Genomic DNA, 71899 nt, shown 5'->3' with positions numbered 1-71899 from the left:
ATCAATCATCTCCTATTTCAAGCTATCATTTATGTTATGCTTTAACTTGTATGTCATATTTTACTTGGGTATTTAAAACCATGTAATGTTATGCTTAAACCTAGATGAAAATTTTTGCTTAAGTGGCATAAATCTTGTTTAAACCTTAAAAATGTGACTATGCTATTTTACTAGATAACTTAATCCATATAATGCTAAATTTATTTTATACTATGAAAACACATGTTAAGAAAACCTGATAAAAGCTTGTGTTGTAACAAAACCTATGTACAATATGTATTATTTTCTTAAATCACATCTACCTTATCTTAGATGACTAAGAGTTTTGTAAATAGCCAAGTGTATGAACATATGAACACTACCTTGGTTTAATGAAAACTTCATAATGACTTTTTAATAATATTCTTCATGGAAATAACCTAGGATTTATACCAAAAGTCCATAGTTGTATAATGATGTAAAAAATGATTTTAAAAATGAATAGTGAGTATAGAGTTTAGATTATGTCATATAATTAAACTTTTATAACAAAAAATTCTTATAATATGGTTCTTTTGTGCACAAGAGTGACATAAGAGAGACTTCTACCATTACTCGTTTTTTACTTTTTGGTTGTAATACAACATAAAGGTGAAAGGAATTTTGAATGTTTTGTGGGTATTTTATGTGTTGAATTATTTGTTAATGCTTTTAATTTTTTGCTAAAAAAGAAAAAATAATTTTAAAAAGCATTAGCAAACAAGCCTATCATCTTTTAATTGGATATTTCGTGCCTACAACGCTAAAAGTATTTAAAAGGTGGATTAAAAAAGAAAAAAAAAATGCATCATAGTGAAGAGTAATGCTAGAAGTTCTTCTTGTGTCATTAAAAAAATGAAGTAGCTTTTAAAATTATCATTGGAGTAATGATTCTTGTACAACTCTTGCATAACTCTAACTATTTTTTTTTATGATCAACCATTGGATTTGTTTTCCTACATGTAGGCCCTAAATATTCAATGATTGATCTTAAAAAAAAGTTGTTAAAGTTGTGTAAGAGTTGTGCAAGAAACATTACTCTTTTTGAGTAACATATTAAGGACTTCTAGAATTACTTTAATAGCGAAACAAGCTGATAGCAGAACGGCGTCGTTTTCTAGTAGCGCATTGTCGGTCTGGCATGCCAGTGGTCTAACCCCCCAAAACCCTGTAGAATCTCCAAGAACCAGTACAGCTGTACTCTCTCTGGTTTGGCTTGGTTTGTATTGAGATCATGGCTTCGCCGTCGCCTTCGTCTTCGTCTTCTTCAATGGTCACAGAACGAAGAGGAATCCCAGGAGCTCAGTTCGTGGAGGACGTCCAGACCTATCTCACCCAATTAGGTCTTGACGTTAACTCTGCCCTCGCTTTCCTCCAAGAAAGGTCAGTCTACCTCTAATCAATCAATCCCCTCCACTTCCCTCTTCTCGCATAAATCAAACTCCGTCGCTGACTCGTATTCAAATATATGCACTAATCTCTATGCAGACTACAGCAATATAAGTTGGTTGAGATGAAACTTCTAGCTCAGCAAAGGGATCTTCAGGTGTTCCTATCTTTTTTTTTTTAATATTTTTTTTTTTAAATATTATTGATACTTTAAATGAAACGGAACATATCTTGAATTGGATTGGATTTTGTAGATTTTTTTAGCGTAATTTCATGGTGGGATTCTTAAAATTCTAGCTATTATTTTAAATTAAATGGTTCACACCTTATCTAAGCATTTACCACCTTTAGAGGATCCCTTTTTTTTTTTTTTTTCCTTAATTCTTTTTATCTTACAAAGTTGTATGCTGAGATGGCGAAATCTAAACTATTTAGTTAAAAATAGCTACTGTGATTTACCCTGAAAAGTCTAGAGAATCATGATCATGTATATTTATGAATATTAGGCGTTAGACATGGAAATTCTAACCTTAGATACCATATCATTGCTATGCGTGTAGTTGCATTGTGTGTGTTTGGGTTGAAGGATTCTGGAATTTTAGACATATGAGTTGTATAACTTAAAAGGTCAGGTGTAAATATTGATCACCATGTTGATTTACCAAACTGTGGAGTCGTTTGGCTATAGGTTCCTAAAATCTGTCCTCTACCATCTGTCTTGGTTCTATTTCCTCTTTTGGGGGTTAAATTTGATTTTACTATCATACTTGCCACTTGACTAGCATGATCATGCTTAATTTAAATTTCTGATAATTTTCAGTAACAATTTTTGTTTCTTGTGGTTATCAGGCAAAAATCCCTGACATTGAAAAGTGCTTAGATGTGGTTGCCACTTTGCAAGCTAAGAAGGGTACTGGTGAGGTTCGTTTTTGTACTGTTATGCGATTTGTACACATAAATACTTATCTAACACATGACGTTGGATGGTTCTGTAGTGCACCCTGGTTGTAAGATTAGCTGACAAAGAGCATTAGGATGGTGATTGGTTGTTGCACAGACTAGGGAATTTGCTTTTCTTTTCTTTTTTTGGGTGGATGCATGTTAATGCTTATGCTGGGGCAATCTATTTTTTGGGACAATATTGAGAATTGAAATGTGCTTGTAAAGCAAGTATTATTGTGGCGAGTGCTGTTGATACTTGTGTATATACTTGCTCTAAAGATGTTGTAAATGAAAAAAAAAAATTGTACTTTGACTTTATGCTACTTGTCAGTTCTATGGTTTTCTCATTGGTATCAACTGAAGTCATTCATTAGATAAAAGAGTTGGTCTTTCATTGCACTAGGCTAAAACTTGTCCACATGCCCTACACAAGCTTGTGGCCAGCTTACTCTCATAATAACAGCAGGTTTTGAAATGAAGGCTTCTTCATCTTCCTCTCCCTGTCTCACTTTCATTTAATAATAATGTTCTCCTAGTGAGAACTATGGACTGAAACATACTACAAGAGAGAGTTGTTTGATGTTAAATCATACTACAATGTCCTTGTTCCCCACGATTGCACTCATTTCCATTGGAGGAGTATTTTGCAGAATAAGGCTCCACTGAGAGTGGTTTTCTTTGCTTGGTCGACTACCTTAGGGAAGATTTTAACAATGGATAATTTTAGAAAGTGGCATGTCATTGTGATTGTTTGTGTAAGAAGAATGGGAAGTTAGTTGATCACCTTTTACTACATTGTGAGATGATTAATACCCAATGGAATACCATCTTAAGTCTTGTAGGGTTGCTGCAGGTTATGCCTCTTCGAGTGGTAGATTTTTTTGCTTGATGGAAAGGGTTTTTTGGTAGAAGTCGGAACAATAATATTTCCAGCTTAAGGATTTTTTTTAAGACTCTATCACTGGACAGCCCCCTTATCGTTTAGCTTTAATACCCTTATCGTTTAGCTTTAATGATTTCCTTATATTGTTTTCTACTTCCACTTAGATGCCTTTCTTGTATACTTCCTGTGTACTTGATCGCGCATTGCGCTTTTTAATGATATTTCTCTTACTTATCAAAAAAAAAAAAAACTGGACAGCCGCCGTGGACTTAAACATTTCTAGCTTTCACGTTTCTCTTGATCTTTTTTCTTCTACTAGCTAGGTATTTCTCTTGTATACTTATTGTGTACTTTGGTTGAGCCTTTTGCGCTTTATAACAAATTGCGTTTACTTATAATAAAAAAAGAACTAGGAACTGAAACAGATGCCCTTTTTCAAAAGAAGGTTGTTTGGTGTTAAATCCTTTTACAGTGTCATGGGTTGTAATGATGGTTTCCATTTCCATTGGAAGAATGTTTGGCGGATTAAGGTCCCATTGAGGATGGCTTTTTTCTTTGGTCGGCGGTCTTAGGAAATATCATTATCATGGACAATCTCCTGAAGCAGCACGCAATTTTGGTTGATAGGTGTTGTATGTACAAAAGGAATGTAGAGTCTGTTGACCATCTTCTTCTTCATTGTGAGATTGCTTGTACCATTTGAAATGTTTTCTTCAGTCGATTTGGACTGTCTTGGGTTATGCCTAGACGAGTAGTGAATTTCTATGTTTGTTGGTAGATTGCCAGTAGCATTCAAAGTGTTGCTGTGTGGAAGATGGTGCCTTCATGTCTTTTGTGGTGTCTATGGAAGGAAATAAATGATAGAAGTTTTGAAGACCGTAGGAGGACTTTGGAAGAGATTAAGTCTTTATCTTCCAACACCCTATATCTTTAGATAGTTACTTTTGTTTTTTCTTTTGGTGATTAGTTATCATGATTTTCTTGTTCTTTTTGGTCCTACTAGGTAGGAGGTTATCTTATGTACTTCATGTGTATCTAGTGGCACCTTACGCTTTTAATGATATTTCGATTACTTATAAAAAAAGATGCCATTTTTCTGACCTCTTACCTTTCTAAAATACTACTACAAATCCATCTTTTGAAAATTTAAAAGATGTTAATTGATCTCAACACGTACTGACCTCGTCCATTGTGCATCTGACTGCATGTGTATTGTCTCCAAGAAGAGTCCGATATATGTCAAGCGCTTGGTTTTAAACTTTTTCTTTTGGGGCATAGACTTGTATGAAACATGTCAGACAACATGGTGACTGTGCTTTCTAGCTTGTCATTTTTTACTATTAAACTTTGCTTGAGGAAAACAACTACTACCTAGCTTTAGAAATGCATCGTAATGTCATCTTTTTTAGGACGGCCTCTACTTCCTTTTTTGGCCTCACAGTAAAGCCCCCCATTCCCCTTGCTCCCCCAAATCATCCAGGAGTAAGCAGTTAATGTTTGTATAGTGATTGTTATCAAAAGGAAAATGGCTTGGGTCTTACTTCTGGAATTGAAATCCACGATCAATGTATCAGGATGCATGACAGAAAGGCTTGGTGGAGAGTTGTGGTGGACTCTAAAAATGGTAGTTATTGGGGTGGGTAGGTGTTCTAATGAGCCTTCTTGGGACGTATGGAGTGGGTTATGGAAGAATATTAGGAGGGGTTGGGGGAAGTTCTCTAGTCATACCGGATTTGAGGTAAGAGATGGCTCCAAGATCAAGTTCTAGTGTGAGGATATGACCCTTAAGGAAGCGTTTCCTGAATTATACGGCATTGCTTATGCAAAGGATGCTTCTGTTGAGGCATCCTTGGAGATTTCAAGTGGCTCTAATAAATGAAATGTAACCTTTGCTAGAGCGGCTCATGACTAGGAAATGGATGTCTTTGTCTCTTTCTTTAGGGTGTTGTATTCAGTTAAGAGTGAGACGAGAAAGTGAAGACAAGCTTGATGGCTTTTCTCCAAATGAGGGTTGTTTGCTGTTAGATCATTCTATTGTGTCTTGGTTTGCAATGATGGCTCTCAATTCCCTTAGAATAGCGTTTGGCGGATTAAGGTTCTTTTAAGGGTTGCCCTTTTTGTTTGGCTGACGGTCCTAGGTAAGATCTTTACCTTGGGCAATCTGAAGAAATGACATGTCATTGTAGTTAATAGATATATGTATAAAAAGAATGAGGAGTTTGTGGACCATCTTCTCCATTGTGAGGTTGTTGGGGCCTTGATGGATGTTTTCTTCAGTCTGTCTTGGGTTATGCCTAGATGAGTGGTAAACTTATATATGTTGTTGGTGGATTGGTAGTAGTGCTCAAAGTGCTGCTATGTGGAAAATGATGCCTTCATGTATGTTGTGGTGCCTATAGAGGGAAAGAAATGAAATAAGAGATTGTGAGAGGATATTGGAAGAGACTAAGGCTTTATTTTTCTACACTTTGTATATTAGACAACTGTTTTTTTTTTTTTTTTTTTTTTTTTTTTTTTTTTTTGTGATTAGTTATAATGAGTTCTTTGTTCTCTTTTCTCATTCTAGCTAGGTATTTTCTTATATATATTTTCTGTGTACCTAGGGGTGCCTTACGCTTTTAATGACATCTGATTACTTATTAAAAAAATAAAAAATAAAAAAATATCAAGGTAACTCATTGTGTTGAAATGTTACATTTATAGTTACTAAAACAATTTAATGTAAAAATTATTTGAAGTGTAGTCCCTTGAACATTGATTTTCACAAACTGTGACTCTAGTTAGTTCAATGATGTTGGCTAGGGGTGGGTATCGGGTAAGTCGGTGTCGGAAATAGCATTTCCGATTACCGACCCGCCCTTGTCGGTAAAGTCGGATAATTACCCGACATCTTTCCGTTAAACTTTGATTTCGAAATTGTCGGATAAATCGAGAAAATCGGAAAGTCGGTAATAGTCGGTCGGATGACTCGGTAATACGAACACATACAGTCCAGATATGCCCATAAAGGCATAAACACAGGCAAACATCCAGAAAGAGTCGAAAGACCGAGTAAAACTCAAAACATGAAAATAAAATAAAATAAAATTATGTGAAATGTGTAATAACAATAACTACAAGGATCTAAATCAGTCAGAAAACGATAACAAAGAGTTTCGTAAATCGAAAAACAGAGAAAAGTATAAACGACATAGATCTATCATCTATGCTAATTGCTGTACCTGGTTTGCAAAGAAGCAACCAGAGGGAGTCGGGGAGAGTTTGGTACAGAAGCTAAAAATGGAAGAGAAGCGAATGGGCCATGGCAGGTGAATGAGCTTTATGAACCCTCCAAACGCAGTACTTCCGGTCTGTTTGGTTGCTGGGGGAAAGGGGGAAAGTTAACCGAGGCAAAGAAATTAAAAAGCATGGAATCTGAAAGACGTTTAAACAGAGGGGCGGACGGCTGAACTGGTGGAGGGGCGAACGGGCAAGGATTTCTGGTTCTGGGTTTGGGGGGGGGGGGGGGGGGGGGGGGGGGGTGGGAGACGGCGCTGTGGGTCTGAGCTGAGGGTGAAGGTCAAATGGAGTGAATAGGGTTTCCAAAAATTAGATTATATAGGTGTTCAAAACGGCGTCGTTTTGTTAAAAAACTAACTGAGCCTTGGTCATGTCGGGTAAGTCGGTAACCGACTGAAAAAACCATTTTGCCGATTACCGACCGACCCGAAAAGTCGAAAACTCTTTTAATTTCGAATTTCGATTTTATAATTAATCAGTAGGTGGTATGCGGTCAAATTCGGTTCGGTAGCGGTCGGCGTATTTTCGGTAGTCGATAATCGGATAATTTGCCCACCCCTAATGTTGGCAATTAATTGATTTAGAATGCACACATGCAAACTACAGTGTTTTTTTCTCTCCTGTTTAGATGATTCAGTAATGATAAATAGATTATTGATTTACTCAATATTCTTAATTGAAGGATTTTTTTTGGCTATGTTATGAATGCAGGCACTTACCACTGATTTTGAAGTCTCTGAAGGCATATATTCTCGCGCTTGCATTGAGGATTCGGACTCAGTATGTTTATGGCTAGGAGCAAACGTCATGTTAGAGTATTCGTGTGAAGAGGTTTACTGCTGTCAAATCTTTAGATGTTTTGGTAGCTTTCTCTGCACTAAGGATGCGAGATAATTTCTTGTCTGTCTTTATGGTGCAGGCCACTGCTCTTCTGCAAAAAAATTTAGATAATGCTAAAGCCAGTTTAGAAGTTCTTGTTGCTGATCTACAATTCTTGAGGGATCAAGTGACAATAACTCAGGTATCATTCGTGTGAATATGAAGATTTACTCTTTCTGTTTGAAATGGTAACTACATGAGTTAAAGCTTGTTTAGAAGGGGTAGTAGTTTGCTGTGCATCTTGCACCTGTTGGCATAAAAGAAAAATTTAAGCTCCAGGCTTTGCATGTATATATATAGCACAGGGCCGTCAGCCTGGGGGGCATTAATGTTTTATTCTCTGTTATTTATTGGCAGTGAACTTGGGAAATGTAATTATCCTATTTAATTCTGGGCATGCTTAAGCTCGTTTAACTATTCACTCTTTTTTATTCTATTGTTTAACATATACAAATTAGCAGTAATTCTTGACTGTTTGACAACCATTGAGCAGGTAACCATTGCTCGTGTGTATAACTGGGATGTTCATCAGCGCAGAATTCAACAAGCTGCTGCAACTACTAAAGACTCGTGAAATTAAAATCATCTATGCTGCAGATTCATAGGTGGTAGAACATGTTTTTCCTTATGGGAGTATGGTCCTGATCTCTCTTTATTGCTTGACTTAATATATTTTTGCTGTCAATTATCTACTTCATGGTTTCTCTCTTCACATCCGCATTTCGAGTTCAAGATTTGGTAATATTAGAAGTATATCTGTTGTGGAGGAAAATTGTTATTATATTTCTAGGACCAGTTTTGATGTATGATGACACAGACACACTATTGGGCTTGAACTTAACATGTGTATGGCCTGTAATTTTCAAGTGGTTCGTGAAACTCGGTCCTAGTTAATTACTTAATTTCAAAGTACTTGAAATTAGTTTTGAGATCAGCCAAGTGGGTGTGATTTAAATTTTGAAATTCTGCTTTAACGGGGAAAATGATGGGACCCAGGAAGCTTCAATTTAAAGGTAATGTGTCGGCAAAACCATGCGGTCCATGCCGAATGAAGCGACAAGTAGTCGAGATCAATAGGTCTGTTGTGATGTCAGCCCAATCTTATCCCTTCCTCAAAAGTGTCGTAGATCTGGATGGTTTCTGATATAAAATATATTAGCACTTGGTCAGACATGACATTATATATGTTAAATATGATGGGTGCTCAAGTCAACTAATGTGATGATACTGTTTTGAAAGAATTAAAGAAAGACCACTCCGGAAGAACAGAAAATAAATAAATCATCCAACAGTTAGAAATTTTTGAATTAACTATTCTGTAATTATATAATGTTTCTGTTTTGGAATCTGATCCAACAACAGGTAGGTGTTCTTGTGTTTTTCATTTCCCTTGACGTGAAGCTGAAATTTGAAATAGCTGGCAGATTGGTTCTCTAATCGGCCTATATTTTCACTGGTCCACCCATGTGGTGAGCGCCTAAAGTCAAAATACTGGCAGTATTCAAGTTAGTCTCCCCGCATGTTTGTGCTTTAGACACGAGGTTTTGCCTTAGGGTCACGCCATTTGCAAGTTAAGCGTTTAGTAAAATTGACTATGGTTTTGGTTTATTGTCGGATTCTTTTGGGGTACACCCTTTCCTTTCCTTGGGGTACACAGCAAATCCTTTCTCAGGACCTTAGAACTTGGGAACAACCTGTTTGTTTTTTGCCTAATTGGGTGGGACTGCTGCCTGAAATCCTCTTGTTGCACTTCAGAGGATAATGGTGTAGAATGCGGCTCTTGCAAGGCCTAATTAACTAAGCAAGCCCAAAGATGTTGCTCTTCTGAAATCTTATGATCCCCATATTCATTTTGTTTTCTTTGAAACACGACGCCTATCCAATTGACATAAAATTGGCCAGGGATGAAGCTTCTTTTCATAAAAATTCGAAAGAAAAAATAACAATTAATATAACTTATCTTCGGAATACAACGAGATGGGTGAACTGGGTAATAATTGGGTTGACTGGGACTACCCGAATTTCTGTTGGTGTGAATTTAGTAAGATGTCTCTATCAAAATTTAAAGCTGAATTATTATTATTATTATTTTGTTCAATTATAAATTTCTCTTTCAAGCTGCCCCCACAAAGAACAGAGAGTTGTCGATATATATATATATATATATATATATATATATGTTGAATCTAACAAACAGGCCCTAACGTTGTTGAAAGTGGGCCACAAAGTTGTTCAAGTGGACCATCAAGAAAACTGCTTGTAATTAAGGTTGGAGTTTGATCTCCATAGTCAAGGGTGTTCTGTGGTAATTGTCCATGAATAATGAGGAAGAGGGGTTGTAAAGGTTGGAGCTTGATGGCGGTGGTCAAGAGCATTATGTGCTAATGTCCGTCGTCATTGGGGGAACCAACAATAGTCTAATTTCAAGGGTAGTTGACCCCTGAAACAGGGCCCATTGTAGTAAATGATAGTCCCTTTTATTGTTGAATGTGGTATATCATTATATGAGCAGAAGGAGACAGCACAAACCACAAATCTTCCTATCTCCTCTCTCTCTCTCTGACATTCTCTTCTATTTTGTAGATTATATAATTAAGTATATATATATCTATAAACAATCCCAATTTGCTAATCCTTGTGAATCTGTGATTATGATTGTCCAGATTCAAGTCACGGGTTTAGATTATTTCTGATCATTGTCTTTGCCCCTTTTTATTATTATTTTTTATTCAACTGGGGGCAATTTGTGTCTAGAAGAAGAAAGAAAAAAAAAAAAAACAAAGGCAGTGAAAGACATATTTGTTCTTATATGAAACCTTGAATTTCAACTCAATTGTGGTAATCTAAAATAGTCCCCTTCCAGCCCTTTAATGAAAACCTTTAGATGCACGCACAAATCCGCATCAAACCCAATTGATCAACAATTGACACACGGGCTTGTTGTCATTATAAAAATAAATTGTACCCCGGCCTAAATTTTCTTTAAAAAACTAAGTAAAATAATAATAAATAGCTTTCTCCGTGTAAATTCACAATATTCTTAGTACCTCAAGTATCAATTTAGTATAACTAAAAACCCCATTGATCACATAATTAAGTATATATATATATATATATTCACACTCATAAATTCCCACCAAAAACCTAAATAAAATATTATTTAATTGAAATGAGCCCTAAGAATCAAAGTAGATAGAACCCGAAAAAAGAGAGAAGAATGAGTCACGAGTGATGACCCAAAGAAAAATGTAAGTAAGAAAGGAAGAAAGAAAGCAGCTGCTAAAGACGCAAACAAAGACTTACGTATCTCTGGCTTTCATGCACTGATGGGGCTTAAAAGTTAAAAGGCAGAAAATGATAATATATATAGTATATAGGTATATAGTATATAGAGAGAGACGTGCACGAAACCCAAGGGGCTGCCCACCCTATTAATTAAAGCCACTTTGTCCTTTTGTGTGTTTACGCGTTTTTGGCGTTACAATTTGTACGCATAAGATAACTTTGACTTTGACTAATCATGTGCGGCCGTGATTCGTCCTGAGTCCCCCCATACTTCTTTATTACAAACATATTTTTATTATTTCAGTCTCTTTTTTTTTTTTTTTAATTTTTTTTAAAAAAAATTATATATATATATATATATAAGCTGTCAACGGATAGAGTAGCTTCAAAATGCCGCAATCATCGCTGGTTGTTTTCATTCTAGAAAAAAAGAAAATTGTCAACGTTTTGGGTTTTCAAAGCCCCGTAGGTTAATTAAATAGGGTGTCGTCAAATACAATTTATAAAAGATGAGAGACCCGACCAATTATATTATAATTTAGTTTAAGGGTAATATTATTCTTCACAATTATTTCATATCAGAAATGTGACGTTTTTTAAATTATTTTTCATACCAGCCACTAAAAACACATTACATGTTTTGATAAACGTCTTTTCATATTTTATTTTTCTCTAAAAAAAAAAAAAAAGTCAAACTTTAAAATATTTTAACTTTTTATATTACATCAATCACTCTTTATTACTATTAAAAACAAAACTTACCTCACAAATATTGACCAAACACACCCGTTAACATAACAAAGAGGTTAATTATAATTTAGTTCACAATAACTATAAGATTAGTAGAATCACCGGACCCTCCCTACCGGAGGTGTCAAGATTAAGGGAATGAGTGAGGAGTAGATTTAGAATCTGGGCAGAGATAATAATTGTTATATATATATATATAATTTGTCTATCACATGTAGGGGTACAATTTGGTTATATGCTAACAAACCGGACCAATTTGGGTTAATTTGGTTTGGTTTTCGTCTAGTTTGATTTGGTTTTGGCCGGCTTAACAAATTTTGGATCTTAACCATTCGATTTACATGATCTATAACACGATCGAGGTGAACTGTGCATATTTAAATCTTAAGCATACATACATCTTAATATTATAAATGGTTGCAACCTGAAATTGGAAAATGCACCATACTTGATCAATACACAAAGAACCTTATCTCTCAAGTTCTTTTACTTGTCTTATATTTGTTCCTCTTATTACTTTTTAAAACCCATTATACTCATATTTGGGTTCCTCTTTTTCTCATTTTTCTTTTTTAGAAGAAAAAAAAAACTTTTATCAAGTTAATTACTCACTAAAGATCAAAAGTTATTAATTTACTTTTTAAGGTTAGAACCATTATCAAATAGATCATTTCGTTTACCTTTCGTCAAATTTTTAACGATGCTATCACGTCATACCAAATCTATAAACGACACATGTCCCATTTATTAAAATATGTAAAAAAAAATTGAGTTTGAGTTTCGTTAATTTTATCTCAATGCTTTTAGAATCGAACTATATTACACCTATAGCAATAATAGAGATATGCAGTTTATTAACTTTATTTCCTTTTTTTTTTTTTTCTTTTATCATACTTGTTAGAATACCAACACTTTCTAATGGAACTTAAGTAATTGATTGAGTCCAAAAATGGAACTTACAAATCAAATGAACTTAAAGTTATTTTACCCTTTCTTTTTCGAATGGAAAAAAATAAAAAAATAAATAAAAAATTATTGATTGGGTCCAAAAATGAAACCCTTGTGGACTGTTTCTGTTGGTCAAAGGTGATCGATTGGCTTATTGACTACAAGACCAATAGACCAAATAGTCTTGACGAGAGAGAGAGAGAGAGAGAGAGAGAGAGATAGACTCCAGGATTAGTTTAAGTCTAAAAGTTAATGAAGAATATTACATATAAAAATAAAAATAAAAAGATTCCTATATATCTCGAAGGAAAATCTTGCAGGGATCCTGTCAAAGCTTCAATATATATATATATATATATTGAAGGAAGGAATAAGTGGTTGTTCACTAATTCTAGATTTGTTGTCGAAATACATAATCAAAAGGCAGAAGTTTAGTTTACGACCGCCATTAGTGGATGATGAAAACATTAATCCAAAACTAGAATCATAGAAGGTGACGTATCAAGAAGATAATGAAATATTTTGAATTAAAAAAAAAAATAAAAAAATTTCCAAAGCACCACAAATTAATATTCTTTCTTCACGTCAAAAAATAAAAAAGAATTTTGATGCATTATTATTAATAAGTATACCTTTAAGCCCCGGAAAGGAAAAATAATTAATATATAAATATAGAAACCTATAACTCTAAAAAAATTCCCATATAAGTATGTAGACATAAAAGTAAAAATAAAGTGGTCGGTAAAAGAATATCCGTACCTCGGCAGTTTGATGTTAATTAAACGGGGCAGTTGAAAGATATAGTTATATTTTGTTGCTGCCTATACAAAGCACCACCGCAAGAAGGGCAGTCCCTATGATTCTTCCTTTTAAGGACAATAATAAAGAGGAATCTTTAACCGGCCGGATTCTATATATTCAAAGGTTACCCCATCCCAAATCCCAACTACATGCACTGATGCTTAACAAAAATAATAATAATAATAATACTATTTAGTGAATTTTTTTTTTTTTTTTTTGGGGGGGGAGTTTTTCTTTTAGACCTCAGTATTCAATTTGCTCAATTTAAGACCCGAGTTTATGAAGATTTTAAATCTAAGACTTCTATCAATTTTTTTTCTTCTTATTTTTTCCTCAAATAAGTAACAAAAATGACATTAAAAATATTATTATACTCTTTCCATTAAAAGTATTTAAAAAACAAATAGACACAGGGTGAATGAAAGCTACCCCTATGGTAGGAAGTGGCCATGAGCTACCCCTTCTGTTGAGGGTGGCTACGAGCCACCTCGTCTATTAAGAGTTGTGCAAGAATCATTACTCTTTTCCTAAATATTTGAAGATTAACAACACAAAAGGTAAAAATATTTTTGATTTCTCCACACTAATTTACACAATTTCATAAGATTATATACGTAAGTACAAGATTGTTTGTTATGGGAATGAAATCCTTTCATGGTGGCCGCAATCTTTGGTTGAATTGCCTTTTAAGGAGGTGATATTCTTGTCTTATGTGGAATTAGGGTTAGGTGAGTAGATCACAAGAGGATTTCTCTCAATACGCCCCTCAAACTCAATATAGCATGAGTGACATTGAGGTAGGATAGAAGCAGAACATGGCACATACTAGAGACTTGGTCAATAAATCAACAAGCTGATCATGACCGAAAATGAACTTGACCAGAAGGTCACCACGAGCAACTTTCTCACGAACGAAATGATAGTCAATGGCAACATGCTTGATGCAGGCATAAAATATGGGGTTGATAGAGAGATAGATAGCACCAATGTTGTCATACCAAATCAACTTAGTAGTGGCATTAACAAAGGCTTTATACTCTGCCTTAGTGTTGGATCGGGTGATAATGGGTTGCTTCATGGAACTCCAAGAGATTAAATCGAGGCCAAGAAAAACCATATAGCCCAACCAGCATCAAAGAAAGCATGCAAGGATAGGGATGCAGATTTGGATGAGTAAGCCAAAATGTGATGTATGCTTGAGGTAGTGAAGAATGTGTTTGACAATAGTACCATGAGGAACAATAAGGCGCTGCATAAACTAGCTAACCTTGTTCACAGCAAAAGAAAGATTAAGTCAAGTTATTAGAATGTGTAGAGCAGATACAACACTCTGATATAAGGTGGGACCAGAGAATGTATCACCATCAAACATGGAGAGACTATGAGCAAAGGCCATAGATGAAGAGGTGGACTTTCCTTCAAGCATGTTGGTGCGCTTAAGTAAGTCAAGGATGTAGTGCTGCTAACAAAGCAAGAGACCACCGAAGAAGTAATGAGCTTCAATGCCAAGAAAATAACTAAAAGGGCCCAAGTCCTTAATGAAAAATTCAGCTTTCAAAACCAAGAGGAGAGCGTCAATGATTGTAGAGGAGGAAGATGTTATAATGATGTCATCAACGTAAATCATAACATATATTTGAACAAGCATGGTGCAGAATTAAAAGAAAATTGCTAGCCTTCAAAGTAGTGAAGCCGAGCTCAAGCAACCAAGAAATCAACCACAAAAACCAAGTGTGAGGAGCTTGTTTTTACTCATAAAGGGCCTTTTCCAATTTAAAGACATGATGAGGAAAATTAGGATGAACAAAGTTCAGTGGTTGAACCATATGGATAGACTCAGAAAGAACACCATGCACAAGAAATGCATTTTACACATTAATCTGTCTCATACACCAACCATGTTAGACAACAAGATATAATATCGGTCAAATGGTTTGAGACTTGAAACCCATAATGAATGTTTCATCATAATCAACACTAAGCTTGTAAAGACCAATCTCCAATGATATAATATTGTCTGCTTTTGACTCTCCCGAACTGGACTTCCCAAGACATGATGAGTAAAATCAAGATAAACAAAGGCTGGTGGTTGAACCATGTAGATAGATTCAAAAAGAACACCATGCACAAGAAAGACATTTTACACATTGATCTGTCTCATAGACCAACCATGTTAGACAACAAGATATAATATCAGTTGAATGGTTTGAGGCTTGACAACCAGATTGAATGTTTAATCATAATCAAAACTAGGCTTGTAAGGATCCATAGCCAACAACACAATATTGTCCACTTTTGACTCTTCTGAACCAGATTTTTCAAGAGGTCACCCATCCTGACACAACTCTCGCAAAAACACGATTGACTACAGAGTTATGATAAATTCATGGTCATCATAGCTTTAAAACAAGTTGTGTTAGGAAGACTGAGAATATACATATAAGCACATTCTCATTCCCATACCCAGGCGATATGTGATGTCACAATCACCCCATCTTGAGACCCAGCGTCCTCGCTGGCGATCCTCATGGGCTTGTGCATGTTCCCCTCAACTCAGGCTGGGCAATGGCTTTGATACCATTTCTTTATTTATACATGTCATCCTTGCGCATGGGCCATTTTCCATGATAAGGACAGTGACATTTAGGGCAGGGCAAGCCATTGGACGAGGCTGATCTGTTTCTTACATGTTTAACCCCTTGGTTACTTCAATTCTATCTTTGCTTCCACAAGGGTTGATTTTCATTCATTAGGGGTGTTGCTCTTTTTCGTGAGTCCATCATTGCCATTGCACTTTTCATAATGCTTTCATCAGCTAGAGAGGCCTTCGTTAACAAATTCCACAAAATTCCTAATTTCAAAACATATCACTCAATCTAGAATTTGCTGGTTAAGACCTTGTTCAAACTTTCTTACTCGATGTTCTTCATCTGCAACGAAATAAGGAGCAAAGCGAGCTAACTCATTGAAGTTAGCAGCATATTGAGCAATCGTCATGTTTCCTAAGTGAGATCCAGGAATTTTCATACTCTTGCATCTCTAACGATTTCAGGAAAATATTGTTGAAGAAATCTTTTTGAAATCGTTCCCAAGAGATTGCCATTTCATTTCCCAGTTCCTGGGTTAGTAGCACCTTCTTGGCATTCCACCACTGTTTGGCTTCACCAGATAGTCGGTAGGCTGAATATTGCACCTTTTATTCCTCTGTACATCCTGCCAAATTCTATAGGACCTTGTTTTCCATCAAACATTAGGATGTTGAGTCTTTCAAACCTTTTAAATAAGCAACCTTGTTCCCTATCGCTAGGTGCCTCATTCCTGAAGTCGCCTATAATTGTAATGAATTGGGTAGCCATGGTCTGGAATATTTGAGCCATATCTGGAGTGGTCTTAGCCCTTATACCTTGGGATGATCCTTCCCCACCTTCAGTTGTGGAAGTTCTATAACTGGGAAATTCTGCATTGTATCATTGGTTAAAACTTCTTCTATATATGTCGTCATACAAAAACGTATTCTAAGCTTAATCCCTTTAATCAATTCCTAAGGTTCTAAGTTGATCATAAAGTTGTCCATGCTCTAATACCATCCCTTTCACGCCCCCGTTTTGGGAAATAAAGGAAACATGAACTTGACCTTACAATAAAAATAAAATAAAATAAAACAACCACACATTTCCTTGAAATAATTCAAGATAATTTCAATAGATATATATATGGTCCGATCTATGAAGATCTGCTATATTAGGGAGGTCATTGTCATCCCACTTAAATAATCCAACCACACAATGTTTACTATAAACTATACAAAATCAAAAGGCTTCTAGCTCTAAAATATTAGGAAGAAATGCACATACCCCCCTTAAATTACCATTCAATTATCAATGTCCCCTCTAAATTACCAAACAATGTCAATGTCCCATCCCTAATGACAAAAACACCCTTCATAAAATTATAAAAATTTCTAAAATTATATAGAAACAAAACAAAAAACAAAAATAATTTTTTTTTTAAAAAAAAAATTAAAAATAAAGAAAAAACGAAAATAATAAAAACAACGGTTTATCAATTTTTTTTTTTTTTTAGAATTTGTTTTAGGAAAAATATAAAAAAGCTCTCTCAACTAACAGAAGATTTTAAAATAGCCTTATGAATTTTCAAGTGTGCTAAATTAACCCATCAAACTACCAAGGTGTGTCAAAAAATCCAATTTTTTTTTTTTTTTTTTTTTTTTCTGATAATACCCTTATTTTCTTAAAAACTAAAATTATAAATTATAAAAAAAAAAAAAAAAAAAAAAAAAAAAAAAACAATTTTTTTTTTTTTTAAAAAAAAATCAAAATAGTTAAATAAATTAAAAACTTTAAAATTAATTTTTTTTTTTAATAAAAAAATGAAGAAAAAAAACCAAGAGGTGGCTTAGCATGAATTAATTTTATATATATATTTTTTTACTAAGAGTGACACATGACATCATTTTTTTGGTGCTGACATGTACACTAACGAAATCTGTCAAGTGTATTGACTGCATAGACTAAATTATTATTTTAGCCTACCCTAATGACTTCTGAATTATATTTATACCGCAGAGAGTTAATTGTAATTTATGCCAACTGCACGAACTGATTTTGTATTTATTCAAAAATAAATAAATAAATAAATATATATATATATATATATATATATATATATATATATATATATATATATATATATATATATATATATATATATATATAAAATCCACTCCCTTGGATTTTTTTTTAAAAAAAAAAGAAAAAATTGTCTTTTTATTAATTTTTTATTTAATTTTTAAAAGAATAAGGGTATTATTAAAAAAATGTCATTTTTGGCATACCTTGGTAGTTTGATGGGTCACTTTAGCATACTTGAAAATTCATGGGGCTATTTTAAAATTGGTTGTTAGTTGATGGAGCTTTTTTATATTTTTCCTTTTGTTTTATATAATTTTCAATTTGGGTCACCCCCTTGGATTTTCATTTTTATCATTTTGTTTTTCTTTTTATTTTCAAGAAAAAAAATTTATTTTTTTTTTTCAAATTAATAGGGATGTATTTGTCTTATTGAAACTTTTTTAGGATTATTTTTGTCTATTTGTTGGCTTTAGGGGGGGATGTTGACATCTTTTGGTAGTTTACCCTAAACATGGCCTATCTAATCCTCTTAATCATATGTCTATTAAACCCGTTATATAATCATCATTCTCATAATCACAGAAAATAAGAATGATTTGAGTTCAATAAAGGTAAAAAGCTTTCTAAGACAACAGAAGAATTCTACCAATATTAATTATGAATTGAAGAACAATTGCATTAAAAGATGAAGAACAATATCAAATTTTAGCAATTCTCATAATTATACAACCAACATGCATAAACTAAAATTCTTTAAATTAAAATACAATCAAACCATTGTGCTTGGATAGAGCTCCATCAATACCCTCAAAAGGTTTTTAGCCGCTCATGACGTTGCTGCAATGGCCTCCTACTATAATTACTTCTCTTCAACTCTTCAAGCCTTCAAGAAGTTTTTATCTGAATTTGCTCTAGGAAGCAGTGTGTCTTTTTTCAATATTAAGAGGCCTATTTATAGAGATTATGAGAGACCTAAAAGCCCTAGAAATTCTAAAAAAAAAATTGTCTCTTGAGTCTTCTTGTCAAATAAGGAAGCAATCACAGTACAAATCGGAATAGGAATCGTCAGATTTGTGGTCATTTATTATGGAGCAATTTTGGCATAGTAAAACTCCGAATTAGGGAAAAGCTATTTCGGACATATTTATTTCATTTTTATTAGCTTTCCAACGCCACAAATTTTATCATAATCCGAGATCTGACCAGTAAGTTGTGATCAAATTACTGAGACATGTGCAGAATCCAAATTTGAATCCAGTTCGATTTTGACTCTTATTAGAGAAATTTCGATTTAATCATTCCCTTGATTTGATTAAACTTAACTACATTATATAGGTTTTCTATTATGATTGATTAAGCTTAAACATATCTTCTAGGTCTTCTCAAAGTGTGCTTTAAGCCCAAAATCAATTGAATTAATTGCATCTTTATTTAAAACCTGAAACCAATAAAACAACACAAAATCAAATAAATAACAATACTAAGGAATTAATATATATAAGTTAAGGTGTTTGAATGTGCAACATTCAACGCTTATCATTTATGTTGGTGACTCTTAGACCTTTGTTACTGGATCTTTGCTATTTTAATGATTGGTCTTTTGACCGTATTTTTGAGAGCTTTGGCTGATTTATGCTATAATGATGTTTTAGTTTACTTTGGCTATTCTTGTGATTGTGGATTTTAGAATGCTATCTTTACTCGTTTAAGTGAAAGTTTTCCGCTGTAAACTCTCTTCAAAGAGGATGAGATCCCTATGGTCTTGTTCTTCTTAGAATAAGTGATGAGTGCCAAATATTGTGTATTTGGACCCCTTGATTTGCACTAGTTAGACCTTTAGCCTTGTTATTTTCTAATGTTTTGGTTAGTTTTTGTGTTTTCTGTTTCTGTAGGACAATAAGAGAGGAATGACAAATTTCATAAGGAAATAGCTGAAAATTCGGAGACCCTGACAAGTCGATCGATCGAATATTTGCCCGAAGTCGATCGATCGAATTAAAAGTCGATTGATCGAATTTTTCCAGAAACTGCTTTTGCAGAGCGCGCCAGAACGCCCAATCAGAAGCCAAAAAGCAGTCCTCCCTCTGATTTCCGCTGCAGAACACGCTGGTTTCGTGTTTGTGGTTGTCTCTAGCTGCAGAGGAACCCTAGAGGAGGGTAGATGAGTCATTTCTTGCCATGGCTTGCTTCTATAAAAGCCATAGCCCTCCCCTTGTTGAAGAAGAAGAATGGAGAGTAGGATAGAGCAGAAATTCTGTAGATAGGTTTAATTTCGTGCTTCTTGTAGTGTAATTCAGTAGTTTATTTTCAGATACTTTCTCTTTGTAGAGCTTTTCTTTCATTTCCATGGTTGTTCATCATTTTCTTGTGGTGTTCTTAGTCATGGAAGGCTAGTAACCTCAACTAGGGTTGAGGATGAAACCTTTCCATTGATGACACTCACAACCTTGCTGTACCACTTGCACATTTAATGATATATCATTTTAGTTGTTCAAGTTCCATTCATTTAAAGCTTTATCTTTTGCAATGAATGTGGTTAGTGGTGGATAGAGGACATTTTATGTGTTTCAACCGACCAATACATTGTTTTATCGGTTTGAATGATGATATCCATTGTGATTGAATGATACATTGGATGTTTTGATTTCAATCGGTACTCTTTGTGATTTGTCAATGTGTTGGATTCATTTAATGGTCCTTGGGTTTATGGTTAACAAACTTGAATAACACCTTAAGCTTAATGTTCTTTGGGTGTTCAAGTGGAAACCAAGAGTGTGAGTTGTAGGATTTGGTTTGGTGAATTCCTTAACCTTAGTTCCTTTTATTTTACATATTTCATTACATCTCTTTCATTTAGTCTTTTGTTCTTGAATCAAGTCTCAAACCTTTGGAACTAGGTTAAGATGAGGTTGATTAAGCAAGATACCAATATTTGACCATTTCCCTGTGGGATCGACCTCGCACTTGCATAACACTATATTGCAAAACGATTCGTGCACTTGCGAGTACTATTTAAAACACATCAATAAGGCTGGGAGACAAACCATGAGATTAACTACCGGTTAGTTAATTTCACTCGAGCATTGCACTAGAGCATCCCGTTTGAATGAGTAATGATTCTGTTCAAATGAGGCAAGATGCCAGGTGTAAACTGGGAGCTAGGAGCACCCAAGGAAAAATGAATGGCTAGGATCAAATCTCGGATGAAAGTGTCCAAACAGTGTAATGTGCCATCGTATGGATTAGATGAAACTCGGCTCAATTCAACATGTATTAAATGCGTCTGACATATGCCATTAGAATGGTACACTCTCTCCACATGTCAACCATTGTGCGGGTTAGTAGGCACAATGCAAGTCAACCTATTCAAACGTAGGTATAGCCCATTCAAATGCAAGTGAAAATTACCCAAAAATTTGTCTATTTAAACGATCCAAATCGAAGCCAAATTCACTAATTTTGCTTCCTTGGTCCAACTAGTTCAAGATTAAGTATAGGGAGTGAAGCCTTGAGAAGTTTTTTGAGAGAAAAAAGAGAAAACAAATGAAGAGAGAGGAAGGCTTAAGGAGGGAGAAAACTTGAGGAAAAGCTTCATGGGTAAGTTTCTACACATTTTCTCCATATATATAAGTTTGATAATGTGTTTATTGATTTTAGATATTGTGGAAGGTTTGTATGAGGTTGTTAACATTTTGATAGCGATTTTGTGTTTTCAAAAAAAAAAAAAAAAAAAGAGGGTTTGTTTGGTATTGTGCATATTTGAGGATTGTGTTGTGATGTAAATGTTGAGATTTGAAGTTGTGTTGTTATTATGGAAGTGTTACTGATTTTTTAGGTTGATCGTTAAGTGAATTGAGATTTAAAATTTGATATTATGGTAAAATATCAACATGTACAACCGACTACTGGTGGAAAATTCCTTATTCAAGGTTAAGAATTTTTCTTATTTCTTAAAATGGAATGACAGTTTACTAGTTTAAAAGATTAATTAAGACCCCAACAACCAGAAAGCTTAGCAACGAGGAACTAACTGTGTTATCAAAATCTAACAAATAAGTTACATGTAAAATTTATATCATGTAACCACAAGTGTTTGCTAAACAATTATCCTCCCAATCATTAAAGGATCATTTTATTTTGTTCCTATAGAATTATTTCGTATATATTTTATTATCTTTCAAACTAAACCCCCTATACAAACTATCCAATAACCCTTATAAATGAAGAAAGAAATGGAAAACTACACTTAACCCCGCCCCCTTCCTAAAGTACGATCATTTTTGTGTTTTAGCCTCAAATGCTCAAAAATTGATATTTTCTCCCCACAAGCTATCAAATTGTAGAAAGTAGCCTATTTGTTTACTTTTCTCTTCTTTTTGGATGGAATGCCAGTCACGTGTGTCCTATGTGACTTTTAATAACTTAAACTCCCAAAAATTGAAGGTTGTAGGGTTAAATTGGTATAAGTTTTGGAGCTAAAATTGAAGATTCAGAAGTCTTATTCGAGAAGTTTATTTGAAGTCTTGTTTGCACTTTTTTCAAATAAGATGATGCATCAGGTTTCAATACTAAAATCCGAGATAGTTTTTCGAGTCTTTTTCACACCTTGTTCGAACAAGAGTTTTGATTCCAAATCTTGTTCGAACATGACTGCTATAGGTTTTTTAAACCCTAGCTGACTTAGCCTAAAATGTTTTGTTTTCAACTTTTCTCTCCCTTTATATAAGTGTCATAGCCCACAACTTCATACACTGAAAGAGGCTAAGTTTCATTGTTTTGGAAGAAGTTTAATATTGTTCTTGACCCTAAATAGATTCTAAACTTCTGCTTGTTTCATCCTTACTATTAAACCATAGAAAAGCCTATAGACACCCGAGTAGTTAAAGTGGATGACGTTTGTTGTAAAAGTGATATGTGTATAAAAAGGTCAGCGAATTTGGAGCCACTACGGTGAAAGGTGAACATGTTGTTTACCGATGCTGCAAGATTGAGATTTTGGAGTTACAAAAGGTTTTGTAACTTAAAACAATTTGTAAGGTATGTTTTTTTTAGTGGATACATTTGAGGTTGGCTGGCCCCCGAAGTAATTTTATTTTTGAAGAGTTTTTCAAAATGTTTTCATTTCGTTACCAAAATCTTTGTATTAATTCTTGGGTTAAACACTTTTTTGGTTCATGAGTTTTGATAACTTTATTTGTTAGTTTTTGAGTTTTAATTCGCATAACAGATGATACTTTAATTTTGGAAAAATACCAAATTAAAACCTCAATTAAGTTTTTCATCTAAAACTAACGATCTGCCACGTGTCAACATCTGAGGTTGACACGTGGCACTATATAAAAAAATTAAAAATTAAAAATCTTTAAAAATTAATTAAAAAATAATAAAATTTAAAAAAATTGAAAAAATAAAAAAACAAGGGGGTGGCTGAACCACCCCCCTTGCCCACCATAGGGGTGGCCGAACCATCCCATGGGGGGTGGGTCGGCCACCCCTTATAAAAAACGGACCACTCCTAAGGGCAAAAACCGATTTTTATTTTTATTTTTATTTTTTGTCAAGGGGTGGCCAAACCACCCCCCATGGGGAGGTTCGACCACCCCAGACCGGCCAAGGAGCCACCCCCTTGTTTTTTTATTTTTTATTTTTTTAATTTTTTATATAGTGCCACGTGTCAACGTTTGAGGTGGACACGTGGCGAACCGTTATTTGTTTGACGGAAAACTTGACTGAAGTACTAATTCGGTCATTTTTCAAACCTAAAGTATTATCTGTGATGCGAATTGAAATTCAAGGACTGAAAAATAAAGTTTCTAAAACTCAAGGACCAGATGTATATTTAACCCTTAATTCTTTAATTGCTTTCTTGGATTTTGGTTTTGATCACTGTGGAATTTGATTTGGTAAGTGAGTGTTTAAAAATTTTGGGTCCAAATCTAGATCACTAATGGAGATATTGAAAAAAAGAAATTTGTAAAAGTCACATATAAAAAATGTTAGTTTTGAGAATCCGTATAACTATTTGAAAAACTTACAAAACTTAGGTATCAAAATGGAATTTAACCCTTTTTTTAACCAATGTCCAGTATGGAAGGTCCTCTCGAACTTTCTAGTAGCCTTTATCTTGGCCTGCAAGTAAGGTAGTATTTAAGCCAAGTATTGAATGTTCAACGTGGGTGAGTCACAGCTCACACATGTTGGGTCAAGACCAGACCCATGTCGGGTCTAATTGTAGCCCATATGTTAGCCATTTCTGTCTTCTTTGACAAAAATTGGCTCACGTGCGCCGCACGGTGTATTTTTCGGTACAAACTTTCTAAAATTGCCCCAAATACACACGTTGAATTTCCAAACGATCCCATTTAAAGAAAAAAAAAAAGAAAAAGAAAAGGGGTGGCTGTGGCCATTTGGGGTTGGCCGAGCCACCCCCATATGGCCCTTGAGGGTGTTACGACTACCCCTTTGTTTTTTCTTTTTCTTTCTTTCTTTCTTTCTTTTATTGTTTTTTTTTTTTTTTTTTTTTTTAATTTTTATTTTATTTTATGAAAGTGGGGGCATTTAGGTATTTTCAATAATTTCAGTTAGAAAATGAAAAAAGTAATTAACGGAGTGATTATATTGAAAATTTTAGAAACTTAGTTGGGGTATATTGCCAATTTTTAAACACTAAAGGGAAAATAATCATTAAAAAAAATGGTAAAACTTTGAGAGGGTACATTTCCCACAATAGCATTAGCATCGTCTCATTTTAGTAGTTGTTAATCGTGGGCGTTAGTGTTATTAAAGGGGCAATGGTATTCAGAATTGATAAGCGGTTGTCTTGTAGTTAAATTTCAATCCTAATTGGATTCACTATCAATATTATGTATGTTATTCGTTGTGGGTTCCTATCACGCTCCCTTTTCTAGTGGTAGAGGGATAAAGATCCAGCCTGAAGAGGAGGTGGTAGAGGTGGAACATCATTTCTATTGCTCTTTTGCAAAATGACTCTCCTATTATTATTATTATTATTATTATTATTATTATTATTATTGTGTTTTTCTTAAAAAAAGAAAAAAAAAAAAGAAAAAAAAAAAGAAAAAAAAAAAAAAAAAAGAAAAGATGAAAGATGGATTGGACTATTTATCAAAAGGTCAAAATTTATAAAACTTATTAGGTGAATAAATGAGGAGGTAAAAGAACCCTTAAATGGAAAGTGGAAAAGAGCTGTGACACGCTAGAAACGTCCACATCTAAAACATTGTCACCTCTGGCTCTGTGATTAAAAATTTGAAAACTTGATGGAAAGAAAAGAAAGGTGGGAAAACTGGAAGAGAAATAAGGAAAAAAAAGAAAGCAAAAGATCTAGAGGGCGTGTACCGGAAGCAATGGTAGAATATACCAAAACCGCGTAAAAGTGCATTTTCTTTGGGGAAGGCAGATCAAAGAAAAGTTAGCCGTTGGATTTGATACGTGGGACAACAAAAGCACTAAGATTTGTTTAAACGGGATTGGCTTAATTTGTCTTGGCTTTGGTTGTCCCACGTTCAGTTCTGGGCCTTGGGGACCAGGGCCGTGTATCGTGGCAAAGCTGGTTTCACATGAAGTATACAAATTATTTATTTATTTTTTTTTTTACTTTGAGACCCAAATCTTTTCTCGTGATTGAATATTTGAATTGACATGCAAGTTTTTGGAATTTTTCTCCGTAGTAACCAGTTTGTACCTCAAAATCTGGTCATGATTATCATACCTTTAATGTGCAATCATAACACATGTCACATGAAGACCATCCATCACTTAAGATTGCTGCTCTAGGTTCGATTTTTTTTTTTTTTTTTTTAATGTTTTGGGGGTGGGGGGTTTGCTTAATTTGCCTTTCATTATGCTTGAATCACATTGATAATTTTTTTTATTTTTATACAGGAATTTATAAGAGAATTATAATAAAAGTTATATTATAATTGTCATTTTAATGTTGCTTGACTATTAATTAAGATAAATATTTTTTAATGGCCGAAATCCTAATCATGTTAAACTCATGCATGATATGACATTAGATCCCAACACTTGTTCATAAAGTGGATACTACTCAACCTTTTAAATCGCAAACTGATCTTGATTGGACAAGGCAAATATGTGAACGAGGTTAAAACACAGGGATAAAATATATATATATATATATATATATATATATATATATATATATATATATATATATATATATGTACGAGCAAAATACAGGATACTCTTGCCATTAAAAGAAGGAAGACACAGTAGTGTTATATATTATTAAGATGGGTTAAAATATATTTTGATTAGAAAGAGGGGAGAAATAGTCGTCAATTGACGGCGTCGGCCTGTCGGGAAAGAAGCGAGCGAGGGTGAGTCAAAAAGTGACGTAGGATTTGTGTCATCATGCGCACAACATGTCAGGCATGGACTACACGTGCCGAAGCTTCTTTCACACGCTCACACCAGGCAGGCATTATATTATATGTATTATGTACTTCTCCTTTTTCTTTTACTTTCCGGGAAAATTTCAATCTTTTCTCTCTTCTAGGAATTTGTTTGCTTTTGCTCTTATGGAAAGTTTACCGCATGACGCAACCAACTAGTTAATATTACTGAGATGCCCTTCCACCCTAAAGAATTTCTCATATTAATTAGCTAGGCTTAATAGGTTATATATAGTTAATCTTAATCAATATTGGTGGAAAGAGTTGCCCTAGCATTACCAACTCAAATAATTTAAAAAAAACAAATATATATATATATATATATATATATATATATATATATATATATATATATATATATATATATAAGACGTTGACATGTATTCCCATTAATAAGGCCAGCAATATGGTTGGTCCGCTTAACACGTTTTCAACTTTCTCATAAAGATTCTAATATTATGTTTTTGGATCGATATTGATCAACATCATGCATATATATATGTTGCGTTCCCTTGCACATCCAATACGTACAACAGGAAGTTTCAGCATATTGCACAATGTACGTATGGAATCCGGCCAAAAGATTTGTGACAGCTAATTAATTAAGAACGTACGTGTTTACTTTAAGCTAATTAATAAAGCAGTAGAATAATCAAAACAATCTGATCCTAACTGTTGGTAAAAGCTAGCTAGGATCGGACTTTTCATTCTCTTTCCTATATATGTTTAGATGAACTGATTTGATCGATGCGATGTATGTAAACTACAGAGAAATATGGGAGTAATTCAACATGGAAAAGTCAAATCCATGTGAAAATTCAAATGCTATATACTTATACGAAATAGCGAGAATATATCCATTTATAGAGTTCTCCTAAATTGCATGTCCCAAATTCTATTGAAAGTGAAGGATGAATGCGGACACGGCTGCAACATGCATGGTTGGTTGTCGTCGTATAACTCGCTTGCACTATAAGGTATTAGATTAAGTCCCGCAACGATCATAATTCTCGTGTTTATTTGTTACTGTTGAGTTTAAAATCTTGAGTAGACTGTGAGGCTATCAAGATGTGAAAACAAATACTTTAAATAAATATAATTAGAGTCTAATGCCACGTTACAACGACGCTTAAAGATATATATATATATATATTTTTTTTTTTTTAATTTTTTTTAGCGATTTATGCATTAATATTATTGTGCGCGGATAAAACAAATACCAACAATACATTTTGATACTAATTTTTCCATTTTAATCACTAATTGACCAAAATAATTTGTCAGTGTTTGGTATAAAAAAGAATAGATATTATTAAAGGGGGCATTTTGGTCATTTTAACCAAGTGATTTTGTCCGTTGTTAAGACGACACCAAAGGGAAAGAGAAAACCAAAAAATTTGGGGTAATTTTGGCGTTAAAAAGGTGAGCCGCGAAAGAAACTCAAAAAATAGAGGAGAAGAAATCGCAACCAAACGAGTGAACCTTTTTTCCAGCCCACGTGTCATCCCAAAGCGGCCTTCCACACACTCAACCGGTAAACCAGTCAAAAAGCCGCGTATGCCAATGTGGACCCTCAGAGGCGGTCCTCACTACATTTAATGCGAACACCGTCCCGTCCACAAGGTCCGTACGCAGGGTTAACTGGCAACTGCCGGTCACGTTCCTAGGTGGGAAACCTCTATTAGCCAACCTGTTCCCCAAAATCTTAACCCAAAGCTCTCCATTCACACTCCCAAAAAACCAAACAGTCTCTCTCTGTCTCTCTCTCTCTCTCTCTCTCTGTGTGTAATAAAATTAAACTAGTTCGAATGAAGAATATGTGCTGCTGATCAAGTCGATGGACAAGAGAGAGGAGCTGAAGACCGAGAATTCAATGGCAAATTCGACATTTTCCGATGAGATTCCGAGCAGTTTTCCTTTGTCGAGCATCTTTGACATGCCATGTATGGAGAGTGATCATCATCAAAAGGGGTTGTCTTTAGGCTACATGGACATGCTGGGCATCCAAGACTTTGATAGCCCATCTTTATTCGATTTGTTTCCAGCGCCGATGATGCCTCAGCCTCCGGAACCTCAGCAAACGCTTGTTCCCTCGCCGGCCTCGACGCTCCCCGAGTCTTCCGAGGTGGTGAACACTCCGGCGACACCCAACTCGTCGTCGATTTCTTCTTATTCCAATGAAGCAGCGAATGAGGAACAAACTAAGGCTGGTGGAGAAGAGGAGGACCAGGACCAAGAAAAGACTAAGAAACAGTAAGCCTTCTTAGTCTTTCTTTCTCTTCTCTTCTCTTCTTCTTCTTCATCTACTTTTTTTTTTTTTTTTTTTTTTCTGTCTTTTGAATCTAGCTACTTTTCTAAGTCATGTCTGGTAATTGTACTTGGTTTTGGTGAAACATGAGAATGAGTGATGGGGTAATTAAAGAGAAAAGGAATTGATAATTGAATGGGTGTGATCTTTTTTGTTTTTGTGTTTAATTTAATTAAGCATGAATTTCATGGGGTTCCTATTTAACCCTTTTGAACTTTTGCTACGAAAAGGTTAAAAGTGTTCTATTTCTGTATGTGGGTTTAGGTTGAAACCCAAAAAGAAGAATCAAAAAAGGCAAAGAGAGCCGAGATTTGCATTCATGACAAAGAGCGAGGTTGATCATCTGGATGATGGGTATAGATGGAGAAAGTACGGCCAGAAAGCTGTGAAGAACAGCCCTTATCCCAGGTATGTATATATATATATATATATCAAACACCCCTCTATAATTAACTGATCCATTAAGTTTGCTCCAAATTTAATTTCAACGCGTTTCATTGTAATTATCATCAAACTTTTTGTTAACTTTCTTAAGGCACACGAAATGTTTATTGTTTTTATTTTTTTGTGTACAGGAGCTACTACCGTTGCACCACTGCTGGATGTGGCGTAAAGAAGCGAGTGGAGCGTTCCTGCGACGACCCTTCGACTGTGGTGACGACCTATGAAGGACAGCACTCTCATCCGTGCCCGGTGACGCCACGTGGAAACATAGGAATTTCGGCAGAATCCGCTGGCTTCGGTGTCTTGGGTTCGCCGTTTGTTGTTCCACAGCCGCAGTATCAACAGCCTAATTATATGTATAGCTCACAGCCGCCTTTGAATGTTGGCGCAACTAATTTGAATCCCTCGTTTCATAGTTTTGTTCGAGAGAGACGTTTTGGCACATCTCCCGAAGCTTTGCTTAGAGACCATGGACTTCTTCAGGACATCGTGCCGTCGCAGATGCGAAAGGATCAGCCGAAAGAGGAGTAGATTAATGGTTAATTTTTATCTTTTAATGGTATGTAATTCCCTCTCTTACTCACTCATCTGGGTTTTGTCTTTAGAGACGAACCCACTTAATTCACCATTTCATATAGACCTTTTGGATTACCACTGTAAAATGACTAGCTAGCCTTTAGTCTTTGGAGGGACTCGTTTCTTTTTTTCTTTTTTGTGTTATTCTTTGTACTAATAAATTATTCAAATATGGATCGAGATATTAATGGGGTTTGTATCTTTTTTCCCCTCTTTAAGTTTTGTTCTTTCTTCTTCTTCTTCTTCTTCTTCTTCTTCTTCTTCTTTGGGTACATGTGCATTGATATTATCAAGGGGTATATTGGTCAGAGTGCTTAGGGTTAGGGTTTTATCACTGAACAGAGTTCATCGTCTGTCTCAAATCCTTAGGGCTTTATCGTAAAAGAGAAGTCTAGAATAATGAAGTTTAATTGGAACTTGATCCTACTTATTCTTTAGTGAAGGTACCTGTGGGGAGAACCCTAAAGACGGATATTGTTGTGAAAGGTTTGTGTAGGGAGTTAAATGCGATGTCTTGGAACATGCATGGACGTGCGATCGAGATGTAAGAATATCTATCTACTTGACCGTTAACCATTTTATTTAATGCCTTTTTCATAGAGATTTTTTTTCTTCCTCTTTATATATATATATATATGCTTATTAAAAGTACCAAAAGGATGGAGCTTGAGTCAGAGAAAGACTATGCATGTGAACTTGTAGCTCGATCGGCAAGGAAGTGGGCTTTATCATTTGTGGTTCTTGATTCACGTACAGGGATCTATGGTGAGAGATTTTGGTGTTGGATATGGTTTGCTTTAAGCATTGCTGGAGATGTGTGGTTTTCATGGCTACTGGAAATATTGTTCAAGTCCTTGCCCATATTATACCCTGTCTTCGCTAGCTAAGAATGTCCCATTTACAAAGCTTTTGAATGACCATGCTTACTTATTTCCATAGATAACTTGTTGCCAAAGTAATGGGAAAAGTACCTATCCATGCTATCGATCTAGAGCAGTACAAAATGGAAGGCAATTGAATTGTACTAGCCAGCTAGCTAGCTAGCTCTCTAGGCTGTAGCAAGATCTATTCCTTCGTTAATGCGTGTATATATAGGAGTACATCTATGAGGAGATCGATCTAATAATGAATTATGCAAATGGCACATGGACTAGCTAGCTAGCAAATGTATTGTGGATGTTTGAACTTCACTCTTGAACTTTGAGATAAAGCCTGCTTGGTAAAGTTTTGGGGTTTTGATAGGAGTTTTTGAAAAATTGAGAAGTATTTTCGGTGGGGTTACATTTTTTTTTTTCAAAAAAGTGTTGTTTTGTACGTGGAGTCAACAAAAGAAAATCGTTTGGTAAATTGAGTAGTATTTTTAAAATGCAAAAAATTGAGAGATGCTTTCAAAAAATATAAGAAACAAAAACCCAAAAAGGTTTTTGGGCATACTGGAGGTTGGACCATATATGGGTGGCGGCCACCACCAAGGTCTATGAGGGGTGGAGCTTGCTAGACAAATTCGGCGGCTACCGCGAGGCTGTCAGATAAATTAGGAATCATCATAATGGTTGTTATATAGATCTAGTGGCCAACGCGATATCACAAAGCAAATTTATCTGTCATGCATCGTGGGGTTGCTAAAGAGGTCGATCTAGTGGCCACGGCGGAGCCACCGCATAGATCTGTTGGCCATCGTGTGATCGCCAAATAGATTAGCTACCATTGTGGTGTAATTAATCAGATAAATCTGGCAACCCATGGAAGCCAACCTTCGCTTTTCTAAATTTTTTTTAAAATTTTATTATATGTAATAAAGCAACCTACAGAAAAATTAGCAACCCCACCATGTTGGCGGCCAAACAAATCCTACGACTTTATTTTTCTTCACTTTTACGATCTCTTCCAAACTTTTTTCAAAATGTCGGGTATCCAAGTTTATAAAGTTTACAATGTCACTTCTCAGGGTTTGGAGTGATATTGCAAACTTTTTAAACTTTGATGCCCGACATTAAGAGTTTCTAAAGTTTGGGGAAGTAATTGCAAAAGCGAAGAAAAATCAAAGGTAAGTGAAGTTTTCTGTAAAAAATTTAATGAGAATGTTTGATTTGTTGTAGATGGAATGTGCAATGATACAATTGTTTAAATTAAAAGTGGAAGGACTAATTAAATTGACATGTAGATTAAGAGTACTCAAGTGTGATAATTGTATTGCATGTTCCCAAAACTTCAATTCCTACACAAACTAACTAGCAGCTAACTTCAGTTATGGTCTCAAGGAAGATATCATTCAAATGGGCATGTACTACCCCACAAAGCCAAGAAAACGAGAAGAGATTGCTTAATTAAATAGCTAGCTATATATATATAGTTTTGTTGTGGCTATGGGAATATTTCCTAAATTTAAAACAATATTTCAGACAAGATGGAATTGAGGAGCAGTATATATGTTGACAATTTGTGAGATTAGGATAAGGGTCTTATGGAAAATTATGACTCATATTTCTCTATATCCAGCCCATGATGAACTGGTGAAAGATTCTCAAACAATACCTTGAATTTTATTGCAGCTTTTTTACCATTTTATGATTAATTTTTACTTTGAGCAGCTGGGGAAATGCGGCCGCACCCGTTTCCTACTAGAATGTAAAATTCATGGGTTGAATGAGTGAATTAATATATATGGAAACATGTCCATATAAAAGGCAAGGCATATATATAAATATATATATATATATATATATTATATGCTGGAAAAATACGGTGGTCGGAATGCAATAAGATGCAAGTATGAACAGAGTTAGGACGTCAGAGAGAAAATGTCAATAAAAGTGGAATATTATAACATGACAAAAGCCTGCCAAGAAAGAAAGAAAAAAAAAAAAAGATATAAAAAAAGCATTTTTTATATTTCTTCGATGCTACAGTAGTACAGTGTAGAGCCCATTATTCTTTTGAGTTTTTTTTTTTTTTTTTTTTTTTTTTTTTTTTTTTTTTTTTTTTGAGTTGATCTGGGATGATGAACGTTAATAATATTGGAAAAGAAAAGCATCCCTCGTGTTTCTTTTTCAATTCGTTCAGAAAAAGGTGCCATTTTCTTGTATTCCCAACTTTCCAGCTTTTCATTTCAAGTTTGCAAAATACACTTGCCTTTCCAACTGAAGTGCCAGCCAGGCAGCTAGATGCCTGAGAGAAACTTATCAGATCAGGGGCGTTCTAGTCATTTGCACACACACACACACACAGATATATATATATATATAGAGAGAGAGAGAGAGAGAGCTAGGGCTCTCTTGATTCAAACTACAGAAGGATATGGGTCCATTCCATGCATAGAAGTGCTTAATTTGCATGCCCATTTAATTGCATTATTTTTCCTAAGACCACGACGTTGATCAACTGGGCAAGGATGGATGTAAATAAATACCGTACCTGATTAAATAGGTTAAAATTTGTGGAATATAGAAAAATGATGTGCTATATATGAACATTAATGTCACGCAGAGGACCGTGTGCTTGTTCATTGTTCAACGAGTAATACTATTTAATAGACCATTATACGATTGTCATGCAACATGAATGACGTGGTAGTAAAAATCAATTTTTTTTTTTTTTTTTTTTTTTTTTTTTTGAAGTCTTGATTTTTACTGTCACATCATCAAGTTGTATGACAGTTACATAACTGTCTACTAAATAATATTATACTTGTTCAACGCGACAAGCCCGAGCAACAAATTAACAAAATGTAAATGCCAGTTTACATCACAACTGAGAATCATTTCTAAGAAAAAAACTCATTTCTAAAAAGTGTTGACAGGAAGTCGACTAAACGGTGGAGAGATTCTGCATATATATATGACAACAAATGGAATCATATTATATATTGTTTTCGTGTGTTTCACTAAAAATCTTAATCTCTATACAGCTAGCCAAAATCCTTCCATTTTAATGAATTAATGTGATTCCCATTTGCTCAACAGCAAAAGCATACTATATATATATACTGATCTCTCAACACAAACTTGACGTAATTAAGAGATTAATCCAAGTAAAAATATATAGAAAAGAGAAACCCATCAAAGAAGCACACGGCATTAGGTGAGGATCATGTTCATCATTCACTGACCAACGTACTCTCATGCTTTTGACTGTGTCTTCTATCTTTACACACACATCTCTCTCTCTCTCTCTCTCTCTCTCAACGAGACAACGACCTTCCATGACCTGGTAGTCTCATTTTTACTGAACACTCCCAAGCAACTTACTATATATATAAAGCATCTTTCGCCACCCCAACTCGATCACCCCACCTCTTATCAATTTATATATTAACCTTTTGTGATCAGATGGCCACGTACTTGGGTTTCTGTGTACTTGTGACCATGCTTAAACTTGCGATTGCATTTGCAAACACCCCAGACACCTTCAACGAATCAGCATGCGGTGAAATATCTGTAGGGTTTGGCACATACCAAGACATCTGCCCTGAGGCAGAGCCCATCATCTTCTCCTGGGTCGAAAAGGCTGTCGCCGAGGACCCCAGAATGGCTGCCTCCCTGCTTCGTCTCCATTTCCACGATTGTTTCGTTAATGCAAGTCATCTCTCATGTCATTCATGCTTTTTTATTTTTTTTTTATTTTCTGAGCACTGTTAACGGTTGTAGACGTAAATGTATGTTTGTGAGTTTGGCAGGGGTGTGATGCTTCGGTGTTGCTAGATGACACGCAGAATTTTGTTGGAGAAAAAACTGCAGCTCCGAACTTGAATTCTCTGAGGGGGTTTGAAGTAATAGACGCCATTAAGTCAGAGCTCGAATCTGTTTGCCCTCAAACCATTTCTTGTGCTGACATCCTTGCAACTGTTGCCAGAGACTCTGTTGTTCTGGTGTGTGTGCTCAAAATTGTCGACTTTTCTCGGATTTTATGTTTTTTTTTTGCTAATTTTAACACTGATTTACATATAGTCTGGCGGACCAGCTTGGGAAGTCCAAAAGGGGAGGAGGGACAGCTTGAGTGCAAGCAAAGCAGCAGCAAACAACAACATCCCAAGCCCAAACTCGACCGTCGCAACCCTCGTGGCCAAGTTCGAGAATGTTGGCCTTGCGCTCAACGACATGGTCGCCCTCTCCGGTAATCATGAACTTGCAGTTGTTGTTCATCACTTTTTTTTAACTGAATTAGATCCATCGTATTCCTCAGAAGAATGAATCAGAGATGCTTGTTTTCTCTCTATAGGTGCACACTCAATCGGCAAAGCCCGATGCCCAACATTCAGCGCTCGACTACAAGGAACCAACCAAAATGGCCCGGATAATAATCTTGATTTTGTTGCCTCACTTCAGCAGCTATGCTCAGGATCAGATAGCAACAGTGCACTAGCACATCTTGACCTGGTAACCCCGGCCACATTTGATAACCAGTACTACATTAACCTTCTTTCCGGACAGGGATTGCTTCCGTCCGACCAGGTTCTTGTCGGCGGTGGCGAACAAACGCGTGAAATAGTTGAAACCTATGCGGAAGACCCATTTGTGTTCTTTGAGGACTTCAAGATTTCTATGCTGAAAATGGGCAGCTTGGGGGTTCTAACAAGGTCCAATGGTGAGATTCGCAAGAACTGTAGGACTACTAATTAATAATAACTTAGCTTTATATTTGAATAAACCTCGTATAGAGGGCGTCGTGGCATGCCCACGCTTTGCTATAGGATATGCTTATTTCCTTTAGAGAAGTATTAATCAAATAGATGCCTGCCATAGTCATCCCAATTTGATTATATTTTGCTTTCAAATCATTCGTTTTTCTTGGCCAGAATTGATTGATTGCATTGTTGGGTTTTCATGAACAAGATGCAATGCACAGTTCAAAGCTGAAAATCTAAACATGGTAATAAATCATATTGAATAAAAAATAACATTCTAATACTCGGTAAAGGCATGGACTAAGGGCACGCAGGCTAAATTCATCGAGCCACTTCCTGTGAGACAGTAAAACCTCACAATAATGTGTATCGCAAACTGAATGCTCAAACAACCCGTTATCATTAAACATGCAATTCAGCATTTGAGCTCGAAAAAGTTGTCTGCCTGCCTGCCTTCCTGCCTTGGCCTTTGAGTTCTACGGCTCGGTATCATCTACGCAGCAATTTATTGCCCATGTCCCACCTTTAAATTCCACTTCCTGCTCAAGCACTTCAAGTTCCTGAAGACGAAATTTTTTTCCCAACAATGTCAGTAGACAGCATGGAGATCATTATATGATAGAGAATGTACAGTGCATATGAGATAATCTAGCTTAAGAAATGAAGAATGTAGCAGGTTAATTCGCCTGACCGTATGAAACTAACTATAGATAATCCTGAGAACATCCAGACTCATCATTCGATTCATTACCACAACTCCACCACTCTCTCGATAATCTAACCTCACATTTTTGTACCAATAAGGCCTGCCTTAGGCACCTAAAATCACATGCAGACGGGAAATGTACCAATATAGTTAAAGCGGTTCTCCCACTTCTATCCAAAAAATAAATAAATGGAAAAAGAATGAAAAAGTGAAGTCACAGTAACAAATATCAATCGCACTGATAAATTCTTATTAGTGTCCAGTGATACTACTGAAGTGAAGATAAAGGGGGAAGGGAGATGGCTCCAAATTTTTCTGGGTGCTAGTTAATTCCCAAAAAAGATATCAGACAATTAAAACCATAAAATCATTAGAACCTGCTGGCTTATTATTCTTCCACATCCACTCCTGAGCAGCCTGAAGGCCCTACAGAGCAAATGCAAACAATTGGAATCGGACCAAGACTACAGAGGGAAATCTGAGCACAACATAATTTGAAAAACAGATACCTGTTGGAACCGTGTAGGATCACCGACTGAACCAGCGACTGCCTGTAATTGTGCATAACCAAGTTCCTGAAAAGCCAAAAGATCCCAAAAGTGCATTAAGTATCTATTTCTATCCAAATACAGAAAGCTACTTAAAAAGTATAGTTTGTGTATTAAATCAAGAATATGCTCGATATGCATTGCTGATCCAGTTCCTATCACAAGTGATACAAGTCTCTAACTAAAAGATTTTGTACACACTCCATTCTCCAAATCGTACCAGGCACCAAAACAATCATTTTTCACTAAAATAAAAGATTTTGCAAAGTCCAATTCTAAATAAGGCATCATTACATAAAGTGAGATCTTTCAGCAAAGATGAAATTTACCTGCACATTTTGGTGACCTGTAACCGCAGAAGCCTGGTACTGGAATTCCAAATCACATACTTAGCAAAGAAATAACTACTAATTTTGGGGAAAAAAAAAAATTAAAATTAAAGGCACCGACCGAGGATGACAAAGTAGGCTGCTGTAGCTGCTGTAACTGCTGCTGGTGGCGGAGCTGTGTTTGAAGCTGAGCCTGAAGCTGCATCTGCTGCGTTTGTCGAACTTGCTGAGCAGATGGAAGAACGTGTGACTGGGCCTGAGGCTGCTGAATTAATGGTTTTTGCTGCGGCTGCTGTTCTAACAACGTCAACTCTTCAGGTTTCTCCCACTACATGCAGTTTCATTTAATCAAACATTAGTCACATAACTTGCAGAAACATCCAAAAAATAAGGCAAGTCTGATAAAATTCTCACCCGACTTTCACTAGTTACACTATTATAATAGTACTTGTATCCATCAGGGGACGTGTGCTCTGTCCAATTACATTTTACAGGAGCTACAGCCTGGGAAATTACAGGCACAGCAGGAGCAGTTTTGGATGAACGCACATCAGCAGCTGTAGTAGTAGCAAGGGTGCTGGCAACTGTCTGAGGTACAATCCCAGCCCATTGAGACTGCAGCAACAAATGAAATTCTCAGCACATAATCTTTAAGAGTTGATAAAAACAATTAAATCAAAAAAACATCGCAATAATTAACTTCTACAAATGAGAGGAAACGAGGGGTTGAAAACTGCCAAAATTGATAGAGAAACGCGTCCTGACTTAAGTAGCCAGTCCGAAGTCTACCATGTCACAGACGTGTTGAGGAGTTACGATCCACAAATGGCAGTTCACATTTACAGAGCACATCCAATGACAAAACACAGCAATATGCACAAATAATATGTTTTACGCCCCAAATATTCATCTTCTTAACAGAGTTACAAGGGCAATCAAGTTATCATTTAAGCATTACTTAGGCATGATCATCAAATGGTGGCTCCAAAATTAACCTCATGATGGCATATATTATAGTTGTCCAGTGACTATAGATATTCTTCCAGGATACTTTAACCAGTGCATCTCCCACTAATCCTGAATACCTGCTGTTTAGAAGCCTGAGAACTCTGCTGCGACGTCAAAGCTTGATTTGATGGTTGCATCAGTTGCAACTGTTGTTGCAGTTGGGAGAATGCTTGCTGCGATGACTGAAAGCTTGCCTGCAGAGTTTGTGTCTGTTGTGACAGCATCTGAGCTAACTGAGAAGGTGGCTGCTGAAGAGGCTGAAGCAGTTGCTGTGGCATAGAACCAGGAAGCTGCTGTTGATTTGTGATGGTCGACACAGAATGAGGTGGTAAGTTAAGATCCAAAGAAGCCTGTGGTGGTGTAGCAGATGAGGCAATCTGCTGAACCTGAGGCTGAGAAACAGACAACTGTCCACCCAAACCATGTAACCGTTGAGATGATGGTGCTTGACTGAAGGGTGTTTGACCAGCAGAATGAGGAAGCTGTGGTTGACCTAGCTGCTGTAGTGATGCAAGGGGTGCTTGCATTTGTGAGTAAGAAGCTGGAAGTTGAGGGTGTGATTGATGGGAAGGTGGCAAGTGCTGAGGTGACTGAGTAGGCTTCTGGAACTGGCTGATTGGTGGAACTTGCAGAATAGACTGGTTAAAACCCTGAAAAGGATTTGGAATGAAGTTACTAACTTGTTTTGGAAGCACTAGGTAGACAATGAAGACATCAAAAAATAATCTCCATCTACCTGTTGCGATGTCAAAGATGTAACTGCCTGTCCCAAGAGTGAACCATCAGCAGGGCCACCAAGGCCACTCAAAGGACCACCCTGAAACTTTTCAAGAAAAGTAAGTAAAGAAGTTTACACACTAACAAAAATACCACAAAAACACAAAACCAATACCCTGTAAGAAAAGATTGTATAAAGAGACTACAGTGGAAACACTGAACACGAAAAACACAATTGACAAACCGTCCAACCAAAGAATCTACGCCATGATTAAAAGGCCAGATAAGCTGCAGATTAACTGTAGCAAAAGAAAAAGAAAAATCCCCTTCGTACTAGTCTCAAGAAAACACTTACGTCATCAGCAAATTACAAAATATTGGAGGCCTTGAACTTACGCAAAGCCATTGCAGAAAACACAAAGAAAACTTAAAAATGCAGTGACTGGCCAAGCACACCACGTCCATTCTGATCCCAACACTTGGGAAATATAGCTCACGCCCAAATGCAGTATGGCAAAAAATGATATTGTATTTTAGTAAGTACAGACTATCTTCGAAACACACTAACTATAATTGAACAAAGGGACTTTTGAGCATCTACCAATATTCATTTTTCAATGAGAGTTCAATTGTTGACCTTTTCTTTTCCCCTTTTTTCCTTTTTTTTTTGGGTCTTCTTTTTTTTTTTCAGTTGGGGGGGTTTGGGGGGGGGGGGAGAGAGACTTTGTAAACCAACAAAGCTTGACTAGTCAGGAAAGTTCTTTCATGGTATCACCTACTCAGAGAAGCAAGACTCCTAAAAAATTCAATCTGCAGTCATCACTAGCACATTGACCTTCGTTATACATTTTGTACCAAACCAATAAAAAAGGGTTTAACCCTGGAGAGAGAGAGAGAAAAAACTATAGAGTAACATATAGCAGAATCTTCAACTTCACTCTTACCAGATTCAACGGCAATGCCATGTCCCCAGACCTAGGATGCGACTGAACCCCAAAGCCATGAATATCAGCATTAGAGGGTGGCCTTAAATTAGGTGGACTCATGGGATGCCAAGCATTAGGTGGAACTCGATCACCCATAGGGTCACCAAAATTCTGAGCAGGTCTGCCAAGGGCATGAAAACACAAGTATGCAGAGATAAATACCATGATCAAAGTAAGAGGAAGAAATAAGGCGTTAATTTCACTAGAATATTTGAAGGGCGGGGAGCTCAAGTACCTAGCCCCCGGTGATTGAATTTGAGGACCAAAACCTGGACCTCCAAATGAAGGACCACCCCTGAAAAAGAGATTGAAAAAGGTCAAAAACTGCAAGTAGGGAGTTTCCATCTTTTTTTATTATTATTATAAGTAAAGTAGGGAGTTCCATCTGTAAGAAACACAGAGAACACTCAAAAGTTACGTGCTAAGCACATGCTGAACATAAAAATATGGCAGGTCCACCGATGCAAAGGTTCAACGTAACAAAGCTAAACCAAATGCAAAAGAGAGAGAAAAAGAATAGCCCAAATCACTCTGCCTCGCCCCTAATCCCATAGGAAAAAAAAATAAAAAAAAAACTTTATAGTTGCTCATAGGAAACTAAGGTAATATTTTAGATGTCCGAACCTTGAATCTCCAGGCCTAGGCCTCTTAGGATCAGCAAATCGGACAGTTAATGGTTTATCACAACCCTAAGAAGAAGCAAAAGAAAGATAATACATAAATGGCCTTCAATACACAGTCCGTAAATATTAGTAGAGTAAAGAAAAAACACTAACTCTCATTGTAAAGATTCCATTAAGAGCATTTATAGCTGCCACTGCCATGTCTCTGTGAGAGTATTTAACAAAACCACATCCTTCAAAATAAAATGAAACAAAAAAATGAGTAATAAAAGATAAAAAGCATGAAGAACAACATCAATTGGTTCTAATTTAACCAGACCACAAAAGTTATTATAATAATAAAAAATAAAAGGTCACTACACTAGAAAGAAACAGCATTCTTGCCGTGCTATTACAGAAGGAACCTACCATTTAGTTTACAAAGTACACAATAGAAATGATGTCAACCATTTCATACTTTCTTAAAAATAACTAATCAGATGTCCATCGTACCCTGTAGTTTTTAATCTAATTTGTAGCATCTGTTCTTTTTTTAGAAAAAGAAAAAAAAAAAAAAAAAAAAAGAAAAGAAAAGACATTTGGAACATGCTTTTAAGAAAAATTTGAAATTATCAAATTGAGTCAAATTAATATCTCTAAGATAAAAATAAGGGATATCATAATATGGCAAAAGAAGCAAGGCTGAAAGCCTTCAGCCAATCCCAAAATTCAAATTATACCATTTTATTCTACAAGAACAAATAAGATTAGAGGACACACCACGACTCTGCTTCATATTATCACGCATGAGGTAAACATCTTCTACTCTGCCATACTTGAAAAAAATCTGACAAAGGAAACATCAGTTCTAAGTTATGCAACAATAATAACTTCCAATAAAATTTACAATGCATGAAACTAAAGGGAGACAAAAAGTACAAATGGTGCTCATTAGAGCAAAAGATTTGGGAGTGAAAAGTGAAGTTTCTTCTGTCAAACTGACAAAAAAATTTAGCATGGCAAGCATTAATCTTAGAAAAGGACAGCTAAATTATTTGATCAACATACTTCCTCAACTTCCTTTTCCGTAGCTTGTTTGTTCAGCGAGCCGACAAACAATTTGTACTCAACCGCACCTACCATAAAAGGCAATTACTTCAGCACTGGAAAAGTTTGATGCTATTTTAAAAAAGGGATAAGTACACAAAATTCAAACATAAAGAACAAGTTTAAGGAAAAAATTTCCCCCCAAACATACCCCAGTTTTTGTTTTAGTCACATCGTAAAAATTGGAGAGGAAAGGATCATGTATTAGGAAGGAGGGATTCTATGGGCATGTGGCCAGGAAGATAATTTGCAGTCACTTGTTTTCAATTGAAGGAGGTATTAGTGCCCCCTTATCATCTCATTTCAGTACTAGCCCAAACACAGCAATATCATTATTGACCACTTGAGGTACTGGTTACTAGGCGATTCAACAGATAAAGTTCGTACATTATGGATGACAAAACTCACCAAGAGAAGCCAGAATAATATATATATATATAATCGAAATATCATTAAAAGCAAGCGTAAACCGCTCTCATGTGCGCATGTATACAAGATAAGCCACCTAAGTAGAAGGGGCAAAAGAACAAGAAAATCACGATAACTAATAACTAAAGGATAAACATAAAGTCCAATAATACAAAGTGTTAAAGAAAATAGACTCCACAACTCCTCCAAAGTCCTCTCGCGTTCCTCAAAACACTTATCATTCATTTTTCTCCAAAGAAACCACAAAAGGCACAATTTCACAAACAGCATCACTCCAAAGTTAAAGTTGTCGGCAGTCTACCAACAAACAAACAAATCGACTACTCGTCTAGGCATAACCCAAGACAACCAAAATCGTTTGAAGAATACAGTCCAAATAGCACAAGTAACCTTACAATGAAGAAGAAGGTGGTCCACTCCCCATTGTTTTTGCACATAACACAATAGAATGGTGACCCTCAATCAAAAGATGCAAGCAACTCGAGAGAAAACGACCACTGATAAGAAATTTATTGAGAGCTAATGAAACTCCTAGATTAATGTAAATTTAAGAGAGAGAGAGAGAGAGAGAGAGAGAGAGAGAGAGAGAGAGAGAGAGAGAGAGAGAGAGAGAGGGGGAGGGAGGGAGGGAGGGAGGGAGGGAGGGAGAGAGAGAGAGTGAGAGGGAGAGGGAGGGAGAGAAAGAGAGAGAGGGGGGGGGGGGGGGGGGGGGAAGAGGGGGGAAGAACTCTCTGAGTAAGTAATGCTTAAAGAGGCACTCCAATTTGCACAGACACCATAAACTACAATTAAACAAACAAATCGACTACTCGTCTAGGCATAACCCAAGACAACCAGAATCGTTTGAAGAATACAGTCCAAATAGCACAAGTAACCTTACAATGAAGAAGAAGGTGGTCCACTCCCCATTCTTTTTGCACATAACACAATAGAATGGGGACCCTCAATCAAAAGATGCAAGCAACTCGAGAGAAAACGACCACTGATAAGAAATTTATTGAGAGCTAATGAAACTCCTAGATTAATGTCAATTTAAGGGAGAGAGAGAGAGAGAGAGAGAGAGAGAGAGAGAGGGGGGGGGGGGGGAAGAGGGGGGAAGAACTCTCTGAGCAAGTAATGCTTAAAGAGGCACTCCAATTTGCAGACGCCATAAACTACAATTAGTTCAAATGTGCAGTATTTGTTTTTATATAACCTAATTGGTCTAACAATCTCAACATGCTTCTTCGGTAGAATTCCATACATATATAGAAAGAGAAGTTTCTGAACTAACAAATATTGAAATTAATGGATTATTACCGAGACGTTCTCGTTCCCCATCAGCATATCTCACTTGTATAGGACCCACTCCCTGGAAAACAAACAAGTGCATGAAATTACCATAAATCAGTTCGCCTATAAGATTGAAGATAATTCCAGCAAGAAACTCACCCCAGGAAGAGTATGTTGATTGTGCAATCCTCTTATAGCCCTATCAGCTTCTTCTGAGGTTGCATATTTTATAAAACAACAGCCTGCAAAAGCAAAGAGTTTTAATCCTGATTTCTTTACATAATTTCTAACCTTCTAACAATCTCACATACAACATATTTACTCACACAGACATCAACATCAATTGTTTAATTTTATATTATGAGCATCTGCTAAAGGGAATAAGGTTACTAGAAGAAACCATAAATACATAGTTTGATGACTACAAAAAGATCAAATGTTTCAATAACAATAAGGAATCCCAGATTGAAAAACAGTGACTGTTAAATCAGCTTAATCTTTCCTACTCCCAGTATGGCGTTCCATCACAAGATAGCAAAACATCAAATTCAAACTCATTCAGTTGTTCTCCACAACATGAGGATTTTAAACCCATAAGCTGGCAGTCAAATACCATATACTCACCACAGCACCAAAAAAAATTGGGAAAACTTCACTTGCACCCCCTGAAGTATAGGCGCTTTTGCAATCATGCCCTCAAAGTTTAAAAATTTGCAATGTTGGTATCTCAAGAATTTTCCCCTTTAATTTCACCCTTTCTTATTAAAATGCCCTCATTTAAAAAATAAAATAAAAAGTTCACCCACATGGCCATGGTCACCAGGAATTTTGAGTTTTTTTTTTTTTTGTTCTTTTTGCCATGTGGATATTGAAAAAAAAAATGAGAGCATTTTAATAAGAAATGGGTGAAATTAAAAGGGGAAAACTCTTGAGATACCGATATTGCAAATTTTTAAACTTCAAGGGTATGATTGCAAAAGCGCCTATACTTCGAGGGGTGTAAGTAAAGTTTTCCCAAAAAAAAAAAAAACACTCCACACAACAGGTCTAATATTTTCTACTTTCCTTTCAGCACTGATCCTCAAAACCAAGCTATCATAGTTCATTGGAATACTCATTTTAACCAATGATGAAAAACTGCATAAGGATTTATGTGTAATAAACAAGTCATCCAGAACAAAAGCAGACATGAATTAAACCTCATCCCAGAGCATATATATTATGTCTATGCAGTCACTCAACATTCTTCTTTCCTTTCTTTCAATGGAAAACAGCGGAGAAGCAAAAAGGCGATGCAGTGGCAACTGGCACTAAGCAGAGCAGATATTTACCTTTCTAAGGAAATATATCATTGTAAAACCATAATGTGGCAACACAGGGGGAAGCCTCATTATGCTTCTTTGCACAATCTAATGGAGTAAATGATTTACGGTGAACAAAGGATTCCAAAATTTAACTAAAGTCTTTCAACTAAAGACATCACCTAAAAGAAATAAGCTCAATCCAAATAATATATAGTCAATTCAGACAAATTGTTGATTCATCCACAAAGGTGTAATAAGAAATCTAGAGGTTATTAGTCGCATAAATAATAAACACATAAAATGAGGCTTCAGATCCCAAAGCCCCATGCATTTACTAAGAATCATAACTCGCCCAAAAATAATAAGTTCCTAGGAGCCAAAAACAGAAACAACAAGAGTAGGTGTGAAAAAAATAAACTCTCATAATCTTGTTATAACTTTGTAGCTTCACATATGCTCCTAGACAGCAAAACAATACGTGTATATCAGCAAACAGACCATTTCTCACCACATAGGGTTTCTGGTACACCAGAAGGGAGAAGGAATATCAAATCCCTGCTGTTCACATAGAGCATACTAACAGAAATGACTCTTGACAAACCTACCACTAGCTAATAGTTTTACCCGGAAGAACTTGCATTTCTCAGACCAAAGCACCTTCCTTTGCTTTACCATGCTAACATCTAAGTAAAATTTGACAATTCAACAAAACTTTATGCCTGAGTTTTGCTCATAAATATGAGAGATTGCATCTATTTTGTTTAGGTCAACACGCAAAGTCTTAAGAGTACTAAAAGACAGCCTCTAAGTAAAATTTGACAATTCAACAAAACTTTATGCCTGAGTTTTGCTCATAAATATGAGAGATTGCATCTATTTTGTTTAGGTCAACACGCAAAGTCTTAAGAGTACTAAAAGACAGCCATCATCCATTTACCAAGAAGCAGTTAAAATGGCTCTCAGTAAGAGTGAAAATGAATCAAACAAGGCACATCATAAAATAATAATTTTTTTTTTTTTTTTTTTTTTGATAAGTAAGAAGAACTTTATTAAAGAAAGCGTAAGGCGCCCCTAAGTACATAGGAAGTATACACATGAACAACCAACGCTAACCCGCAAAAACCCACAACACCAAGGCCTCAGAACACGAAAGAACCAAAAACAAGCTACAAAGAACCCAATCATAAAATAATAAATTTCGGGGGGGAAGAAGCCAATATAAGCATCCAGGAACATAGTGGCAACAAGGGTCTTGTTGTACCAACCATTTAGAACGAACAATTATGGAGCATAATTTGTGGAGAATGCACCTATCATACAAAGTAACTGGATAATCAACCATTGAATCAGGAAAAATCTTGTCCAACAATACAATCATGTCGCGAGCACCAATGTTATAGAAAAGCTGTCAGAGGCAAGCATCTTTAAAATATTGCCAAATCAAATGGATAGTTTAATAATTAGCTAAGTCTGCACTGAATATGGAATCCGAAACTTGGACAAAATCCGCATCCTGGTTGTATCACCAGCCTACTTCTTGGTTAAGCCAATAATGCTCCTTCAGTGCCACTATCTTATTTAAGTCTAAGAAACATATTCTATGGATAACACATACACACAAGGTACCTACTGCAGAACCCAAAAAAACAAAGATTCTCGTGGCCATAGAAAGAAATGACCAATCCTCTACCACTGGGTGACAATAAGATTTTGTTGATGCCATCAAGTAGAACATACACCAGCTCTGCATTATTAGAAGTCCTAACAGACCCAACAGATAACCACAACGCCGAGATTCTAACCATGTGATTCCGGCGCCCAATTTGCAAATCAACATAAAATTTTGTTTGGACAACATAGGATTGCTCACGATATTGACCTCCACAAACTGAAATTTGCGCGTTCGGAAACCATTTCCATGCATTGACCTATAAGTACAATCCCCACATTTGACAACAAAAAGACAGAAAAACTCTGAAATTTTACATAAGGATATCAAAAAGCTTATGGTGTTGGGGTATTCGTTAAGACCAAACTTTCACTGGGAACTTTGTCAACAGTTGCACTAACTCACATAAGAGTGCTTCAACAGATTAGTGCAGCCATTATATGAAAATCGAGAGAATTCAACCCACAAAGCAACAAAAAACTTCACAATAGCCCATAATCTCCAATAGGAGAGAGAGAGAGAGAGAGAGAGAACCATAGACAACAGTCTATGCATAACTTAATGCATCAAATCCTCGGCTCTACAAACAAGAAGCATACACAAAGAAGATCCATAGAAAAACCCATAAACGAAATCGAAATACCCACTTGAGTACACCTGGGTATCACAACCATGCACAAACTTACAAGCATAACACAGCACTTTCCAACAGACAGTCAATAAATTTAACCACTCAATTAACAATGTGGACTGGTATGGACTGGTACTGAAAGATCTATATAAAAGGCCATATAATAAGTAAATCGTAGCGGAACCGCATATTCTAATCATATATAAGAAAACACCCAGACACATTGTTTCCTTAATATGAAAATACAACTCCACAAGATCACACAGCTGCCACATATGGAAACCCGTGTACAACTTAATAAGTCCTTCATTGTACAAACTAGGAGCAAAACACAACTAAATCGATAATTTTGATAGGAGAAATCACAAGCCAAACCAGAATACTTGTGCGAGTAAGCTTCTGAATCACAATCACAGACAAACTAACAAGAATGAGACGTGGCGTCCAAGGAATGGCCCATAAGTTTAAACACTCAAAGAAATAATATGGACCATTGCTCAAAGCAATCAATGAAAAAGGCTGTCCAGTAAACAAGTAGTAGACACCCACAGATTCTGATTATCAAGATGAGATAAACACCCCAACACATTAAGTTCAAACTGTTGAAAATACTCCCATCACACACCTGTCTTATAAAACACGAAATGAGTTGCGTTTTCAACATATTGTACACATAAATGCAAACCCATGCTCAACAACGAAGAGAGCCAAATATTCGGCTCTGAGATACAACCATCCTGATACCATGCACCGATTAAAGACTTCGAATCATACTCAAGCACAAAAATAAATTCAGCCCACTCACTTGAATAATAGAAACAACAAAAAATTAGATGATCAAGACAACAAAACATCGTTCCCACGAGCAACAGGCCCATATTTCAATATGTAGCTTTTGGGACAATCACCAATGCACTCATAAGCCACAACCCATTAAATCTGATTACCATCCATTCCATCCATCTCAGACAAACAATCCTACTTCAAACCAACCTCACCTAGTCAATATGAAAAGACATTCCAAGCCATTTGAAAGAAGAACTCCCAGGTTCTCCAAGATAAGAAAAAACCACAATCTCTTGCAAATTACAATGAGATTAATTCCATTCAAAAGCAATATTCTGTGTCATTCTCTGTACAATACTAACATCCTGACATAAACACGCTACAGTTATGGCAATAGACACTCCCATTACAAATAATTTGTTGGGTAATGCCCCCACCGCTGCAGCTACTATTGCAAGAGCAGGATCTATTTGTCTTCCAAGATCCCAACTGCTATACAAAAACTGGTTTTTAGTAGGTCTACACGTCTTGCTTTCTTCTTGTTTGATAGGACGGACACAAAAAAGGGTCGCAACCAAAACCAACAAGCCCGACACTTGTTGCAAAACAAACTGAGACGAAAGATGAGCTTACACTTGCTCCCATCAGCCTCTCAGATGACCTGAAATAAGATGTCTGGATCACAAATATTTCATCGAAAATAGCATTCACACATACCTTGTTGTTGTCCTGTTCTCTTATCTTTGATCAGAGCAACCTCTACAACATGTCCATGCTCTTCGAACAAAGGGCGAATCTGATATAAATAAGCATGGCATTAAGAAGATAACATAAAACAATAACAGCACAACAGGAAAAAAAAAGAATGGCTCAAAGAAATAGCTTTTGTAAATGAATTGATTAACTTACGTCTTCCTCAGTGGCCGTCCTTGGAACAGATCCAACAAAAAGTTTGGCAAAACTGCCACCATCAAAATGCTCTGAAAAAGTAAACACAGGAAAAAAGACACTGATGATGCAAGTATGCAGAGAAGCAACAAAATGGAGAAAAGAAAAAGGAAATTGGCAATTGCAAAGCAGTTTCAAACCTGAATTCAAACATGAGTCATAAACTAAGACAACAGAGAAACAAATATTTTCTCAAGCTTCATCGAAACTTGTTATGCTTTTCTAACGACCGAAGAAGAAAGAAGACATAAAAATGCTAACACCAGCAATCTGAGAGAGTAGAGTTACTTCCATAGTCCATAAAATGACACTAAAAACCTTGGCACACTCCCATAAACAAAGGCAAAAACCACAAAAGTTAAAACTTGGGGCCTCACAATTTTTCCTGAAGTTGAATATGCTATTCCCATAACTTCCAAAAAAATTTGAAGACTGAACCCTTGATCACACAGTGAAGTTATGGAATAAAGTGAATTACATGTGGCCATTCAAAGAATTAATTCATCTTTGATACTCGAACTCACCACAAGCCTAGGCATCATAGAGAACAATGTACCACATAACTAAAACAATATGTTTACCCACACAAAAATACAAATATACAATCATAACAGCATGCAGATCGGCACGCTCACAAGCACAAGAGCATTTACCTGGCGAACCTCCACGGCCAGAGAAAGCAAACCCTCGCTTCTGACCCGATAGCGGCGGGGCCTGGTGAGTATTCGACCCGAACCCTCCACCTCCGCCACCGGAGCCGGCCATGGGTCTAAACCCTCCGGCGCCGGCGCCGCGCGGGGGGCTCTCGAAGGGGCGGTGACTGACGGAGCGGTGGCTTTGGTGGTCGTTCAGGTTGCTGGGAGGGGCATCGGAGAAGCGAGAGGGGCCTCTGGAGTGACGGTAGGGGTGGAAATGAGAGTCCTGGTGGTTGTGGTTATGGTCGTCGTTGTCGTTGTCGTTGTCGTTGTTGTTGTTGTAGCGGTCTCCTCGGTGCCTATCCAGCTTGCCGAATTTTGGGGTCAAAACCCTAACCCTAGAATTTCGTTAAGCGAGGGTTGACGGGTAAGTCTGCAGCCCTGTGAGAAGCACGGAGACACAGAGAGAGAGAGAGAGAGAGAGAGAGAGAGTACAGGGGGGTCGTGTCGAGTGGAACAATATGACTAAATGCTGCGAGTTTTCCCGATACCTTCTGCTGGGCTTCTACACGCGCAGACTTGCCAACCCAAATTTTACCGTACTTCAAATGGAACAGCTTCTGTTCGTTTCGAGTTTAAGCTTTAAAGAGAAATGTTACTGCTTTTAATGCTTTTTCTTTTTTAACTGCTTTTAATGATTTTTCGTTTTTTTTTTAGGGACAGAAAGTTTTTACCAATTTAGTTATAATAGAAATTTGTGTATATGATAAACAGATGTTCTTTTAATTGCATGCATTTTTATATGTTTTTTTTAATAACTTAAAGGACACATGTCACTTCTAGAGGTTAATTTGTATTAATTTCCCTGCGTATCAAATTATAAGATATTTGTGTCCTTTCTTAGGTGCACATTTTCTTACGTAGAAATAACAATTATTATTGAATCTAAAATTTAATAATAATTCTTTCAAAACTTAATATAATTTTCGTTGACATGCACTTGGAGTAAGATTTCGGAAGTAAATGTTGCATTTCTCTTTTATAAGATGTTTTCAATTTTTTTTCAAAAGAAACTTTACGCACTCTCACTCCTACACTCCATGAGGTGGCATCCAAAATCATCGTTAGATTCAAAATCTAATCATGATTCATCTAAAATTTAATGGTAATTTTAGATGCCATGCCAAGAAATGTGGGAATGAAAGTGTGAGAACAGAAGTGTATGAAGCATTTCTTTGTTTTGGTATTAGTCAACTGAAAATACTTTTCACTCAATTATATAATTTAAAGTCTCACCAAAACAACGAAGATGATAGAACAAATTAGAGTCTCACTGGCCTTGGTAGCGTCTCACTACCAAGAGAGAAGAGAAACCATACCTTCAAGAAACAAATGTCTTTTTTTTTCATAAATCATAATCTGTTTATTACAATAGAACATTGTGCTTAAATAGGTTCATAGACTAAAACTCTAACCATAACCTTAATGTGACTAAAGGTCAAGCCCATTATTGAATTACAAATATATTAAACTAATATGATTGATTTTGGATCAATCTCATTATTGAATTACAAATAACTTAAACTTTGGGTCAAGTCCATAATTAAATTCAAATAAAACTAATAATTTAAATAAAACTAAATGACCAATTTATTATTGTCCCATTCTGCATCATTCTTCCCTTCTTTGAAAAGAACTCGTCCTCAAGTTTAGAAGGTAAAATACAAGGTGAAGTTTTCAAACCAAAGAAAACTCACAAACACAATAGATAAATCGAATCTCACAGTCTTCCTATTGTGACCACAACAGAGTCTCACCATTGTAGGTTATCATTCTTCAGATCTACTATTCTTTATGCTCGGCCATTCACGTACTCATATAGGCCCAATTTAGAGACACAAAAAAACTAAGAAAGTTAGCAAAACATAATATAACATATATTGTTGTTTTTTCTTTTCTTTTCTTTTCTTTCTTAAGCACACGACAAAAGCCATGTATCTCATTGGTTCTCGATACAAACCAAGCCATTGCAATAGCCCACGATTTGGGCGCACCTTTTTGGATTGTGTAGTGGGAAGTAGACTTCATAGTAATTTAGTGGCCATACCACGTCCATTCGTTGGGATAAGGAGCGCAATTGGTCAAGTACTTCAAACATCATCTTGTGTTGCTGTTGGGACAAAGGAGCAGCACCAAACGGTCTACCACTCCGTTTTGTGATGATGGATTTTGTGTGTGTGTGCACGCGCGGTAGATCGTCAATTGTTTGAGAAAACAATTAATTCTTGAGCTCTAATACCAAATTGACGTAGCACGGATAGGAACATAACAATAAAATAAAAATAAATCTTGCATTAGTTTAGAGTCTCACCAAAATAACGAGGATAATAAAACAAACCAAAGTCTCACTGGCCTTGGTAGCGTCTCACCACCAAAAGAGAAGAAAAACCATGCCTCCAATAAACAAATGTTTTTTTTTTCATAAATCATAATTTGTTTATTACAATAGAACATTATGCTTAAATAGGCTCATAGATTAAAACCCTAACCCTAACCCTAATGTGAACGAAGGTCAAGCCCATTATTGAATTACAAACATTTTAACTAATATGATTAATTTTGGACCAAGCCCACTATTGAATTACAAATAACTTAAACTTTGGGTCAAGCCCATAATTAAATTCAAATAAAACTAAATGACCAATTTATTCTTGTCCCGTTCCGCATCAATTCATCGGTCACAATATTAGGCAAATTAATATCATTCACTGGAGGGGTGTTGTAATAAGGGACCTCTAGGCAACCCATGCCACAATAGTCAAAGCTAGTGCCACAATAGCCCCATTGGCTGCAACATTGATTTTTGGCGCAACCACAACTTTAAGCCTCTATGTATCTTGGCAAAGCCCTAGATATAATTCCAACTAGGATAAGGGTTAGTAAATTCTTTTTTATGTTAAAGGCTACTACCATTTTGGGAGAAGAAAATGTGTGATGGGGAAAATTGAAGTTAGGAAAATTGAATATTTATAATGGTGAGTTAAAGGTGAGATTTGACTTTTAATTTGAATATGATAATTTCCAGAGGGCGCGTAATATTATTAAGAAAGAAAAGATCAATGCATGCCAACATTACCAAATTAAAGAGGAACTTCTTAATGAGTATGAAAAATGTTATTTATCATCTGTACATCATTTTGAAATGCGGTCCAATTAACCCCTTCAAGTGTATGTTGAGCAATTTTTACAAAATTAACCAATTAACATCATTTTGAAATGTTGTCTAATGAGTCCATGTCTTCACTTCTAGAATCGAATCCCTACATTCTCTCACGCATGCAGACCAAACAACTCTCCAAATGGTGTAAGATTTCATATTCCATCAACAGTTAGATGCTAAAAGACCATCACCAATGGAGTGATTGCATCACTCATTGCCTAAGCCATGAAAGGATTCCCACCATTTTATTAATAAAAATCCTTATTGTAATAGGATTGCTACCTTTAAAATCTTCCTGTTGGCATAATATAATCCTTTCCACCACCACCAACAATCAATTAGGACTTGGAACACTCGGGAAAAAAAAAAAAAAGGATTTGGAATAACAAGAAGCTGTAGCCTTTAGGTAATGAACAAGATTATGTATCTATGAATTTTACATGCACGTATTTATGCTGCTTAGCCATGAAACCTGAAGGACTAGGTCCACAAGCATTTTTCAGTCCATTATTTTAAGATATGGATTGGATTGGCCCACCGATGGTCCCAAAAAGCATCCTTTTATAGGGGTTGATGAGTCGATGACGATGACTCCCGTGCTACACAGCAAGGCAAGCTGATCGGTTCAACATACTTTAATTTGGAGTACAAAGTTGTGTTTATTTCTCTGGTTTGTCTTTTTTTCTTTTTTCTTTTTTTAATTCCGTCAATCTACTAGTCACTAGCTTAATTATTGTTTTGGAGTGGATTATTTTCTTTATGTCTTATAATTATACTAAAATCTACATCATTGTAAGTATAGGGACAAATCTTCCACTTTTAACATTTCCCACAATGTTCATAGCAGCATTTTTTAAGTTCATTATTTTAATTATTTTATATTAATACATTTTTATGTTGTGAATAAAAATTAATTTTTATAGGTTGATATTACTAAATGAAAATATAAAAAATATTTGTAATTTTCCATATGTACCAAATATTGAAAAATATTTTCAGCGAAAAGCATTTTCTGAGAAAAAAAGTTTTACTCCAAAATAAACAGATCAATAATCTACAACAATAAATGAAGAAGAGGTTGTTAATTTTGTTGTTCTTCTTCTTGAAACATGGTATAACTTGCTTAATTTAACACTAAATTTGTCAAAAAAAAACATATAGAAGAACACATATAATGCTTTAATTTATGGAAGTTCTGGTGTAAATTAAATAAATCTTGCACCGTACCATAATAAACAACAGACAACAAGATTGACAACTTGGTAGAACTTGGCATTTTGGATTCTGAAGAAACAAGAAAAGGTGTAATGGGGAAGGTATGGAAGTAGATGTTATTAAAATTAGATAAACAATATTTTTTGGATGGATTAATTATCAGAAAAATGCATATAATATTTTGTAGGACTGGGAAGATTACATTCCCCAACATCACAATATCAGAAAAATGCATATAACCATTAATAATTTAATCTAACGGTAAAGATTAAATATCTGTTAAGATCTGATGGTCATTAAGATTTTAATGATTGTTGGATTAATAGTTTATTACTGTTAATTTCGAAATTAAGTGGCTGTCAGTGAACAAACATAAATAACTGCTATTTTAACACTATAAATAGTTCACTGCAGTCCAGTTTTCAAACACAAAAAAATAAATAGAGGGTTAAATACAATTTAGTCCTCCCAAACTACCACCCGTTTTCCGGATGGCCCCCCGAAATACTAATACTTGCATTTCGGCCCCCCAAACTACCAACTACTTGTTTTTTGGCCCCCTTCCGTCAGCTTATGCTGTCTAAGTTGATGAAAACTGAGTCACGTACACCACACATGACTCTTTTAGCCCAAAAGCCCAAAAATAACCCTCTCCTAACACTTTGAAATTCCCATCGTTACTGCATGTTCCCCACCTTCTCTTCCACCACCTTCGCCTTCTCTCCCCTCTATGCGTGCTCCATACAAACCCCAACAGACCCATCGTCTCTCCCTCGCCTCCGGTCAAGTCCAACTTTTTTTTTCCGACGACAGCTTCCAACACAAGCATTCCGAACCCAAACACGTCCCCTTGCTTGCCAGCAATGGCCAATTCAGCCTTACCCAGAAAGAAAAGGAAACTGTACTCACCCAATACAGCTTGATAATTATTATTACAAGTGCCTTTGTTTCAGCAACTAGTGGTTGGGATACCAACTAATTCTTGTTAGCAATCAACCTTGTTTTGGGTTATACATTATATAACGTGTCATTTTATTTCCAACTATCTCAATCCATTTCTTTTTTGCCTTCATCTTGCTTAATATTGCATGACAACACAAAATCTAGCTTGTACAACCTTCCTCTAGATCTTTTTGAGATCCGAATAGAGACACAAGTTCTTTTTTGCTGCTGAATTCAATAGAAAATATTAACCTCTAGTGCTCCATATGAAATTATAAAAACTTTTATTGTTAAGTATGTAAATACCAAACCTTTTATTTTGTGACCATGGGATTTTCATTTTCCTCTTAATTGCTACTGCATTTTTACTGTATTCTGAGCCCCTTGAAACCAAAAATGCTCGCTTACTTCATGATGGACAATGCACTTATTGACAAAATGTGTTTCTATTAATGCTTTCGAGAATGAGGCGCCTAGCTCGTTTACGTCGGTGATAAATGGCTCCCTAGCTTGTTCAAATTTGTGTAGGCATGATGGTTTGCGGCTTGGTAAGCAACTGCATGCGTATAGTTTAAGAACATGAATTTGGAGAACATATACCAACAATGCTTTCATGGTTATTGTTAGTATTTTATGTTGGCTACATTCTGGATAACAAAAACACTTTATGTAATGGTTGCTATTTAAACAGGATTATCGGTCTTATTCAGAATCTTCAAGTTTTATGGACATTATTTATTTCAAGCCTTTCGTGTCTTGTCACAAGTTTCTAGAAGATGTTCATGAAGATTCCATACAAAATTCCAAGTCAGCTAGCCGGTTCCTGTGCAACCGTCTGGACGGGCCTTTGAAGGCGTCCGGACGCCTTACATTGTCTAGAAGCTTCAGCGTCAAAGACGTCCGGACGTCGGGGCAACATCGTCCGAACGCTAGGTCAAGCTTCTCCAATTTTTACTCGGAGTTAGATTTCAGTCAACACTTATTTGGGAAGGTTCTGCAAGACATCCGGACGATATCTAGCATTCCAGAATATTTCAAGTTTCCTTCACAAGCGTAGAAAGCAGTTTCAGCGAAGACCGTCCGGACATATACCTGTTATGGGAATAATTGCGCTATTCTGGAAAGGCGGTCGCAAAAGACCGTCCGGACAAGGCTATCTTCCGTCCGGACGCTCCACAGCCAGAGTCCGAATTTGAGTAGAATTAGGTTTTCTGTAAGCCTATAAATATAGGGCTCTAGGCTTATTATTTGTAAGAATTAAGTGTAGAATTTCATAGTGCTTAGAAAAGGTGTTTAGGGAGAATTGAAAATCCGCTAGCTCTCAAGCCGTTTCCAGTGTGTGTTCTTTGTTCGTGTGAAGTCTATCATAGAGGTCAGCCCTAAGGTAAAGGAATCCATCAAAGACCTCTTCAAGTAGGAGACTTGGTTGGAAAGCGTTCACGATGGGTTTCGTGTTATATTTAAAGGTATGACTACTACAATGGGTTTTGTGAGTGCGAGTGCTTTGTAACTTGCTTTGTCTTTGGATAGTGAATTTCCTAGGTTTGGCTGCCCCAGAGTGATTTTTCTCTTAACAGAGTTTCCACTTTGTCAACAAATATCATGTCTCTTTTATTTTCCGCACTTTAGATATTTTGTTGCACATAAACACACACTTGGTTGTTTAGAAGTCATATTTATTTTTCAATTATGAATGCTAAATTAGGAAGAGTTGCTGACTCGCAAGCTTTATTTGAGTTATTTGAGGACCGTGATATGGTTTCATGGAACACCATGATAAGTTCCTTCTCTCAAAATGATCAGTTTTTAGAAGCATTATTGTTTTTGCGTCTTATGGTTCATGAAGGAACTAAACCGGATGGGGTCACCTTTGCAAGCGTACTTCCTACCTGTTCTCATTTGGAGATGTTAAATAGAGGGAAGGAATTTCATGCTTTTGCCTTGAAGACTCCTAACTAACTTGAGAATTCTTTTGTGTGTAGTGCTTTGGTTGACATGTATTGCAACTGTTAACAAGTTGAAAGTGGTCGCCGAGTTTTTGATGGTATCTTAAAGCGAAGCATTGCACTTTTTAATGCTATGGTTACTGGTTATGCACAAAATGAGCATGACGAGAAGGCCTTGGAACGTAAGAAAATTGGTTCGAAAAAGACTTAGAAAACTTAGAACAGACCTTCCCCTTCAAATGCGGCGTTCCCTGTTCGATTAGAGACCTGCAACAAGCGGTAGCTTGAGGGAAAGATCAACGGTTTAGATTAGAGCAGACAAAATCAAGTGACTCTGTTCACCTCTGTTTTCATGTTCTAAAATAGAGCATGTTATGTTTTCATGTTCTGTGCTAGCTTCCTATCTCTTCTCTCGTGTAATGCAAGTCCAAAACCCCTTTAACTCCCACTAATTCCTCTTCTTCCGCTAGCATTAAAAACACACGTTATAATGTCTTACTGGGCTTCTTTTCCATATGCAAGCACATGATGTAAATTTTGCAATGGAAGCCTCAAGGAAATCACGGTTTGCTTTTGCAACTGCTAATGTAAGCTTAGGTGAGAACAAAGGTGGGGAGAGTATCTCTTCCATTAAAATGGCTCTTGATTTTGACTTCCAAGATGTTGAGGGATGTCTACGTTTGGTACGACTTGCGATGTGTTAAACCAGTTGAAGAAAATGCAATACATTTTGTTAAAGTGAGTTCAGCCTCTCCCATGTGTCCCTCAATTCATGCAGAAAAACAGTAGGTGAATTCAGCCACGTGTCCCTCCATTCATGCAGAAAATCAGGAGCCTCCACATGCTTAGCTACAATCGCAAAGCCAGCTTGCAATCTCCACACATTCACCTTCTCATGCAACAAATCCAAGTCAACAAAGCACTAAGCTATAGCAGCCTTTCACAGAAAACATGTGTCCATGTTTTCTGTAAAAGGCTACAACTATAACAGCCTTGCATTCAGCTCTTCCAGACTCTGTACAACCACGCCTAAGACAAGCCTCAAGAACAGTCTTCTCAACTTTCCTGCTTTGGCTTTCCTCTGTTATTGTTCATATTGATCTTCTCGTTTCTTAGCTTCTTGTAGTAACAATTATCAGCTCTTGTAAAAACCTTTTGTACAAATGCTTTAAGCCAACTTGGCTATATATATGCAATGAACACACACTACTTTGTTTGACGGTTCGAAGGCTTTGTCATCGCTGTCAAAGCATTGGACACAAGTGAAATAGAGTCCTATAAGGCACACGACGTAGTTATTGCACACGCCGCAACTAACGAGTGAGATCGTTGCCAGAGTCGCAGGTGGCTAGCTTATTTCGGCTGTTGGCTAACCACCCGGATGTCGAGTCAGCACTATGGCTAGAGGCCGATCGAGTCATTGGAGAAAACTAGGAGCCTAGTTTGTCCCGGTTTCAAAAGAGTTCGTCCGCTTTTCAAATCTTAAGAGCAGGGTATTTTTGGGCTTTTAGGCTAAAAGAGTCACGTGTCGTGCACGTGGCTTAGTTTCCATCCACTTAGACTGCATAAACTAACAGAGGGAGCCAAAAAATAAGCAATTGGTAGTTTAGTGGGCTGAAATGCAAGCATTGGTAGTTTGGAGGGTCATCCGGAGAATGGGTGGTAGTTTATGGGGCTTTGTAATTAACCCATAAATAAATTAATAAAAGAAAATTCATCTCTTCTTCTGTCTCTTAAAACATTTTTTGTACTTTTAAAATTTGAGTCATTCTATCTTCCAAGAGTAGAAAAATTTAAGGGTGTTCATGTTTGGTTTTGATTATGCAACACACAACCAAAGTACTATAGGATTTTTTTTTTTTTTTTTTTTTCACTGTATCTTGTAGAAATATTTGTTATAATCCTTTACATATTAATTATGGCATAGGCAAATAATTTAGGAAAAAAAAAATACAAAATAAATCCATGTGGTTTACCTGATTTATAATTACCTCCTAGTAGTATCCAAATGAACTCAGAGGTCCCTGGGGTATGCCAAAAATACAAATCACTCCTTGTAGTGAAATCCTTTCAAAACACTTGACGGATCCCGTTAGTGTAACATGTCGACGCCAATACAATGACGACATGTGTCACTGCTAATAAATATATATATATATATATATATATATATATATATATATATATAAACAAATTGAAAAATTTTAAAATTAAAACTTTTTAATTTTTTTTTTTTTTAAAAAAAAAAAACTAAGGGGTGACTTGGCAACCACAGCTTGGCTGGGGGTGGCCCGCGAGCCACCCAAGAGGTGGTAAGGGGTGGCCCGCCTCCACCCACGACTTCCTCTTGGGTGGCATTTGAACCACCCCCAGCAACTATTGGGGGTGGTTGTCGAGCCACCCCTTGGGTTCTTATTCTTTTTCTTTTTCTAATTAAACATTTTTAATTTTTAAAGTCTTTAGTTATATATATAGTTTTTTTTTATTATTATTAAAATGTGAGACGTGTCGTCTTTTTATTAGTGTTAATGTGACACACTAACAGAATTCGTGAAGTGTTTTGATGGAATTTGACTGTATTGAGTAATTTGTATTTTTGACATACCCCAAAAACTTATAAATTCATTTTGATACCACATGGAGTTAATTGTAAATCAAGTTAACTAAAGTAACCAATTCTGCATTTTTTTAATAATTTATTAAAAAAGGTAATTTTGTAATTTCTATTATTTTTCTAACAAACACAAGTCGAATTGAACTATTTATGTTTTTACAACACTAATCTCATAGCATAGGGGGCTCGATGAGATGTGACATCGGCAGTTTGAATAATATGATCAATGATTTAGGTATAGTAGTATAAATTGTAAGCAATCAAAACACATGATACTTGACTTATTTTAGTGTATGATTTAAACGGAATTACAATAGCTTATATGCTTGACTTAATGAACCCCAAAAAAAAATAGGTTTGGGCAATTTTGATGTATAGAACGATTATTACTTTAAGAATATAAATAACTATTACTAGGTATACCAAACAACATTCTTGACTTTTCTCTCACAAGAAATTCAAAACTTTATTTTACTTTATATCAAATCAAGTAATTCCTTCCTCTTTTTCCCTCTTAAAATTATTTACCAAGCACACCTTGTTATAATGGAATGATCATTTATATTTTTTAGTTTGGTTATAATACATTATTATTTTCATGGGAATTGGATCAAAATTTCTAAAAGGACAAAATTTATAATAATAAGGGTTAAATACCTTTTTGCCTTATGTAGTTTAACAATTTTATTTTTTTTCCACCTAGGTTTCATTTTGTATAGTAGATGGTATCTCGATTATGACTAAAAACGGAAATGGAACATCTGGCTAGCTTTTATCCAAAAATTGATGGAAGTTTACGTCAAAAATAGACACTTGTCCTTGTGCCTCATTAAAAAAAAAAAATGTTAAATATAAAAAAAAATACTTAACTAATAGCCAATTTTAGAATAACCCCCTGAATTTTCAAGAGTGCTAAAGTGATCCATCCAATTATCACCATGTTCCAAAAATGCTACGGTTTTCGATAATATCCTTATCCTCTAAAATACAAAAAATAATAATAATAATTTTTTAAAACAAAAAAAATAACAAAAACTAAAATATTAAAGAAATTAAAAACTTTAAAAACTTTAAAAATTAAAATTTTTTAATTAGAAAAAAATAGAAAACATGAAAGGGGTTGATGTCGATTGGGCAGCCACCCCTATCCTTTTTTCTATCTTTCTTTTTTCTTTTTTTTTAAAAAAAGTAATAATATTTTTAGTTTAATATATTTGTATTTATTTTTTAAGAATAATACGTGTCACCATCTTATTGACACTAACGTGAAACCTAATAGAATCTAATAAATTTTTTAACGAAATTTGACTGAAAGGAGTGATTTGTATTTTTGGTATACGGTAAATCAGGTAAACCGCAGGAACTAACTTTGCATTTTTTTTTCCTTTTTTTTTTTTTAACTAAAAGTGACACATGTTATCATTTTATTGGTGTTAACATGGACATTAACGAAATCTGTCAAGTATTTTGACTGCATGGACTAAATTGTTATGTTGGCTTACCCTCATGACCTTTGAATTATTTATATACCGCGGAGAGCGATTTGTGATTTAGACCAACTACAGGGACTGATTTTGCATTTATATATATATTGGATTAATCCACCCCCTTTTTTTAATTTTTTTTTAAAAATATTTTTTTATTAATTTGTTTTTCTTAGAGGATAAGAGTATTATTAGAAAAAGTGGCCTTTTTGGAACACGGTGGTAGTTTGATTGATCACTTTAGCACACTTGAAAATTCAAGGGGCTATTCTAAAATTGGTTGTTAGTTCAGGGGGCTTTTTATATTTAACCAAAAAAAAAAAAAAAAACTAGAAAACTTTTTTTGACATGTCCACACAAGAGGGGGGATGGGGGATTCGAAAAAACTAGAAAACTAAAAAAATGGCAAACTACAAAAAAGCCCTCCAAATCTACCAGCTATTTTTAAAGTAGCCCCATAAACTACCAAGTGTAGCATTATGGCCTCCCAAACTACCAAAGTGTGCCAAAAAGATCCATTTTGTCGAAATATTCCTATAATATCCTTGCTATATGTCATATATTCAATTAAAAAAATAATAAAATTTAAAAATCAAAGAAAAATGAAAAAAAAATGAAAAAAAAAAATGAAAAAAAAATGAATGGGTGGCTTTTGGGCGATGGGCATGGTTTGGCCACCCCCATTTTGGCCAAAGTGAGCCACCCCTTCATATATATTTTTTTTAATATTTTTAATTTTTCTTTGATTTTTAAATTTATTTTTTTTAATCGAAAATATGACACGTGGCAAGGGTATTATAGGAATATTTCGACAAAATGAGTCTTTTTGGTACTCTTTGGAAGTTTGTGGATCCCAAGTGATGCACTTGGTAGTTCAGGGGGTACTTTAAAAACAGCTGATAGTTTGTGGGATTTTTTATAATTAACCCATAAAAAAATAAAAATTATAAAAACTTAAAAAAAATTAAAAAGTTTGAAGCTTACCTCACAAATGTTCGATGACATGACGTATGTCACATCATCCTTACCTTCCTCATTAGTTATCAAAAAAAAAAAAAAAAAAAAAACAGTTCAGCCCTTAAACTACTACTCTTTCTCCGGATGGCCTCTAAAACTACCAAGGCTTGCACTCTAATCCCCCAAACTACCAAAATCTTTGAAAATGCCCATTTTGGCAAAATATCCCCATAATACCCCTGCTACATGTCATTTTTCAATTAAAAAATTAAAAACTAAAATTTTTTTAAAAAAAACTAATTTTTTTTTTTTTTTAAAAAAAAAAAAAATTGCGATCGACAAGAAGACGTACGACTTCTTTCCAGCATCGTCATTGGGCACGATGCACACCTGTAACTTGTTGGCAAACTCGTCCCCGCCTCTCCAAACGCGGATATGACTAATTTCTTATCCTTCAATGTCTATGATATTGATCTTTCAAAGGTTATAAATGATTCTAATCAGAATTTTGTTTTGTTGCAAATGACGAGCAATTCTATCATCATTGTGGAAGATATCTTTCGGTTTCTGACGGAGAAATCAACGGCCGTAAGCTTGTTCGTTGATGTTCATATCCATTTTTCTCTCTGTGATTTTTTGACATTCAAAACGTTGGCCAATAGCTACATGGGGTTCAAGGATCACAAGCTTTTTTCTCAGGTGGAGGATATTTTCCAGAGCGGGGCGAGCTTGAACTAGACCGAGATCAGCAAGTTGATGATTGCAAATTGGAACTCGCCGAGCCGGGCTATAAAACCAGTCATCACAGTGTTGCAAATGGATGGTGATCGGAGGGGTGTCGGGAAGATCGGGTTGCGGTTGGAAAATAACGCTATCCCAAACACCCATATTTTTTTAAAAAATAAATAAGAAATAAAATTTTAGTTTATTTTTTATTTTTAATTGAAAAATGACACGTGGCAGGAGTATTATGGGGATATTTCGCCAAAATGAGCATTTTTCAAAGGTTTTGATAGTTTGAGAAGTCATTTGGAGAAATGATGATAGTTTAGAGGGCTAAATTGCATTTTTCCTGTCGTTTTACTACGGTCAAACAAGTTAAAGAAATTCGACAAACCCGTCCATGGCCACCCTAATCACCAGACCACATGGGACATGGCGAAAAACCTGATACAATATAGCGAGAGCATGAGTTTAAGACTTTTAGTTGGTTGTTTCCACCTCCCACTAGTCTGGTAGAATTACTTGTTTTTGTTCATTCACAACAAAGATTCAAAACTAGTAGGTGAGTTTTCTTCTTCCAAACCATCTGTGTTGAATTTTCTCTACAAAACTATTGCCGATGGTTCATTATACTACAAGAGTTGCTTCAACAGTCCCCAAATCATTATTACTTGCCATACACATCTCAAGCACTTCAAACCAACACTCATTCATGGTTTCCTACCTCATAAACTCATGTAGTTTGTCCCCATAAACCAGTTTTTCAGCTTCCAAGTATCTTAATTTTAAAACCCCAAATAAAACTTGGTCATTGCCTTCTTCAAGAACCATGGTTTTTCACAAGCCCAAATCTCAAACATTATTGGAAGAGAATCCCTTTAGCGCTTTTATTAGATCCAGAGAAAATATTATTGGAGTTGGAGAAGTTTGTGACACCTTGTAAGAAGGAATCTTTTGAGCCGTTGAGGCTATGCAAGAAGAAAAATGGATCTTTAAGGAATGACAAGAGGCTGGGAATGGAATATGTATGAGGCAAAGAATGACATGAAGCAATTGTAGCCCAGATTATGGATTGAAAATTAACTGTTAAGTTAGTTGATCGAGTATAATCCCTTGGTGTAAAACTTTCAACGTACACTTGGGTTCCACGAGTGTAACTAATCCAAAATCCAATTTCTTATTAAATGGGCTAGTGGTTAGTTCTCTAAGCTTGGAGAAGAGAACTAGTCCCAAGTTATTTTGTTCTGCAATTTCTATTGTTGGGAAAGTAGCTAGGTCATAATGAAATTGTAGGGCGACTTGTTTGTTTGAGGATCCTGAAAAGTTATTCTTGCAGAATTGCATGAAATACCATGATACAACTCCTTAGCCATCGAAGTTATACAAAGAGAAATTGGATCTTTCAAGCTAACGAGATGATTGGTACGTAAGAGGGAGAGAGCCTTGGCAGCAACTCTTGTAAATGTTAACATCATGGATCCAAATGTTATTTGTTTCCCTTATTGTGTTACTTAATCCTGTTGTTCTTAAACTTGCTTTTGTTCATGTCCTATAGTGCAACTAACTTATGTTATGCTATTTGCAATTTTGGATCATCCGTTGTTTCTCTTCTTAGTTGAGGCATAATTATTACATTGGAATATATAGGGGGTAAATTCAAAATTGGTCTATGTGATTTGGGGTTTTGACAAATAGCATCTTGAGTTCTAAAAAGTGATCAAAAACTCCATGAGGAAAGCAAGCAAAACAAATAGGTTTATGCCATTTGAAAAGTTAACAAAATCCGTTAATTTGTCCAATTAGTACCAATCAAAATGTGACATGTGTCACTTATAATAAAAAAAATATGAAAAAATTAAACAAAATATAAATAAAAGAAAAGAAAAAAAGCACGGGGTGGTTGGGCACTCTTTCAATCAAATGGGAGTACATCAGTTGGAGTGATTATCTTTTCCTCAATCAATTGAGTGTCTTTTAGGCATGGCGAGAATATAATAGAATGGCATTAGTGTAACGCCCCAATGAAATTAGCTAACTGGTATTAACTTTATCGTTCGTCTCTCAGTCTTATTTCAGGAAGAATAAGACCACAAAGATTTCATCATTTTCAAAGATAGTTTGGAGCGGAAGTCTTTCACTTATAACAATAAAGATAGCAAATAAAAACCACAGTCACATCAAGAACAACTAGAACATTACTAAAGCATCATAACATAAATAGTCACCAAATGTTAGGGTCAAAAGACCAATGTCCGAACATACTAAAAAATATTACAACTTAATACTAATAGTCATGAAACAACATCAAAAGAGTCAAGGCCTAGTCTTAATAAGATAGAGCAAGTGGATGATCTCGATCATGCTCTCCCGGGTTTCTCCGTACTTATCCCACATGGATTTAAGCCAAATCGGATCCAACTCCGCAAAAATCACACAGATCACATCCTCTAGGCGAACCATCTTGCGTTCTAGTGGTGATATATTAAAAAGCTAACTATAAAGCAACACATGTTTCATAAGTAGAAAAAAATACAAGCGTAAGTCCATGACTTAGTAAGCGATAATATACATGATGCACATATTATCATGAAGTGAACTCAGAAGTAAAGGTATAAGTCAAGTACAAAAATGTACAATTATAATTCTTCATTTGATAAAATGAGCATGAATGCAATATATATAAATAAAATACATGTCATAACAAGAAAATCGTGTCATAGTTCAATTCCGTTTGGTCTACCCAATATGTTAACCCCTTCCCAACAGGTTTGGCGCTGTCCCGAGGGACCTGTCATACAAAAATGATGCCCAGATATTTTACGCTACTGTCTCTCATTAGCAGCCTGACCAAGTCTGACCTCGGGTGGCCCACGCCGCTGATGACGTCCGTATATAGTGACCACCACTCAAGCATGGTTGCGCCAATCACAAGAATCATTTAATCCAAGGCCAAACATAACAATAAACCTTTGACTATAGATAATAACCTCTATAATAGTAAGCCCATGGCCGTTATTCTGCACATACCAGTGTACATGTGAGTTGTAATCACCAATTCCACAAAAAAAAAAAAAAAAGTTAACAATAATCAAAAGTATATTTCATGTGAGTTGTAAACATGCATGTTTTGGTACACAAAATACTCATACTATGCGGGAAAATTAATAACAAGTATCCATGTGAGTTTTTACTCACTTGAGTTGTAGGGTGCTTCAACAAAATCCTCCTAAGGCTCATCAAAATCTGAGAAAGACTTGGTATTAGTTCTAAACCCAAAATCTTAACCATAAAGCTCAAAATAGGCTTACTTCCCAAAGGTCGAACGTTCAGACAAAAGGGTTTGAACGTTTAGCCTTGACATCAAACGTTCGGTGCTGGGGGCAAAATCCCATTTCCGAACCTAAAAGCTGTCAAACCACTTCTAAGCAAATCCTAAAGTCTTAAGGTGATTCCAAACATAGTTCTAGACCTTGATAACATCTCAATGCAGAATTTAGCACGTCAAACATCAACAAAACGCTAATCTGATGTTATACTAACATTAAAGTCAAAACCTAAACAAAGATGCATAAGTAGCCAAAGATAAGGCCTAAACAGGAAGCAAGTAGTATGATATCTCTACCAAAAAAAAAAATCAAGGCCAAGAATATTACCTCTTTAGTGAGAAAAGAGCTCATTTCTCCTCCAAAACACTCCTTACACACTCACAAGGGATACTTTGATCAAGAGAAGGTGGAAATAGGTTGAAGGGGTGTAGGATGGGGTATTTATAGAGCTGGGTTGTTTGAAGACAAGAATAAGTTGGTTATTACCCAATACTGTAGAACATCGAACGTTCAACCATGTTTTTGTCGAACGTTCGGTGAACTGTTTTACCCAGCGATTTTGGGTCAGATTGAACGTTCGGTGTACCTTTTAACACAAAGTTGATGCCTGAAAAGTGACATACGTTAGGTCATCAAACGTTTGTTGACTGATGATTCAAACTTTTGGTGTACTGTGGTATCGAAAGTTTGATAACCCTGGCCGAAAGTTCGGTAACCTTGGCCGAACGTTCGACCATGACAAAAAATCAAAAAATTACCTCTTTGTCCAACCTTAACCCCTTATTAATACTGATTAAGGCTTACTTAACCCTAATTAATGTTTGGGGTATTACAATTGAAGAGTCAATTATGGTGAGGAAATTGTGTCCATGGGTGAGGGAATGAAAGAGTTAATAAGGAGGCCCTCATGTTGAGTACTTATTAATAAAAGATGAATTATTGATCTAGAAAAAAGAAAGTATCGTATTCTTTTATTTTGCTTACATTTTGCCTTTCTCGTTTTCCCTTTGATATTATTATTAGCCTCTTTATTAATTTTCTTCTTCTCTCTATTTTTTCTTAAGCAATTTCATCTGGAAGGAAAAAGAAGTTAGAGAACCTTTACATTTGTCTCGCTTCCGTCCATTGCGCACTGCCTTTGGGGAGAACAATTGCATTGTTGTGAGGCAACTCAAGAAGATTCAATATCAATTAGAGGTGAAAAGGCAGGCAGTTAATAATCGTTTACTAATCGCTAACTGCTCGAAATAGTCTATAAATGATCATTTGTACCGAAATAATCTGTAAATGATCTTAACTTTTTTTTCCCAAAAATAAAAAATATAAAAATAAAAAATAAAATCCAAGTAGCAAAGATTAATGACCTTAAAAAAGGAAAAATACTAACAATGAAGCCAAGTAAGGATCTTTATGCTTAACTAGTTTTTTAGTTGTTTTAGTGAACGAAATCACTAAGAATCACAAAAAATCTTGCCCACTAGCCTTAGTAAAATGGTGATTTTTGTTTGTTGAGTGAACAATACTCATCAACTAGTACTATCCACTTACCAAAAGAATAAAAGAGAATAAAGATTCTCTCTCCATTTTTTTTAAAAAAAATTCCCTTTTCACATTAAAAAGAATGAATAGTTCGCTGAGACCTACAAGCGAGAAAAGTGAAAGAAACACTATTTTTCATTCAAAAGACATTTACATTACTATAGTTTTCACGCAAAAGCACATTGAAAACAACAATGTTTGCCAAAGGCCAAATCAAATTCCCAACAGAATCACTATCTCCTTCAGCTTTAAACATGAGTATTCTAATAATAGCAGGTACAAAAAGAACAATTGTTGTGAAAAACAACGAAATTATTCTAACCCATTTTTGACCCAGTTGCCTAATTGTCTCCTAATTCACTGAAAGGCTCGTAGCACACAATGCTAGCGAACTATGTTACACTAGCAAGTGAGATTATTGCCAGGATCAACACCAAGTTGGATACAATATTTAGTATAATATGCAACACGTGGTTTTACTCTTGCAGGGTGTGCACCATCACATTCGAGGTTACTAATGGTTCAAATTGTTGCACCGAATCCTTGGCCTATGACAGGGTGAAAAAAATCCATCCAATACCATAAAGCTATCTTAAACGAAATAATAGGGTCATTTGCCACAGTTTCAGGAGAGTTTATCCCTTCGAACCCAATACTCTTTCCTGCTTGTTCGTAATTGAAATTCCAAGATAGCTGAATCGGTCCACGACCATAATAAAATTTGTCGGGATTACAAGGATATCCATTGTTCTTGCTTTAGTTCTTAATTTTTCTTTATTTAATATGATTCTTAGGTTAATTTTTGGACTTTTGTACTATGAAACGACATGCAAAATATAATAATCTATTGAATATTAGGGAGATCTATAATGAATTATAGAGCCAAGTTTGTTGCTTGAGAAGATGTTCAATATCAAATATGATTAATTTACAAAATGGCTTAAAATTTAAGTGTTTGGGTGTGTGCATGCACAATGCATGTATGTTTGTATGAAAGTGATTATATAGATGAGAGAGAGAGAGAGAGAGAGAGAGAGAGAGAGAGAGAGAGAGAGAGAGAGAGAGAGAGAGAGAGAGAGAGAGAGAGAGAGATTTTACGTCCAATCGCTTGTGTAACATGGCCAAAGAAGGCTGCAATCTTGCGTTTACCAAATCCATAAAATGATTTGAGAGCTTCAAGAAACGTTGCTCGTGTGTAAAAGTCCTTCCCAGGACAACTTACTTCGGCCTGATCAAGTATCCAATCGAAGAATTTGTTTGTCACAATATCAGGCAAATTAACACCATTCACTAGAGGTGAGGTGTAACAAGGGCCCTCTAGGCAACTCGTGCCACAATAGTCAAAGCTAGTACCACAATAACCCCATTGGCTGCAGCATTGATCTTTGGCGCAACCACAAATTTGAGCCTCTATGTATCTTGGCAAAGCCCTGGCTATCATACCGACTAAGATAAAGGTTAGTACATTCTTTTTCATGTTAAAGGCTACTACCATTTTGGGAGAAGAAAATGTGTGATCGATGGGGGAAATTGAAGTTAGGAAAATTGGATATTTATAGTGGTGAGTTAAGGTGAGATTTGACTTTTAATTTGAATATGATGATTTCCAGAAGGCGTATGTGTAATATTATTAAGAAATAAAAGATCAATGCCAACATTACCAAATTAAAGACTAACTTCTTAATGAGTATAAAATGTTCGTTATCATCTGTTCATTAATTTGAAATGCGGTTTAATTAACCTCTTCAAGTACATTGAGAAATTTTCACAAAATTAACCAGTTAACATCATTTTGAAATGCTGTCCAATGAGTCCATGTCTTCACCTCTGGAATCCAATCCCTAGCCTACTCGCACGCATGCAAACCAAACAGCTCTCCAAATGTTGTAAGATTTCATCTTCCATCAATAGTTAGATGTTAAAAGAACATCACCAATGGAGTGATTGCATCACTCATTGCCTAAGCCATGAAAGGATACCCATGATTTTAATAATAAGAACATACAAAAAATAAAAATCCTTATTGTTACAGGATTGCTACCTTTAACATCTTCATGTTGGCATAATATAATCATTTCCACCGCCACCAACAATCAATTAGGACTTCATCAATAGTTAGATGCTAAAAGAACATCACCAATGGAGTGATTGCATCACTCATTGCCTAAGCCATGAAAGGATACCCACGATTTTAATAATAAGAACATACAATAAATAAAAATCCTTATTGTAACAGGATTGGTACCTTTAACATCTTCTTGTTGGCATAATATAATCCTTTCCACCACCACCAACAATCAATCAGGACTTGGAATAACAAGACAAAAAAAAAGGATTTGGAATAACAAGCTGTAGCTAGTAGGTGAAGAAGAAGATTTTGTATCTATGAATTTTCCATGCACGTATTTATGTGGCTTAGCCATGAAACTTGAAGGACTAAGTCCACAAGCATTTTTCAATCCATTATTTTAAGATATGGATTGGATTGGCTCGCCGATGGTTCCCAAAAAGCAGCCTTTCATAGGATCCGATGAGTCAATGATGATGACTCCCGTGCTACACAGCAAGGCAAGCTGATCGGTTCAACATACTTTGGAGTACAAGGTTGCCTTTATTTCTCTTTTATGTCTTTTCTTTATTTCTTTTTAATTTCGTCAATCTATAGGTCACTAGCTTAATTATTGTTTTGGGGTGGATTCTTTTCTTTATTTCTTACAATTATGCTAAAATCTACATCATTATAAGTACAGGAACAAATCTTCCACTTTTTACATTTCCCAAGATGTTCATAGCAGCATTTTTTAAGTTCATTATTATTTTAATTATTTTATATTATGTTATGAATAAAAATTAATTTTTATAGGCTGATATTACGGAATGAAAATATAAAAAATATTTGTGATTTTTCGTATGCGCCAAATGCTGAAAATATTTTTAGTGAAAAATGTTTTGTGACAAAAAAAAAGTTTTATTCCAAAATAAACAGATCAATAATTTACAACAATAAATGAAGGAGAGGTTGTTAATTTTGTTGTTCTTCTTGAAACATGGTATAACTTGCTTAATTTGACACTAAATTTGTCAAAAAAAAAAAAAAAAAAAAAATTGAGTAGGATTTTGGGAATGTCCATTCCATAGAAGAACTCATATAATGCTTTATGGAAGTTCTGGTGTAAATTAAATCAATCTTGCACCCTACCATAATAAACAACAGTGAACAAGATTGACAACTTGGTAGAACTTGGCATTTTGGGTTCTGAAGAAGACAATAAAAGTGTAATGGGGAAGATAATGTTTGCTGCATAACAAAGTTGACGTGGAAATTATTTTCAATTTTGTTACAAAGTGTGTAATGTTGTGCAACAATTTCCAGGTTTGCTTTGTTGTACAAATGTTGTATAGTAAACATTACTCTATGGAAGTAGATGTTATGAAATTAATTAGATGGACAATATTTTCTGGATGGATTAATTATCAGAAAAATGCATGTAATATTTTTGCAAGACTAGGAAGATTACATTCCTCGACATCACAATATATATATATATAGACACACACATGGCAGCACTCGTAAATCTTTATCTTAATTCTTAATGCTTCAGAGAGATTCATTCAAGTGTATTCATAATATCTGTTGTATAGAGAATTGATTAGAAAGACAATTCTATAAAAACAAACATGCTATATATCGATCTTTATGATCATATCGCACTTATCGATATCTATACAATTTGATTTTGAATTGTTGGTATCATCGTTCTTGATTTGATGGTGATCAGATGATATATCCTGTTGTTATAGAAGATAATAAGATATTGTCCATATCATATTAATTAATTATATGCGCACATGAGTTACAGACTGCCAAAACTACTACTACATGTTGTTTTCTAAATCTAGACATACTCTAAATCATCGTTCCTGTGTTCAAACTTTACTAGTTCAATAATCAAATTGCGTCAAGTTTATAATGTTAAAGGATTTTAAAAATTAATATGTATATATATGTAGTTTGGAGTTTGTTGGGGAAATAATCAGTCCCGAAGCCACGTGGCCCCCAAGTCAAGTCGGAGCTTCAACCCATAGGCCTGACCTAGTCCGACTCGGCTCGATCACCTCAGTTAGAACACCTCAGTCACCTTAGTCAAAACACCTCGGTCAGAACACCTCAAATGTTTGTTATAACCTTCTACGAAGAAATTAACCCGGTGCCGGAGTGCCTCGGACTATGACATGTCTAGAGAGATTAAACACCTCGAACTTCAAGACTCCACAAGATGCGAAATAAACCGAGATCTCCAAGTTTGTTTGGAGCCAATGCGTCTCGGATATTTCCACCTCGGAGGATTGGTCTGTGTGCAGTATAAGCCTTGTGAAGCTATCTTCTCAGATTCCGCAAGTAAGTATCTGTGAACCGTTGGAAATCTATATCCATGATTTGTGGGATTTTTGTTAAGTACCCAATCCCAAGGTATCTGGAATATATCTATATCCCAACATTAATGGGATACAGATCTCTATCAACGTGGGATTCAGCTGAAAGAGGCGGAGCCCTATCCAACTTCTACTCAATTCAAATTCTATGAAGATAAGGTTAAAACCTACACGATTCATGGCTAAGACTCCTTGTAACGACTCACCCCCAATGACACAATACTGTCCGATTTTGGCTCCCCATACCAGACTTCCCAGGAGGTCACCCATCCTGGGATTGCTCTCACAGCAGCTCGCTTAACTGCGGAGTTCTGAAAAGTTCATAACCATCACGGCTTTAAAATGCGTTGTGTCATAAAGGGTGCATTTATACATATAAGCACATAATCATTCCCAGGCGATGTGAGACGTCACAATCACCCCCTCTTAAGACCTAGCGTCCTCGCTGGCGACCCTCATGGGATCACCCCACTCTTGGCATCCCAGCGAGTGCCCGCCGGCGACTCTCATGGGCTTGTGCACGCTCCCACCATCTCAGGCTGAGCAATGGCCCTGATACTATTTGTAACGACCCACCCCCAATGACACAATATTGTCCGCTTTTGGC

The 71899-nt window shown here is 35.7% G+C and overlaps 4 protein-coding genes and 2 long non-coding RNA genes across 7 annotated transcripts; 3 read left to right on the top strand and 3 right to left on the bottom strand.

The window, feature by feature from the left end:
* The first annotated feature begins 1130 nt into the window (after window positions 1–1130).
* LOC133858833 (prefoldin subunit 3) lies at window positions 1131–8324 on the top strand. Its single transcript, XM_062294287.1, has 6 exons — window positions 1131–1401; window positions 1507–1564; window positions 2257–2328; window positions 7223–7342; window positions 7431–7532; window positions 7884–8324. The coding sequence occupies exons 1-6, from the start codon at window positions 1253–1255 to the stop codon at window positions 7962–7964; spliced, it is 582 nt and encodes a 193-aa protein (XP_062150271.1). The 5' UTR covers window positions 1131–1252; the 3' UTR covers window positions 7965–8324.
* A 19584-nt stretch (window positions 8325–27908) lies between these two features.
* Window positions 27909–29791, top strand: LOC133879740 (probable WRKY transcription factor 48). Its single transcript, XM_062318494.1, has 3 exons — window positions 27909–28517; window positions 28837–28980; window positions 29148–29791. The coding sequence occupies exons 1-3, from the start codon at window positions 28102–28104 to the stop codon at window positions 29545–29547; spliced, it is 960 nt and encodes a 319-aa protein (XP_062174478.1). The 5' UTR covers window positions 27909–28101; the 3' UTR covers window positions 29548–29791.
* Window positions 29792–33892: 4101 nt separating this feature from the next.
* On the top strand, window positions 33893–35395 carry LOC133879739 (peroxidase 40-like). The gene is made up of 4 exons (XM_062318480.1): window positions 33893–34166; window positions 34268–34459; window positions 34539–34704; window positions 34810–35395. Exons 1-4 carry the CDS (start codon window positions 33921–33923, stop codon window positions 35208–35210), a joined length of 1005 nt encoding a protein of 334 aa, XP_062174464.1. The 5' UTR covers window positions 33893–33920; the 3' UTR covers window positions 35211–35395.
* A 49-nt stretch (window positions 35396–35444) lies between these two features.
* LOC133879733 (flowering time control protein FCA) lies at window positions 35445–49513 on the bottom strand. Of its 2 annotated transcripts, none has more exons than XM_062318454.1 (19): window positions 48911–49513; window positions 48219–48289; window positions 48027–48105; window positions 43079–43161; window positions 42947–42998; window positions 41180–41247; window positions 40892–40958; window positions 40286–40365; window positions 40134–40198; window positions 39745–39804; window positions 39468–39630; window positions 38543–38629; window positions 37884–38456; window positions 37213–37413; window positions 36920–37126; window positions 36799–36837; window positions 36431–36496; window positions 36299–36347; window positions 35445–35775 (listed from the first exon to the last, which is right to left on the bottom strand). In XM_062318454.1, exons 1-19 carry the CDS (start codon window positions 49020–49022, stop codon window positions 35768–35770), a joined length of 2130 nt encoding a protein of 709 aa, XP_062174438.1. In that variant the 5' UTR covers window positions 49023–49513; the 3' UTR covers window positions 35445–35767. The 2 variants fall into 2 exon arrangements, with proteins under 2 accessions (XP_062174438.1, XP_062174448.1); XM_062318464.1 differs by having other exon boundaries at window positions 38543–38623.
* A 15027-nt stretch (window positions 49514–64540) lies between these two features.
* LOC133858831 (uncharacterized) lies at window positions 64541–68370 on the bottom strand. Its single transcript, XR_009898611.1, has 3 exons — window positions 67957–68370; window positions 65189–65236; window positions 64541–65010 (listed from the first exon to the last, which is right to left on the bottom strand). It is a non-coding gene; the product is annotated as an uncharacterized LOC133858831 (long non-coding RNA).
* Window positions 68371–68542: 172 nt separating this feature from the next.
* Window positions 68543–69244, bottom strand: LOC133858832 (uncharacterized). Its single transcript, XR_009898612.1, has 3 exons — window positions 69104–69244; window positions 68900–69022; window positions 68543–68818 (listed from the first exon to the last, which is right to left on the bottom strand). It is a non-coding gene; the product is annotated as an uncharacterized LOC133858832 (long non-coding RNA).
* Window positions 69245–71899: the final 2655 nt, after the last annotated feature.

Source organism: Alnus glutinosa, chromosome 1 (assembly GCF_958979055.1).
Source record: "Alnus glutinosa chromosome 1, dhAlnGlut1.1, whole genome shotgun sequence".
NCBI classification, from domain to species: domain Eukaryota; kingdom Viridiplantae; phylum Streptophyta; class Magnoliopsida; order Fagales; family Betulaceae; genus Alnus; species Alnus glutinosa.
This window is presented reverse-complemented; position numbering and strand designations above follow the sequence as displayed.

Bases quoted from the DNA above. Each gene is read 5' to 3' on its own strand.
- LOC133858833 (XM_062294287.1), top strand. From the start codon at position 1,253: ATGGCTTCGCCGTCGCCTTCGTCTTCGTCTTCTTCAATGGTCACAGAA. The intron at 1,402-1,506 runs GTCAGTCTACCT...ATCTCTATGCAG, and splicing joins CTCGCTTTCCTCCAAGAAAG to ACTACAGCAATATAAGTTGG. The intron at 2,329-7,222 runs GTTCGTTTTTGT...TTATGAATGCAG, and splicing joins CTAAGAAGGGTACTGGTGAG to GCACTTACCACTGATTTTGA.
- LOC133879740 (XM_062318494.1), top strand. From the start codon at position 28,102: ATGGACAAGAGAGAGGAGCTGAAGACCGAGAATTCAATGGCAAATTCG. The intron at 28,518-28,836 runs GTAAGCCTTCTT...ATGTGGGTTTAG, and splicing joins CAAGAAAAGACTAAGAAACA to GTTGAAACCCAAAAAGAAGA. The intron at 28,981-29,147 runs GTATGTATATAT...TTTTGTGTACAG, and splicing joins AAGAACAGCCCTTATCCCAG to GAGCTACTACCGTTGCACCA.
- LOC133879739 (XM_062318480.1), top strand. From the start codon at position 33,921: ATGGCCACGTACTTGGGTTTCTGTGTACTTGTGACCATGCTTAAACTT. The intron at 34,167-34,267 runs GCAAGTCATCTC...TGAGTTTGGCAG, and splicing joins TCCACGATTGTTTCGTTAAT to GGGTGTGATGCTTCGGTGTT. The intron at 34,460-34,538 runs GTGTGTGTGCTC...ATTTACATATAG, and splicing joins CCAGAGACTCTGTTGTTCTG to TCTGGCGGACCAGCTTGGGA.
- LOC133879733 (XM_062318454.1), bottom strand. From the start codon at position 49,022: ATGGCCGGCTCCGGTGGCGGAGGTGGAGGGTTCGGGTCGAATACTCAC. The intron at 48,290-48,910 runs GTAAATGCTCTT...TTACTTTTTCAG, and splicing joins TGGCCGTGGAGGTTCGCCAG to AGCATTTTGATGGTGGCAGT. The intron at 40,199-40,285 runs GTTAGTGTTTTT...GCTTCTTCTTAG, and splicing joins ATGGAATCTTTACAATGAGA to GGTTGTGATAAACCATTAAC.